Here is a 72,089-nt window from a genome sequence, read left to right as displayed (position 1 = left end):
TCCATGAATTGTTTAAGTTCTTTGATTCCCTGGTTGACCCAAACATTCTTGAGCAGAGTGGTCTTTAGCTTCCAAGTGTTTGAATTTCTGCCGAATTTTTTCTTGTGATTGAGTTCCAGTTTTAGAGCATTGTGGTCTGAGAATATGCAGGGAATAATCTCAGTCTTTTGGTATCAGTTGTGACCTGATTTGTGACCCCGTATGTGGTCTATTCTGCAGAAAGTTCCATGTGTGCTCAAGAAAAATGAGTATTCTGTTGTTTTAGGGTGGAATGTTCTATATATATCTATGAGGTCCATCTAGTCCAGTGTATCATTCAAAGCTCTTGTTTCCTTGTTGATTTTCTGCTTAGATGATCTGTCCATTGCTGAGAGTGGACTATTGAGGTCTCCTACAATTAACGTACTGTTATCAATATGACTCTTTATTTTGGTTAACAGTTGGCTTATGTAGATGGCGGCTCCCATGTTGGGGGCATAGATATTTACAGTTGTTAGATCTTTTTGTTAGATAGACCCTTTAAGAACGATATAGTGTCCTTCTGTGTCTCTTATTACAGACTTTAGTTTAAAATCTAATTTGTCTGATATACGAATTGCTACCCCAGCTTTCTTTTGAGGTCCCCTGGCATGGAAGATGAATATCTATCCCTTGACTTTCAGTCTGGATGTATTTTTAGGTTCAAAATGTGTCTCTTGTAGACAGCATATGGATGGGTCTTGTTTTTTTATCCAATCTGCAACCCTGTGCTGTTTTATGGGAGCATTTAGGCCATTCACGTTGAGAGTGATCATTGAAAGATATGAATTAATTGTCCTCATGTTGCCTGTGAAGACGTTGTTTTTATAGATTGTCCCTGTAAATTTCTGTTGTATATGACTCTTGGGGGTCTTTCTCTTTTTTAGAACCCCCCTTAGTGTTTCTTGCAGGGCCGTCTTAGTGGTCACATATTCTTTCAGTTTCTGCCGGTTGTGGAAGCTCTTCATCTCTCCATCCATTCTAAATAACAGCCTTGCCAGATAAAGGATTCTTGGCTGCAGGTTCTTTTCATTTAGTACCCTGAATATGTCTTGCCAGGCCTTTCTGGCTTGCCAGGTCTCTGTGGATAGGTCTGACGTTATGCTGATGTTCCTCCCTCTGTACATAAGGAATCTCTTTCCCCTAACTGCCCTTAAGGTGGTTTCCTTGGTTCTAAGATTTGCAAGTTTTACATGCCGGGGTGTTGGCCTATTTTCCTTGATCTTAGGAGGGGTCCTCTCTGCCTCTAGGATGCGAATGTTTGTTTCATTCCCCAGATTAGGGAAGTTCTCAGGTACGATTTGCTCAAATACGTCTTCTAGTCCTCTTTCTCTCTCTCCACTCCCTCCGGGATTCCAATTATTCTGACATTGGGACAGTTCATGGTGTCACTTATTTCTCTGATTCTATTTTTATGGATCCTGAGTTGTTTTTCCCTGGCCTTCTCTTTTCCCTTTTTATATATTATATTGTCTTCCAGGTTGCTTATTCATTCTTCTGCCTCAGTTACCCTAGCTGTTAGATTATTTAGATTGGATTGGATCTCACTGATAGCATTTTTAAGTTCTGCCAATTCAGCTTTCATTTCTGCCCTTAGAGACTCTATGTTGCCATTAATTGATTTCTCCATTCTAGCCATTGTCTTCACAATTGCTAGCCTGAATTCCATCTCCGACATCTTGGTTATATCTGCGTCCATTTGTAAATCTGCAGCATAAGTCATGATCACTGATTCTTTTCTATTTTGGGGGTTCCTTCTCCTAGTCATTCTGTATGTATAGAGTCCAAATTATTGACCAGAACCCAAGCAAGATGCACCTGTTTTCTTGGGACCTTAGGGTAGCTGGCCTCTTGTTTTCACAGCCTGTTCTGGGGGAGGTGTCTGCCATGCTGTTACTCAGGCAACCCTGTTTGGGCGGAGTTGCCCTGCCACCCCGTGGTGGGGGATGGGCTCAGCGGTAATCAGTTTTGGGGGTTCTTGTTCTCTGGCGGCTTTCCCTGGTTGCTTTCTATGTCTCTTCCTGAGTCAGAGCAGAAGAGACCGTTCCAACCCTCTGCCTCAGAGCAGAGACCACAGTCTGTTCTTCACTGAGCTCTCCAGGCCACACCATCTCCATTTCTGTCCCTGCTGCTATAAACTGCAGCGTCCTGGGATGTGTGCCCCTCCACAGTGTTCCCAGACTTGCCTCCAGGATGGAATACGTCTCTGCCCTTTGTGCTTCTAAAACGATCAGCCCTCTGCACTTCTAAAACTGCCAGCTGCTCCCAGTTTGCACGCGCGACCCTGCCGGCTCCAGGTTTCTGCCCCAGGGGCTGCCCTAAAGTCCTTTCCCCACCGCTACTGGTCTGTGAGTCTGTGCCCCGTCCCCAGCATGCAAGGCTGTCGCTCACCGGCGGTGTAGGATCCCCATGTCCAGGCACCCTCCCGCTGCCATTTATCCTCTGATATCAGCCCACGGAAATAGGATTCCCTGCTTCCTACCTCAAAACTAACCACCTGCGATATTCTGTTTGTAGAGATCCAGATCTTCTTACATCTCAGGCTGGTTTCCTAGGTGCTTCGAGTGGTCTGGTAGATATCCAGCTCAGTTCTGGGGACTAGTTGAAATAGGGTCCCCTACTCCTCCGCCATCTTTCCTTCTCCCCTCATAAAAGCCATCTATGAAAAACCCACAGAGAATATCATTCTCAATGGGGAAAAACTGAGAGCTTTCCCCCTAAGGTCAGGAAATGGCAGGGATGTCCACTATCACCACTGCTATTCAACATAGTATTAGAAGTCCTAGCCACAGCAATCAGACAACAAAAAGAAATAAAAAATAAAATAAAATAAAGTCTTTGCAGATGATATGATACTTATGTGGAAAACCCAAAAGACTCCACCCCAAAACTGCTAGAACTCATACAGGAATTCAGTCAAGTGGCAGGATATAAAATCAATGCACAGAAATCAGTGGCATTCCTATACACCAACAACAAGACAGAAGAAAGAGAAATTAAGGAGTCAATCCCATTTACAATTGCACCCCAAACCATAAGATACCTAGGAATAAATCTAACCAAAGAGGCAAAGGCTCTGTACTCAGAAAACTATAAAATACTCACGAAAGAAATTGAGGACAACACAAAGAAATGGAAAAATGTTCCATGCTCATGGATTGGAAGAACAAATATTGTGAAGATGTCAATGCTACCTAGAGCAATCTACACATTCAATGCAACCCTATCAAAATACCATCCACTTTTTTCAAAGAAATGGAACACATAATCCTAAAATTTGTATGGAACTAGAAAAGACCCAAATAGCTAAAGGAATGTTGAAAAAGAAAAGCAAAGCTGGTGGCATCACAATTCCAGACTTCAAGCTCTATTACAAAGCTGTCATCATCAAGACAGTATGGTACTGACACAAAAACAGACACATAGATCAGTGGAACAGAACAGAGAGCCCAGAAATGGACCCTCAACTCTACGGTCAACTAATCTTTGACAAGGCAGGAAAGAATGTCCAATGGAAAAAAGACAGTCTCTTCAACAAATGGTGTTGGGAAAATTGGACAGCCACATGCAGAAGAATGAAACTGGACCATTTCCTTACACCACACACAAAAATAGACTCCAAATGGTTGAAAGACCTCAATGTGAGACAAGAGCCCATCAAAATCCTAAAGGAGAACACAGGCAGCAACCTCTTCGACCTCAGCTGCAGCAACTTCTTCCTAGAAACATCACCAAAGACAAGGGAAGAAGGGCAAAAATGAACTATTGCGACTTCATGAAGATAAAAAGCTTTTGCATAGCAAAAGAAACAGTCAACAAAACCAAAAGACAATGGACAGAATGGGAGAAGATATTTGCAAATGACATATCAGATAAAGGGCTTTACAGATCCAAAATCTATAAAGACCTTATCAAACTCAACACCCAAAGAACAAATGATCCAATCAACAAATGGGCGGAAGTCATGAACAGACATTTTTCCAAAGAAGACATCCAAATGACCAAGAGACACATGAAAAATTGCTCAACATCACTCGGCATCAGGGAAATCCAAATCAAAACCTCAATGAGATATCACCTCACACCAGTCAGAATGGCTAAAATTAGCAAGTCAGGAAACAACAGATGTTGGCGGGGATGCAGAGAAAGGGAAACCCTCCTCATTGTTGGTGAGAATGCAAGCTGGTGTAGCCATTCTGGAAAACAGTATGGAGGTTCCTCAAAAAGTTGAAAATAAAGCTACCATACAATCCAGCAATTGCACTACTGGGTATTTATCCCAAAGATACGAATGTAGGGATCTGAAGGGGTACTCGCACCCCGATGTTTATAGCAGCAATGTCCACAATAGCCAAACTGTGGAAAGAGCCAAGATGTCCATCGACAGATGAATGGATAAAGAAGATGTGGTATATCTATACAATGGAATATTATGCAGCCATCAAAGGAATGAGATCTTGCCATTTGCAACGATGTGGATGGAACTGGAGGGTGTTATGCTGAGCGCAGTAAGTCAATCAGAGAAAGACATGTATCATATGACCTCACTGATATGAGGAATTCTTAATCTCAGGAAACAAACTGAGGGTTGCTGGAGTGGTTGGGGGTAAGAGGGATGGAGTGCCTGGGCAATAGACATTGGGGAGAGTATGTGGTATGGTGAGCACTGTGAATTGTGTGGGACTGTTGAATCACAGACCTGTACTTCTGAAACAAATAATACGTTATATGTTAACAAAAAAAAAAGGAATAAGATAGCAGGAAGGGAAAAATGAAGGGGAAATTGGAGGGGGAGATGAACCATGAGAGACTATGGACTCTGAGAAATAAATAGAGGGTTCTAGAGGGGAGGGGGGTGAGGGAATTATGGTTAGCCTGGTGATGGGTATTAAAGATGGCATGTACTGAATGGAGCACTGGGTGTTAAACACAAACAATGAATCATGGAATACTACATCAAAAACTAATGATGTAATGTTTGGTGATTAACATAACATAATAAAAAAAAAAACCCAATGGGGTACTTTATGTATGTTATTGTTTTATATATTTGAATGCTCCCAAGTTAGGGACATAAATATTTACAATTGTTAGATCCTCTTGCTGAAGAGTTCCTTTTATTATGACATGGTGTCCTTCTTCATCTCTTGTACACTCTTCAGTTTAAAATCTAGTTCGTCTGATATAAGTATTGCTTCTCCAACTTTCTTTTAACTTCCATTTTCATGATTAATTGTTCTCAACCCCCTCACTTTCAACGTGTAGATGTCTTTAGGTCTAAAATGAGTCTCTTCTGGCATCATATAATCATATAGATGGGTCTTTTATTTTTTTTTTAAGATTTATTTATTTATTTGAGAGAGCGAGAATGAGAGAGAGAGAGAGTACATGAGAGGGGGGAGGGTTAGAGGGAGAAGCAGGCTCCTCACTGAGCAGGGAGCCCGATGCGGGACTTGATCCAGGGACTCCAGGATCATGACCTGAGCCGAAGGCAGTTGCTTAACCAACTGAGCCACCCAGGCGCCCCTAGATGGGTCTTTTTTTTATGTTAGTCAACATACAGTACATCATTAGTTTTTGATGTAGTGATCCATGATTCATTGTTTTCGTATAACACCCACTGCTCCATGCATTACATGCCCTCTTTAATACCCATCACCGGGCTAACCTATCCCCTCACACTCCTCCTCTCTAAAACCCTCAGTTTGTTTCCCAGAGTCCATAGTCTCTCATGGTTCATCTCCCCCTCCAATTTACCCCCCTTCATTTTTCCCTTCCTTCTCCTAATGTCCTCCATGCTATTCCTTATGTTCCACAAATAAGTGAAACCATATGATAATTGACTTTCTCTACTTGATTTATTTCACTTAGCATAATCTCCTCCAGTTTCGTCCATGTTGATGCAAACGTTGGGTATTTATCCTTTCTGATGGCTGAGTAATATTCCATTGCATATATGGACCACATCTTCTTTATGTACTCATCTGTTGAAGGGCAGCTCAGCTCTTTTCACAGTTTGGCTACTGTGGACATTGCTGCTATGAATATTAAGGTGCATGTGGCCCTTATTTACACTACTCTGTATCTTTGGGGTAAATACCCAGAAGTGCAATTGCTGGGTCATAAGGTAGCTCTATTTTTAATTTTCTGAGGAACCTCCACACTGTTTTCCAAAGTGGCTGTACCAACTTGCATTCCCACTAACAGTGTAAGAGAGTGCCCCTTTCTCCACAACCTCTCCAACATTTGTTGTTTCTTGTCTTGTCAATTCTTGCCATTCTAACTAGAGTAAGGTGGTATCTCAATGTGGTTTTGATTTGAATTTCCCTGATGGCTAATGATGATGAACATTTTTTCATGTGTCTGTTAGCCATTTGTATGTCTTCTTTGGAGAACTGTCTGTTCATGTCTTCTGCCCATTTTTTGGCTGGGTTATTTGTTTTTTGAATGTTGAGTTTGAGAAGTTCTTTATAGATCTTGGATATCAGCCCTTTATCTGTAGTGTCATTTGCAAATATCTTCTCCCATTCTGTGGGTTGCCTCTTTGTTTTGTTGACTGTTTCCTTTGCTGTGCAGAAGCTTTTTATCTTGATGAAGTCCCAAAAGTTCATTTTTGCTTTTGTTTCCCTTGCCTTTGGAGACGTGTCTTGAAAGAAGTTGCTGTGGGGGCGCCTGGGTGGCTCAGTTGGTTAAGCAACTGCCTTCGGCTCAGGTCATGATCCTGGAGTCCCAGGATCGAGTCCCGCATCGGGCCCCTGCTCAACAGGGAGTCTGCTTCTCCCACTCCTGCTCCCCCCTCTTGTGCTCTGTCTCTAAAATAAATAAATAAAATCTTAAAAAAAAAAAAAAGAAAGAAGTTGCTGTGACCAATGTCAAAGAGGTTACTGCCTATGTTCTCCTCTAGGATTTTGATGGATTCCTGTCTCACATTGAGGTCTTTCATCCATTGTGTTATCTTTGTGTATAGTGTAAGAGAATCGTCGAATTTCATTCTTGATAAGATTGTGATGTGTATCAAGGTTGAGCAGCTGCCCTCCAGCAGGTTAATCACATCAAATGTGCCTGCACATGTTACATGGAGATACATTTATACATCCATCATAGAAATATCTTTCAATATGTTTGCTGAAAACAATTTATATAGGTATGGATATTAATATTTTTGTAGATTTTATCTAAAAATAGGCACCATCTGTTTATTGATTATGATGGCTATGTATTAAAGAGTTCCATTTTTAGGTGGAATATATTCAGTAAAAAAGGAAATATATTCTTTATTTTAATGTTTAAACTACAGTGCAAATGACTAAATTATCATGTCCTATGTGGTAGCTGCTAATATACTTATGCCATAATTAAGAAGAAACAATTAGCCTAGTGCATATTGATTTGAAGTTGCAAATGCAGTAATTGACTACAAACATTATATCCTAAAGGAATAAATAGTACAAGCTATCAGATACTTGAGAAGGTATAATGGGAATATAATGAGCAGCTTTGTTTCAAAACTCCACAAACATTTTATAAAAGGCTGTTTATTCATACAGCCCAGCAGTGAGATTTTCTGCCTTCTTCAGCTCTCCTGGGATTCAGAGTTTTCCAGTGAGTTAATTCCCAAATTGTGCTATGTTATTTCCTCTCAAAAAGAAGCCAATAAAATCAGAAGAAAAGTGTTTGAGAAGTGGTAAACATGGTTAACAGTGTACTTTGGAGTTATCAAACATTGAATATGTTAACTTTCCTTCTCAAACTCCAAAACTCCAAGCATAATATATGGCTTTCCCCAAATTTGTTTAAATGTGGATTACTTTTTTAAACTGCTGTTAAGATCTACTGGAACAGTGCCAGAAGATAGTTTGAGAAACATTGCCTCAAGCATCAGCCACTAACCACATTTGTTAAACTCATTGTTTAGTACATGACACATTTTTACATGAACCCATGATATATGTTTTAACCATGAGTAATGAAGATGTAAGTAAGACTTTTCATTCACTCACTCATTTAAAATCTATTTATTCAGGGCTTATTCCTTGGCTCCTATTATGCCGATTCCTCAGGTACCAAGTGAGATAAAAAGACCTCATAGTTTTTGTTTGTTTGTTTCTTTGTTTTGGAGAAAGAAGTGGTCATCCACAAGAATGTAGTTTCAAGTGGTCAGTACTATGAAAGAAGCACACAAGTGAAATCAGAAGATCTTGTTTTGAACAGATACATGACAATGACAGAGAATCAGCCTAACTCCAAAAGAGTGTATTTCCTTGTCTCCAACAACAGCAGAATGGTAGTGTCCTTCCATTCGAGTCTACAAAGAAAATTTTATTGGAAAGATTGAACTAATTTATTACGATTAACTATTGATAGCAATCAATATATATCTGTGTTAGGGGCTTGTACAATATGAGTCAGTGGGTTTTGTTCTTGCTATTTGGAAGTGAAGAGTAGAAACACACCATGGCACCAGGATGGGCAGAGATATGAACACCTTACATAAATGTACTTAGTTGTTAGAAAAATAATTGCATATTTACCTCAAATATAAGTTAAAGATGAGATTTTTATAAGTGTGGGGAGAAGATAAGTATGAGAAAATGACAGATTTATAAGGAATTAATATTCCTGATGAAATCAAAAGAATACCCCCTCCCACATCATCATAAACCTTCCATACAAATGGCTAACAGACACATGAAATGTTCATCATCATTAGCCAACAGGGAAATTCAAATCAAAACCACACTGAGATACCACCTTACACCAGTTAGAATGGCAAAAATGGACAGGGAAAGAAACAACAAATGTTGGAGAGGTTATGGAGAAAGGGGAACCCTCTTACACTGTTAGTGGGAATACAAGTTGATACAGCCACTTTGGAAAACAGTGTGGAGGTTCCTCAAAAATTTAAATTGCAATTGCACTCCTGGGTATTTACCACAAAGACACAGATGTAGTGAAAAGAAGGGCCATATGCACTCCAATGTCCGCAATAGCCAAACTGTGGAAAGAGCCAAGATGCCCTTCAACAGATGAATGGATAAAGAAGATGTGGTCCATATATACAATGGAATATTACCAGCTATCAAAAAGGATGAATACCCAACTTTTACATCAACATGGATGGGACTGGAGGCGATTATTCTAAGTGAAATAAGTCAAGCAGAGAAAGTCCATTATCATATGGTCTCACTTACTTGTGGAACATAAGGAATAGCATGGAGGACATTAGGAGAAGGAAGGGAAAAAGAAGGAGGGCAATCGGAGGGGGAGACAAACCATGAGAGACTATGGACTCTGAAAAACAATGAGGGTTTTAGAAGGGACGGGGGTGGGCGGATGGGTTATCCCGGTGATGGGTATTTAGGAGGGCATGTACTGCATGGAGCACTGGGTGTTACACAAAAACAATGGATCGTGGATCACCACATCAAAAACTAATGATGTATCGAACGGTGACTAACATAACATAATAAAATTAAAAAAATAATAATAAAATAAAGAAATATTAAAAAAATAAACAAAAATAAACCTTCCTACCTAATCACTTCTATCTCAGAATTGACAATGTGATAGCCAAATTATTTTCCATCCCTCCCATGTTATCCTCCACTTTCTCCCATTTTCTTTCTTCTTACCGTCTAATGCTCTGATTGCTAAATGATTGAACTAGTTCATCCTTAGAGTACCTACCAAATACACCTAATATTCTCAGGCTAGGTAAATTGTCTCCCCTAGTGAAGGCTACATGACTGACAATGCTAGGAGGATACACAGAAGCCTCTCAGGTTTTGAATCCTCAACATTTCCCTTTGGAAACGAGAAATAGTTACTTCAGTCAAATACCTCAAAAGGAAGGAATCCCACAGAGACATGTAGGAAAATCAGAGTCAGATATTATATTTGAATTATATTATTTATAAAGGATCATACAGTGAATGTGTGGTTAAGAGAGTCAGTTATAGGATATGAGATATTGTTCCATCTTGTCTTGCTGGTAATTCATGAAAACAGTTGATTAGCACTGTTGGCAATGTAATTGGTGCAGGCACTATGGACAACAGTATGGAGATTCCTTTACAAGTTAAAAATAGAAAACATAGAAATACCACACAACCCAGTAATGCCACTTAGGAGTATTGACCCAAAGAAACAAAAACACTAATTCAAAAAGACATAGTACCTCTATGTTTATTCCAGCATTATTTACAATAGCCAAGATTTGGAAGCAACCCAAGTGTCTATCAAAAGATCAGTGGATAAAGAAGAAGTGGTATGCATATACAATGGGACATTACTCAGCCATAAAAAGGAATGAGATCTCTCCATTTACAACAACATGGATGGACTTAGATGGTTTATGCTATGTGAAGTAAAGGAGGCAGTAAAAGACAAATACCATATGATTTCCTTTATATGTGGAATCTTAAAGACAATACTAGTGAACATACAAACAACAACAACAACAAAAACAGAAATAGACTCATAAATACAGAGAACAAACTGTTAGTTGCCAGCGGGGTGGGTGTAGGGAGGTGGACAAATTAGGTGAAGGAGATTAAGAGGTCCAAAGTTCTAGTTATAAAATAATAAGTCACAATAATGAAAAGTACAGGGTAGAGAATATTTTCAATAATACTGTCCTAATGTTGTATGCTGATAGATGGTGACTACGCTTACAATGGTGAGCATTTCATAAGGTGTATGATTGTTGAATCACTATGTTGTACACCTGAAACTAATACAACATTGCATATCAACTATACTTCGATAAACAAGTTGATTAGCAAATCATACTCATAATATCATATCTATAATAGCAAGAAGGTAAACTGTAGTCCATATTACTTGCATTATTTTTATAAAATTACACATAAAATGATAGGGTTTCATTTGTTTGATTGAGGATGAATGAGTCAGTGAGTATTCATTTATTGTCTGCTTTTCAGATTCCTACAGCAGAATTTCTCAATGGACTTAGAGGACTTAATGACAGGGATTCACTTTCATGCAAATTGAAGGCAAGTGGGGATTAGGATTCACATTGCAAAATGAGGGCCAATAAATCATAGCGCTGTGGTGAATAAATGTATGTATAGATCAGATAATGACTGAAGGATACTAACAATTTTGGAAGAGGGTTAAATCCAGAGGTAATTTAGAGGAGGGGCTCTTCGGAGTCTTACATGGAGAGTGTGGAGTAATAATAGCTGTGTTTATTCTCTTCCCTGATGGTTCAGTTGGAGGAGAAGCCTCCTTATTGCCCCTTTCATGTCCTTGTTCCTCAAAGTATAGATAAAAGGGTTAAGCATAGGAGTCAGCAGACTGTATAGCAGGGCCATGAGTTTGTCCTTGTCCTGGGAATTAGTACCAGAAGGTTGCACATACATGCATATTACCGGCCCATAGAAGAGAGAGACCACAATTACATGAGAGCCACAGGTGTTGAAGGCCTTCTTGTTTCCTGTTGATGACTGAATTCTTACCACTGTAGCTACAATGAACCCATAGGAGAGAAGGATAAGAGACAAGGGAACCAGGGTAAAGAACGTCCCTGCAAGAGAGAGCATAGTTACATTGAAAGTGGTGTCAACACAGGACATCTTGATCATCACTGGAATCTCACACAAGAAGTCATCCACCTTGTTGTTACCACAAAGTGGCAGCTGGACAGTGAGGGATGACTGAAGTAAGGAGTTAGACAAACCACTTATCCATGCCACAGCCACTAGGGAGACACAGAGTTGCCGATCCATGATAGCCTGGTACCTCAAGGGCTTGCAGATGGCCACGTACCGATCCAAGGACATGACTGCCAAGAGGATGCATTCTGTGGCCCCCAGGAAGTGAAACATATAGAACTGGGCCACACAGCCTGCATAACTGATGGACTTATCTGGTCCCCAGAGATTCAGCAGCAGTTGAGGGATGGTGGTTGTGGTAAAACACAGGTCCAGGAAAGAGAGGTTGGAAAGGAAGAAGTACATAGGACTGTCAAGATGAGGGTCTCCCCTGGACACCACAATAATCGAGATGTTTCCCACTAGTGTGCAGATGTAAGCCACAAACACCATTATGAAGAGTGGCATTTCTAACCAGGGATGGTCGGAGAAACCCAAGAGGATGAAGACCTTTGGAGTACTTGCATTGCCCAGATTCATGATAGTCATTCCTCTTGTTGGTGGATTCAAGTCAAAGTGAGGACTTGTATTTCAGTATTGGATTTTCCTGATGGTCAATTTATTCGGTTAAGTACCATAAATTATGCAGGGAGTTTCTCTGTGGTGTCACTCCAGTGAAGTGATCTAATACTTATATTCATGAGAAAGTCAGAGTCTAAATTCCAAATTTTATTATTTTGTAGCACATCTAAAAGAAAGGCCAACAAATCTCTATATTGTGTCTAAGAAATGCAATAGAAAAAATGTTTATAGAAAAATTATTAGGGAAGGGGAAAGTCAGCATTGCTCTTATACCAGAGAATAGCTTAAAACAGGAGTGGTTCCCAGGAACCAGCCATGCTGACTTACCACATGGCTTCATTTCTTTCATCCACCAGCTGCTGGCCCCAGGCCACTCTGCTTGAATTCATGACTTGGTTTAGGTAAATTCAGGACTTTCTGAGCTCCAGCTGGATCAGTCTGAATGCATAGAAAAAAGACATAGTGCTGTTCCTTGAGCCTATGCCTCAAATCCTAAAATGACTTTTGCAGCATAAACCTTTTGTCATAACAGGAAACATGCAGTTGAAAGGAAATGATTCCTTGCCACATGTTCAGTACTTGAGGAACAGTGCAAACAGTAACTGATAGCACAGCCTGGTGATATGAGACATTCAAGACATCAGTGCTTAAAAATGATATGGTATGTTCTAGTGCTCGTCACATCAGGAGTTGTAATCTATCACAAACTTGACAGCTGTATGGTTGTTTATGGATTTGCCGTTTGTTTCCATTGCACCTGTGAGTGTATGTGTACGTGTGTGACCTGGGTTATGATGTAAAATGTATATCTTGCTATCAGAAGTGGTAAGAAGTTTCCAACTCTGTTGTAGTAGAAAAGAGGATATGACATCAGAGAACCTGGATCCAGTTGACTGCTGATAGTTAACACATAAACCTTTTCTGCATTGCTTACTAGCCAGCTGTGTTTTGTGAAGATTAATTAATTAATTATGTATGTTTATGTTTCATTAAGTGAAATACTTAACATGTGGGTAGTTATTTTTATGAAGTGTAGTGCCCAGTGGTGATTAAGAGTCCATATCAACGTATTAATCCTTGTTCCAGTTGCATCCAAATATTCAGTGTGCTTACCCCTGCCAGAAGCCTCACAAGGAGTACATTTTCTTCTCTTTCATTTCCCAAATCACTCTTATCAAGTGGCTTGAATCCAGTGTTCATGATGTTAAGCTTTTTTATGCCAGTACACATATATTTTATTATTATTTTTTAAGATTTTATTTATTTATTTGAGAGAGAGAATGAGAGAGAGAGAGAGCATGAGAGGGGGGAGGGTCAGAGGGAGAAGCAGACTCCCCGCCGAGCACGGAGCCCGATGCGGGACTCGATCCCGGGACTCCAGGATCATGACCTGAGCCGAAGGCAGTCGCTTAACCAACTGAGCCACCCAGGCGCCCCAGTACACATATATTTTAATTCATAGAAAAATCCACTAATGCAAACAGTGTCCCTACATTATTTTTCATTAAAGGAGACATGTTTTAATGTTTTAAGTTATAATGATGCTGCATTATTAAAGGTGTCAATTTATTTCTAAATTTCTTTTAGTATACAACTTTACATAGAGAGGCGACAACACACATTGAGTTGCAAAAAGATAAAATCAATGAAGCTAAATAGATCACTCCCACACAAATACAACATCTACCTTAAATCATTGCAGGTATTCAATGGTCATGTTCCCTGTTCTTGCAAAATTGACATGGATCTCTTCTTTCCAACAGTATTAAGCATTAATTAGAGATAAGAATTGAATATTTTCTCTGTATTCAGTGGCTTCACTTCATCATATCTTAGTTCCTTAATATTATTCATTTATTTGATTTGAAGGATCACAAATATGTTTATACATGGAAACCAATTTTCCTCTAAAATCATATTTGTTAAGGAAGGGTTCTCTCTCTTTATATAAAGCTGCAGGACATTTTCTTCATACAGATAATGAACCTCAGGGGACATTTCTTAGCTAGAAACACTGTAGAAATCCCCTCATGGGAATACTACTTTCTAACTTCTTAGCTACAATAAAATGGAAAGATAAATTTTGGCATTTTCTTTGTTGTGAGAAATGGACTCCAGACTAAAAGAATCCTAGAAAACTCATCCACCTCAACAATTTAATAGAAAACTTCCTTGGACATCAGGGAAAATTTAAGACAATTGTTTATGGTGTCAAGATAGAATTTTCTTTATATTTTCCGCAGGCTATTGTTTCTTGAAACCTGCTATAGAAAAGCAGAATATTCCTAGTTCTACACAGAGAAAGATGTGGTGATCACCTTCCACAATGCTTCTAAGGAACTTAAGGGCTCTTGTCTTCAAATATTTCTCCCACAATAGCCTAGAACAGTGTGTACTTTTTACCTGACCTAACATTGACTATATTAAGCATTTCCTCATTTGGCTTAAGCATTATATCCTTATGTCAAGAAAATTTAATATACGTTATTTATTTATTTATTTATTTATTTATTTATTTATTTATTTATTCATCCATTCATTCAATCAGTAAATAACTGTTGAGTGCTGACATATGTCAGTCACTTGTCTAGATGCTTTAAAATATAACAATGAACCATCACAGATAAAATTTAGTTTTAATGAAACTTATATTGCAATAGAGAAATGATAGATTTGTTCTTTTTTATTAGCCTCAGAGGTACAATTTAGTGATTCATCAGTTGTGTATAACACCCAGTGTTCATTATATCATGTGCCCTCCTTAAAGCCCATCACCCAGTTACCCCATCCCCCACCACCTCCCCTCCAGCGACCCTCAGTTTGTTTCCTAGAATTCAGCATCTCTTATAGTTTGCTTCCCTCTCAATTTTCATCTTATTTTATTTTTCCTTCCCTTCCCCTATGTTCATCTGTTTTGTTTCTTAAATTTCACATATGAGTGAAATCATATGGTATTTGTCTTTCACTGACTTATTTTGCTTAACATCATACCCTCTAGTTCTATCCATGTTGTTGCAAATGGTAATATTTCATTTTTAAAAAGATTTTATTTACTTATTAGAGAGAGCATGAGCATGGGGGAGGGACAGAGGGAGAGAGAGAAGCAGACTCCCCACTGAGCAGGGAGCCTGATGCAGGGCTTGATCCCAGGACCTTGAGACCATGACCTGAGCCGAAAGCAGATGCCTAACCAACTGAGCCACCCTGGTGGCCTAAGATTTCACTTTTTTAATGGCTGAGTAATATTCCATTGTATATATAACCTCTTCTTTATCCATTTATCTGTGGATGAATGTTTGGGCTTTTTCCATATTTTGGCTATTGTGGACAATGCTGCTATCAACATGGGGGAGATTTGTTATTATTGTCACTGTCTCGGTGGATTTGGCTTCGCAATGACTGAAATACTACAACATTAATTTACAATGTTGCAAACTGATAAGTGGAAAAAATAGGTTTTGCAAGATTTTTTTTAAACTAAACACAATGTTATATTACTTTCAGTTGTACAACATAGTGAGTCAATATCTCTATACATTATGCTGTACTTACCACAATTTTAGCCACCATCTGTCACCGTACAACACTATTACAATTTCATTGACTATATTCCCTATGCTGTACCATTCATTCCTGTGACTTACTCATTCTACAACTGGAAATCTGTATGTCCCACTCCCCTTCACCCATTTTTCCCATCTCCCCACCCACTCCCCTCTGGAAACCATCAGTTTGTTCTCTGTATTTATGGATTTGAATCTGCTTCTTGTTTATTTTATTTTTTTAGATTTCATATATAAGTGAAATCATATGGTATTTGTCTTTCTCAGTCTGACTTAATTCATTTGGCATAATACTCTCTAGGCCACCCATGTTGTTGCAAAGGTCAAGTTATCATCTTTTTTAATGTCTAAGTAATAAACTATTATATATATATATACCATATCTTCCTTATCCATTTGTCTGTCAATGGACACGTGGGTTGCTTCTGTATCTTGGCTATTGTAAATAATGCTGGAATAAACATAGGGGTGCACATATATCTTTTGGAATTAGTGTTTTCATTTCCATAGCTAATATCCAGTACTGGAATTATTGGATTATATGTTATTTCTACTTTTAATATTTTGATGAAATATTAGGTCCTAAATCAGGCTTCAACAAATACAAAAAGATTGAAGTCATACCATGCACATTTTCCAACCACAACACTGTGAAACTTGAAGTCATCACAAAAAAATGTGGAAAGACCACAAATACATAGATGTTAAATAACATGGGACTAAAGACAATTATCATATGGTTTCACTCATATGTGGAACATAAGGAATAGCATGGAGGACCCAGGGGAAGGGAGGGAAAACTGAATGGGAAGAAATCAGAGATGGAGACAAACCATGAGAGCCTCTGGACTCCAGGAAATAAACTGAGAGTTACAGAAGGGAGGGGGTGGGGGAATGGGGTAGTTGGGTGATAGGTATTAAGGAGGGCACATGAGTTGAGCACGTGATGAGCACTGGTGTTATACGCAACTAATGAATCATTGAACACTACATCAAAAATTAATGATGTATTATATGTTGACTAATTGAACATAATAAAAATTAATTAACTTAAAAAAGAATGAATGGGGGGTGCCTGGGTGGCTCAGTTGTTAAGCATCTGCCTTCGGCTCAGGTCATGATCCCAGGGTCCTGGGATCGAGCCCCACATCGGGCTCCCTGCTCAGCGAGAAGCCTGCTTCTCCCTCCTCTTCTCCCTCTGCTTGTGTTCCCTCTCTCACTGCCTCTCTCTCTGTCAAATAAATAAATAAAATCTTTAAAAAAAAAAAGAATGAATGGGTCAACCAGAAAATTGAAGAAGAAATTAAAAAATACATGGAAACAAATGAAAATGAAAACACTTGCTCCAAAATTTTTGATTATAGCAAAAGTGTTCCCAAAGGGAAATAGCAATAAAGTCTTAAGAAGCAAGAAAAATCTCAAATAATCAACCTAAGCTGTCACTTAAAGAAGCTAGGAAAAAAACAATAAATGAAGCCTAAAGCCAGCAGAAGGAAGGAAATAATAAACATTAGAGCAGAAATAAATGATATAGAGCCTAAAAATACAATACAAAAGATCAGTGAGACCAGGAACTGGTTCTTTGAAAAATTTAATAAGATTGATAAACCCTGTTAGTTCCAAAATGGAGTAGGAGACCTTAATTTTTTCTGGTCCCAGGAATTCAGCTAGATAGCTATCAAATCATTCTGAACACCTGTTAACTCAACCAGAGACCTAAGAAAAGAATAGCTGCAACTGTACAAATAGAAAAGCGACCACTTTCTTCAAGGTAGGAGGTGCAGAGAAATGAATCTGAGGCAATATTTAGGAAGATAGACTGCGGGGGGAGGAAGCCTCCATTAGCTGGCTACCAGCAAGTGATATATCAGTGGAGCACAAAACCAGAATTTTTAGAAGTCTGCTCCAGTGAGTGACATCACTCAGGTGGCTAAGTGGGGACAGAACCCTAGCTGGGACAGTGTGGTCTCAGGATCCTCAGGTTACAGGAAGACCAGGGATGCCTGAGTGCAGAAAGGCTCCCAGGCATCAGAGCAGAGAAGCTGGCTGCAAAGTGTGAGCCCAGGAGTGGGTTGCTATAAACTGTGAACCACAGCGTAGTCAGGCCACTGCTCTCTGAGCAGGGGCTCAACAAGCAGCAGAACTGGAGAGACCCTCTTACTTCTCCCCCAGGAGGGGAGCACAGGAATGTCCTGCAGGAATCTGCAGGGTTTGGAGACTCAAAATGGGGTAGTGTGCTTGAGATAGAAATGTTCATTCACAGGCCAGGTGAGCACGGAGTATGGACAAGAACAGGGAGACAGGAGTGATTGACCTCTTTTCTCTGAGGGCTCATTGAGGAGTGGGGCCCTGAGTTTTTGGCTCCAGGGTCAGAGATTGGGAAGCCGCCATTTTGTTTTTTTAATTTTCATTCTCAACCTCTAAAGCTGTGTGTAAAATCTTCAGGGAACAAAAGCCACATAGAGCAACCCAGAGCAGACTACTTAGCCTGGCACCCTGGCAAGGGTGATACAATTCTGCCTGGAGAAAAGACACTTGAGAATCAACACAACAGGCCCCCCCAGAATATCAGCAAGAACATCCAGCAAAGACCAAGTTTACAGATCAATGAGAACTGAAAAACTCCAGTGCTGGGAATATACAGTACATAGAATTCATGGCTTAATTTCCTGTGATTCTTTAGTCTTTCAACTTAAAAAATTTTTTTTCAGTCCTTTTTCAACCAATTTCTTATTTTCTACTCCTTTTAAAAATCTTTTTAATTTTCATTTTTACAGTTACATTCTATCCCTTTATTGTATTTAATCTTATTTTGTATATATATGTTTTTCTTTCTTTACAATTTTGGGATGCAGTTTCTTCTAACAGACCAAAATACACTCAAAATCTAGTGTATGGCTCTGTTCTATTCACCTGTCTGATCGTATTTGCTTTTTTTGTTTGTTTCTTCTTCTTACTTTTTTTTTGTTTTGTTAAAGTATTTTTTAATTTTCATCTTTACAGTTATTCTATCCTTTCGATGTATTTAATTTTATTTTTGTATATTAAATTCTTTACAATTTTGAGATATACTTTCTTCTAACAAACTGACTAAAGTACACTCAGAAGATAGTGTATTGCTCTGTTCTGTTCACCTATTTATATACCCTCCTTTTTGTTGTTGTTGTTGTTGTTCTCTCTTGTCTTTTAATTTCCATTTTTACAGTTACATTCTATCTTTTCATCGTATTTAATTTTATTTTGGTATATATAGAAGTTTTTTGTTCCTTACAATTTTGGGATCTAGTTTTCTAAAAAACAGATTAAAATACACACACAACCTAGTGTATTGCTCTATTCTGCTCACTTGTCTGATTATATTCTCTCTCTCTTTTTTTTCTTCCTCAGTTTCGGGTCTCATCTAATTTGTTTAGTGTATATTTCTCTGGGATTGTTGTTGCCATTTTAGCATTTTGTTCTCCTGTTCATCTATTGTTCTCTGGACAGAATGACAAGACAGAAAAACTCACCTCAAAAAAGAGAACAAGAGGCAGTACTGACTGCCAGGGACCAAATCAGCATGGACAAAGTAAGATGTCAGAACTAGAGTTCAGAATAACCATTATAAACATACTAACTGGGCTTGAAAAAAGCATAGAAAACACTAGAAAATCCCTTTCTAGAGAAATACAAGAACTAAAATCTAACCAAGTTGAAATCAAAAAGGCTATTAATCAGATACAACAAAAAACGGAGACTAACTGCTAGGATAAATGATGCAGAAGAGAAAATTAGTGATAGAGAAGACCAAGTGATGGAGAATAAAGAAGCTGAGAAAAAGAGAGATAAACAACTACTGGATCATGAGGGAAGAATTCGAGAGACAAGTAATACCATAAAGCAAAACAATATTAGAATAATTGGGATCCCAGAAGAGGGGGGTGGCCAGAATGTATATTGGAGCAAAGTATAGCAAAGAACTTCCCTAATCTGAGGGAGGAAACAGGCAAAAAAAAAAAAAATCCAGAAAGCACAGAGAATCCCCCTCAAAATCAATAATGGGATGTATTGTCTTCTAACACACAGACCAAAATTCAATCAGGAACAAGTGGATCACCCTGCTTTGTCCACCATGCCAGATTATAGCCTCTCTTCCCCTGTCCTTTTTTTTATTGTTTTGTTTCATTTTGGTTTTATTTGCTTTTCTGTGGTGGTTTCTGACCACTTCGGATTTTTTCTAGGGTGCATTTTGCTGGGGTCATGGCTGATATTTTGGACTCTGTTCATTCCCTCAACCATCCTTCCAGGGCAGAATGACTAGAAGGAGGAATTCACAACAAAGGAAAGAACCAGAGGCAGTGTTCTCTGCCACAGAATTAATTGATATGGATATAAGTAAGATATCAGAGAAGGAATTCAGGATAGCAATTCTAAAGTTAATAGCTAGGCTTGAAAAAAGCATATATGACAATACAGAAGTTCTAAGGTGGAAATGATATCTAATCAAACCGAACTTAAAAATGCTATGAATGAGGGCGCCTGGGTGGCTCAGTTGATTGGGCAACTGCCTTTAGCTCAGGTCATGATCCTGGAGTCCCAGGATCTAGTCCCACATCGGACTCCCTGCTCGACGGGGAGTCTGCTTCTCCCTCTGACCCTCCCCCCTCTCGCACTCTCTCATTCTCTCTCTCTCTCTCAAATAAATAAATAAATAAAATCTTTAAAAAAATGCTATGAATGAGATGTAGTCTAAATTGGATGCTCTAGGGGCGCCTGGGTGGCTCAGTTGGTTAAGCTACTGCCTTCGGCTCAGGTCATGATCCTGGAGTCCTGGGATCGAGTCCTGCATCGGGCTCTCTGCTCAGTGGGGAGTCTGCTTCTCCCTCTGACCCTCCTCCCTCTCATGCTCTCTGTCTCTCATTCTCTCTCTCTCAAATAAATAAATAAAATCTTTAAAATAAATAAATAAATAAATAAATTGGATGTTCTAACCGCTAGGGTCAATGAGGCAGAAGAGAGAATAAGTGATCTAGAGGATAGGCAGATAGAAAAGAAGGAAGTTGAGGAAAAGAGAGAAAGACAGCTAATAGCCCAAGAAGAAAGGCTTCGAGAATTTAATGATGCCTTGAAACAAACCAATGTCAGAATTATTGGGATCCCCAAGGGGATGGAGAGAGAGGGCTAGAAGGTATATTTGAGCAAATCATGGCTGAGAACTTCCCTAATCTGAGGAATGAAACAAGCATTCATGTCCAAGAGGCAGAAAGGGCCCCTCCCAAAATCAATAAAAATAGATCAACACCCAACATATAATAGTGAAGCTTGCAAATCTTAGAGCCAAACAAACTATCCTGAGAGCAGCTAGGGAGAGGAAGTTCTTTATGTATAGAGGGAGGAACATCAGAATAACATCAGACCTATCCGCAGAAACGTGGCAAGCCAGAACGGACTGGCAAGACATATTCAGTGTACTAAGTGAGAAGAACATGTAGCCAAGAATACTTTACCCAGCAAGGCTGTCATTCACAATGGAAGGAGAGATAAAGAACTTTCAAGACAGAGAGAAACTAAAAGAATATGTGACCACAAACCCAGCCCTGCAAGAAATATTAAGGGGGATTCTGCAAATGAAGAGAGACCCCAAGAGTCATATAGACCAGAAAGTAACAGAGACAATCTACAAAAACAGGGACTTTACAGGTAATACAATGACACTAAATTCATATCTTTCAATAGTTACTCTGAATGGAAATGGGCTAAATGCACCAACCAAAAGACACCTGGTATTAGATTGAATAAAAAAGCAAGAACCATCCATATGCTGTCTGCAAGAGACTCAATTTAGACCTAAAGACACCTCTAGACAGAAAGTGAGTGGATGGAGAACCATCTACCATGCTAATGGACCTCAAAAGAAAGCTGGGATAGCAATCTTCATATCAGACAAATTAGATTTTAAACCAAAAAATGTAGTAAGAGATGTAGAGGGACACTATATCATATTTAAAGGGTCTATCCAACAAGAAGATCTAACAATTGTAAATATCTATGCCCCCAATGTGAGAGCAGCTGATTATATAAACCAATTAATAACCAAAGTAAAGAAACATATTGATAATAATACATTAATAGTAGGGGACTTCAACACCCCACTCACAGCAATGGACCGATCATCGAAGCAGAAGATCAACAAAGAAACAAGGGCTTTGAATGACACACTGGACCAGATAGACTTCATAGATATATACAGAACATTCCATCCTAAAACAACAGAATACTCATTTTTCTAGAGCACACATGGAACTTTCTCCAGAATAGATCACATACTGGGTCACAAATCAGGCCTCAACTGGTAACAAAAGATTGAGATTATCCCCTGCATATTTTCAGACCACAATGTTCAATCACAAGAAGAAATTTAGAAGGAACTCAAACACTTGGAGGTTAAAGAGAATCCTGCTAAAAAACAAATGGTTCAACCAGGAAATTAAAGAAGAACTTAAACTATTTATTGAAACTAATGAGAATTAAAACACATCAGTTCAAAACCTATGAGATGTAGGAAAGGTGGTCCTCAGAGGGAAGTACATAGCAATCCAAGCATCTCTCAAAAAATTAGAAAAATCCGGGTGCCTGGGTGGCTCAGTTGGTTAAGCGACTGCCTTTGGCTCAGGTCATGATCCTGGAGTCCTGGGATCGAGTCCCACGTCAGGCTCCCTGCTCAGCGGGGAGTCTGCTTCTCTCTCTGACCCTCCCCGCTCTCATGCTCTCTCTCTCTATCTCATTCTCTCTCTCAAATAAATAAATAAAATCTTTAAAAAAAATTATAAAAAAATTAGAAAAATCCTAAATGCACAAGCTAACCTTACACCTAAAGGACCTGGAGAAATAACAAATAAAGCCTAAGCCAAGCAGAAGAAGAGAAATAATAAAGATTAGAGAAGAAATCAATGAAATAGAAACCAGAAGACCTATAGAACAGATCAATGAAACTAGAAGCTGTTTCCTTGAAGGAATTAATAAGATCGATAAACCTCTGCCACACTTATCCAAAAGAAGAGAATGGACCCCAATTTTTAAAATTAAATTAAATTTTATTACGTTATGTTAATCACCATGCAGTACATCATTAGTTTTTGGTGTAGTGTTCCATGATTCATTGTTTTTGTATAACATACTGTGCTCCATGTGGTATGTGCCCTCCTTAATACCCAACACCATGCTAACTAATAAAATCATGAATGAAAGGGAAGACATTATGATCAATACCAAGGAAATACAGACAATTGTAAGAACATATTATGAGCAACTATATGCCAACAGATTAGGCAATGTAGAAGAAATGGATGCATCCCTGGAAACTTATAAACTACCAAGACTGAAAGAGGAAGAAATGGAAAATCTGAACAGACCAATAATCAGCAAGGAAATTGAAGCAATTATCAAAAAGCCTCCCAAAAAACAAGAGTCCAGGGCCAGAAGGCTTCCCAGGGAAATTTTATCAAACAAAGAAGAAATAGTACCTATTCTACTGGAGCTTTTTCAAAAAAACGGAAATAGGAAATCACTGTTTACTGCCAACTATCTCCAACTGAAACTGATTTTATCCTTCCATTTAAGGGGGGATTTCAATACAGAATGCCTTTACCCAAGGGAAGTTCACTAAATGAGTTGAAAAGCTCAAACTCACATCCTGCAAACAATATTTTTCTGAACAAATGTTTGTATTCAATTCCTGACTCTAACAGATGACCAAACTAGTGGCTTAAAACAAAGAGTTACCCACTGCATATATTTAAATGTGGTTTTGGACACTGAGGCCCTTTAATATTTGAGATAAAAAGCAATTCCTTATTAAAATTAAGGTCACCCATTCTATATTGAATGTTTTCTACATGCTTTCTATTTTTCTTGATTCAAATGTTTATTCTTTTCATTTGTATCCCCTCCAACTTTCAGGTTTTCTTTCAACACAATAGGATGTGATTTAAAGAAGAAAAAAAATATAAATGGAAGGAAAACTTCCAAACTCGTTCTATGAGTCCAGCAATACCTTGATCCCAAAACCAGACAAAGACCCCATCAAAAAGGAGAATTACAGACCAATATGCCTGATGAACACTGATGCCAAAATACTCACCAAGGGAATGCAAGCTGATGCAGCCACTCTGGAAAACAGTTTTGAGGTTCCTGAAAAGGTTGAAAATAGAGCTACCCTATGACCCAGCAATTGCACCACTGGGTATTTACCCCAGAGATACAAATGTAATGATTAGAAGGGGCACCTGCACCCCAAAGTTTATAGCAGCAATGTCCACAATAGCCAAACTATGGAAAGAGCTTAGCTGTCCATCAACAGATGAATGGGTAGAGATGTGGTCCATATATACAATGGACTATTATGAAGCCATCAAAAAAATGAAATCTTGCCATTTGCAATGACATGGATGGAACTAGAGGGTATTATGCTAAGTGAAATAAGTCAATCAGAGAAAGACAATATCATATGATCTCACTGATATGAGGAATTTGAGAAACAAGACAGAGGATCATAGGGGAAGGGAGGGAAAAATGAAACAAGATGAAACTGGAGGGGGAGACAAACCATAAGAGACTCTTAATCATAGGAAACAAATTGAGGGTTGCTGGAGTGGAGGGAGTGGGAGGGATGGGGTGGCTGGGTGATGGACATTGGGGAGGGTATGTGCTATGGTGAGTGCTGAGAATTGTGTAAAACTGATGAATCACAGATCTGTACCCCTGAAAGAAATAATACATTATATTAATAAAAAAAAAATACTCACCAAGATCCTAGCCAATAGGATCCAATAGTACATTAAAACATTATTTACCATGATCAGGTGAGATCTATTCCTGGGCTGCAAGGATGGTTCAATATTCACAAATCAATAAATGTGATAGATCACATTAATAAAAGAAAGGACAAGAACCATATGATCCTCTCAATTGATGCAGAAAAAGCATTTGACAAAATACAGCATCCTTTCTTTATTAAAACTCTTCAAAGTATAGGGATAGAGGGAACATACCTCAATATCATAAAAGCCACCTATGAAAAAGCCATAGCAAATATCATTCTCAATGGGGAAAAACTGAGAGCTTTTCCCCTAAAGTCAGGCATATGGCAGGGATGTCCACTCTCACCACTGCTGTCCAACATAGTACTAGAAGTCCTAGCCTCAGCAATCAGACAACAAAAAGAAATAAAAGGCATCTGAATCAGCAAAGAAGTAAAACAGTCACTCTTTGCAGATGACATGATACTTGCTGTGGAAAACCCAAAAAACTCCACCCCAAAATTGCTAAAACTCATACAGGAATTCAGCAATGTGGAAGCATCCAAATTCAATGCACAGAAATTAGTTGCATTTCTACCTACACTAACAATGAGAAAGAAGAAAGAGAAATTAAAGAATTTATCCAATTTACAATTGCACCAAAAACCATAAGATACTTAGGAATAATCCTAGCCAAAGAGGCAAAGGATCTGTACTCAGAAAACTATAGAACACTCATGAAAGAAATTGAGGAAGGCAAAAAGAAATGGAAAAAAATTCCATGCTCATGGACTGGAAGAACAAATATTGTTAAAATGCCTGTGCTACCCAGAGCAGTCTAAATATTCATTGCAAACCCTATCAAAGTACCATCAACTTTTTTTTTCACAGAACTGGAACAAATAATCCTATAATTTGTATGGAACCAGAAAAGACCACAAATAGCCAAAGGAATGTTGAAAAACAAAACCAAAGCTGGTGACATTACAATTCCAGACTTCAGGCTATATTACACAGCTGTAATCATCAAGATAGTATTGTAATGCCACAAAAACAGAAACAGAGATCACTGGAACAGAATAGAGAGCCCAGAAATGGACCCTCAACTCTTTGGTCAACTAATCATCGACAAAGAAGGAAAGATTATCCAATGGAAAAAAGTCTCTTCAATAAATGGTGCTTGGCAAATTGAACAGCCACATGCAAAGGAATGAAACTGGACCATTTTCTTACACAATAAACAGAAATAGACTCAAAATAGATGAAAGACCTAAATGTGAGACAGGAATCCATCCAAATCCTAGAGGAGAACACAGGCAGCAACCTCTTCGACCTCTGCTGCAGCAACTTCTTGCAAGATATGTCTCTAAAGGCAAGGGAAACAAGGGCAAAAATGAATTACTTGGACTTCATCAAGATAAAAACTTCTGCACAGCAAAGGAAACAGTTGACAAAACCAAAAGAGACCAGACAGAATGGGAGAATATATTTGCAAATGACATATCAGATAAAGGACTAGTATCCAGAATCTATAAAGAACTTACAAACTCAACACCCAAGGAAGAAATAATCTAATCAAGAAATGGGCAAAAGACATGAACAGACATCTTTTCAAAGAAGACATCCAAATGGCCAATTGACACATGAAAAAAAAATGCTCAACATCAGAGAAATACTAATCAAATCCACATCAGAGAAATACTAATCAAATCCACAATGAGATACCACCTCATACCAGTTAGAATGGCAAAAATTAACAAGTCAGGAAATGACACATGTTGGCAAGAATGTGGAGAAAGGGGAACCCTCCTACACTGTTGGTGGGAATGCAAACTGGTGCAGCCACTCTGGAAAACAGTATGGAGGCTCCTCAGAAAGTGGAAAATAAAGCTACCTATGACCCAGCAATTGCACTACTGGGTATTTACCACAAAGATACAAATGCAGTGATATGAAGGGGCACCTGCACCCCAATGTTTATAGCAGCAGTGTCCACAATAGCCAAACTATGGAAAGAGCCCAGATGTCCATTGACAAATCAATGGATAAAAAAGATGTGGTATATATATTCAATGGAATATTACACAGCCATCAAAAAATGAAATCTTGCCATTTGCAGCAACATGGATGGAACTAGAGTGTGTTATGCTACAGGAAATAAGTCAATCAGAGAAAGACAATTATCATATGAGCTCACTGATATGTGGAATTTAAGATGCAAAACAGAGGATCATAGGGGAAGAGAGGAAAAAATAAAACAAGATGAAACTGGAGAGGGAGACAAACCATAAGAGACTCTTAATCATAGGAAACAAACTAAGGGTTTCTGGAGGGGAGGGAGGTGGAAGGATGGGGTAACTGGGTGATGGACATTAAGGAGGGCATGTGATGTAATAAGAACTGGATATTATATAAGACTGATGAATCACAGACCTGTACCTCTGAAACCAAAAATACATTATGTTAATTAATTGAATTTAAATTTTTTAAAAATTAATAAACCCCTACCCTTTTTTATCAAAAAGAAAAGATAAAGGAACCAAATAAATAAAGTCATAAATAAGGAGAAATAACAACCAACACCACAGAAATACAGTTATGAACTATATGCCAATAAATTGGACAACCTGATAGAAATGGATAAATTCCTAGAAACATATAAACTACCAAAACTAAAATAGGAAGAAGTAAAAAACTTCAGCACACTGATAACCAGCAGAGAAACAGAATCAAAAATAAAAAATCTCCCAGCAGGGGTGCCTGGGTGGCTCAGTGGTTTAAGCGTCTGCCTTCAGCTCAGGACATGATCCCAGGGTCCTGGGATTGAGCCCCACATTGGGCTCCCTGCTCAGTGGGAGAACCTGCTTCTCCCACTCCCTCTGCCTGCTGCTCTGCCCACTTGTGCTATCTCTCTGTCAAATAAAAAAATAAAATCTTAAAAAAAAAATCTCCCAACAATCAAAAGTCCAGGACCAGATGACTTCACAGGGGAATTCTACCAGATTATTTATCATTCATTCATTCATTCATTCATTCATTTTCTTCCAAGTTTTTATTTAAATTCAAGCTAGTTAACATACAGTACAATATTAGTTTCTGGTATACAATTTAGTTTTCAATACTTGCGTACCATACCCAGTGCTCACCAAGACAAAAGCATTCCATCAGTTTGTTCTCCAGAGTCGAGTCTGTTTCTTAGTTTTCCTCTCTTTTTCCCCACACTATGTTTATGTGTTTTGTTTGTTAAATTCAACATATGAGTGAAAGGATACAGTGTTTGTCTTTCTATGACTGACCTTTTTTTCCTTAGCATAATAGTCTGTAGCTCCAACCAGGTTGTTGTAAATGGTAAGGTTTCATCCTTTTTGATGGCTGAGTAATATTCCTCTGCATATATATACCATCTTTATCCATTCCTTAGTTGATGGACATTTGGGCTTTTTTTCATAACTTAGCTATTATTGATAATGCTGCTATAAACATCAGGGTGCATTTATTCCTTTGATTCTATATTTTTGTGTCTCTTGGGTAAATACCTACAGGTACAATTGCTTGATCATAGGATAGTTCTATTTTAACTTTTTGAGGAACCTCCATTCTGTTTTCCATAGTGGATACTACCAATCTGCATTCCCTCCAGCAGTGTAAGAGGGTTCCCCTTTCTCCGCATCCACATCAACATCTGTGGTTTCGTGTTGTTGATTTTAATCTTTCTGACTGGCATGCAGTAATATCTCATGGTTGTTTTGATTTGTATTTCCCTAATGATGAGTGATGTTGAGTATCTTTTCATAAGTCTGTTAGCAATCTGGATGTCTTCTTTGGAAAAATGTCTATTCGTGTCTTCTGCCCATTTTTTAACTGGGTCATTTGTTTTTTGGATGTTGAGATTTATATGTTTTGGTGTTTTTTTTTTTTTTTACAGATTTTGGATACTAATCCTTTGTCAGATATGGTACTTGCAAATATTTTCTCCCATTCCATAGGTTGCATTTGAGTTTTGTTGATTGTTTCCTTTGCTGTACTGAAGTTTTTATTTTGATGAAGTCTAAATAGTTTATATTTGCTTTTGTTTCCTTTGCCTCAGGAGACATATCTAGTAAGAAGTTGCTAATGGCCAATGTCAAAGAGGTTTCTGTCTGTGTTCTCCTCTAGGATTTTGAAGGTTTCCTGTATCACATTGAGGGCTTTCATCCATTTTGAATTTATTTTTTGTATGGTGTAAGAAAGTGGTCCAATTTCATTCTTCTGCATGTCACTGTCCAGTTTTCCCCACACCATTTGTTGAAGAGACTGTCTTTTTTCCCTTGGATATTCTTTCCTGCTTTGTTAAAGATTAGTTGATTGGATAGTTGTGGGTCCATTCCTGGGATTTCTATCCTGTTCTATTGATCTATGTGTCTGTTTTTATGCCAATACCATATTGTTTTGATGACTACAGCTTTGTAATATAACTTGAAGTCCAGAATTGTGATGCCTCCAGCTTTGCTTTGTTTTTTTTTTTTTTAAGACTGCTTGGTCTATTCAGGTCTTTTCTGGTTCCATACAAATTTTAGGATTGTTCTACTTCTGTGAAAAATGCTATTGGTATTTTAATAGGGATTGCATTAAATGTGTAGGCTGCTTTTGGTAGTATAGATTTTTTTTAATTTTATTTTTTATGTTGTTAGTCATCATACAATACATCATTAGTTTTTGATGTAGTATCCACGATTCATTGTTCTCATATAACACCCAGTGCTATAGACATTTTAACAATATTTGTTCTTCCAATCCATTAGCAGGGAATGTTTTTCCATTTCTTTGTGTCATCTTCAATTTCTTTCATCAGTGTTTTATAGTTTTTCAGAGTGCAGGTCTTTTACCTCTTTGGTTAGGCTTATTCCTTGATATTTTTTGTGGGGTTTTTTTGGGAGGGGGCAATTGTAAATGGGATCCATTTCTTGAGTCTCTTTCTGCTGCTTCCTTATTGGTGTATAGAAATGAACAGATTTGTGCATGTCAATTTTGTATCCTGAGACTTTACTGAGTTTATGTATCAGTTCTAGCAATTTTTTGGTGAGTCTTTCAGATTTTCTACATAGAGTATCATGTCATCTGCAAATAGTGAAAGTTTGACTTCTTCCTTGCTGATTAGAATACCTTTTCTTTCTTTTTGTTGTCTGATTGCTGAGGCTGGGACTTCCAGTATTATGTTAAGTAACAGTGGTGAGAGTGGACATCCCTGTCGTGTTCCTGACCTTAGAGGAAAAGTTCTCAATTTTTGCCCTTTGAGGATGATATTATCTGTGGGTTTTTCATATATGGCCTTTAGTATGTTGAGGTATGTTCACTCTATCCCTACTTTGTTGAGGGTTTTTGTTATAGATGGTGTTGTATTTTGTCAAATGTTTTTCGTACATCTTTTGAGAGTATCATATGGTTCGTATCATTTCTTTTATTAATGTGGTGTATCACGTTGATTGATTTGTGAATATTGGACTATCCTTGCAGCCCAGGAATAAATCCCACTTGATCTTGGTGAATTATTCTCCTAGTGTACTGTTGGATTCAATTTGTTGGTATTTCATTTAGATTTGTTGCATCTGTGTTCATCAGTGACACTTGTCTGTGATTCTCTTTTTTAGTGGGGTCTTTGTCTGGTTTTGAAATCAGGGTAATGCTGGCCTTGTAGAATGAATTTGGAAGTTTTCTGTCCATTACTATTTCAAAAAATAGAAATAGTTTTATTTTTATTTTTTTAAAATTTTATTATGTTATGTTAGTCACCATACAATACATCATTAGTTTTTGATGTGGTGATCCACGATCCACTGTTTTTGTATAACACCCAGTGCTCCATGCAGTACGTGCCCTCCTTAATACCATTCACCGGGCTAACCAAACCCCCCTCCCCCGCCCCATAAAACCCTGTTTGTTTCTCAGGTCCATAGTCTCTCATGGTTCAGCTCTCCCTCCAATCCCCCCCCCCCCATTTTTCCCTTCCTTGTCCTAATGTCCTCCATGCTATTCCTTATGTTCCACAAGTAAGTGAAACCATATGATAATTGACTTTCTCTGCTTGACTTATTTCACTTAGAATAATCTCCTCCAGTCCCATCCATGTTGATGTAAAAGTTGGGTATTCATCCTTTCTGATGGCTGAGTAATATTCCATTGTATATATGGACCACATCTTCTTTATCCATTCATCTGTTGAAGGGCATCTTGGCTCTTTCCACAGTTTGGCTATTGCAAACATTGCTGCTATGAACACTGGGGTGCATGTGCCTCTTCTTTACACTAAATCTGTATTGTTGGGATAAATGCCTAGTAGTGCAATTGCTAGGTCATAGGGTAGCTCTATTTTTAACTTCTTGAGGAACCTCCATACTGTTTCCCAGAGTGGCTGTACCAACTTGCATTCCCACCAACAGTGTAAGAAAGTTCCCCTTTCTCCACATCCCCGCTGGGACTTGTTGTTGCCTCCTTGTTAATTTTAACCATCCTAACTGGTGCAAGGTGGTATCTCATTGTGGTTTTGATTTGTATTTCCCTAATGCCGAGTGATGTTGAACATTTTCTCATGTTTCTGTTAGCCATTTGGATGTCTTCTTTGGAGAATTGTCTGTTCATGTCTTCTGCCCATTTCTTGACTGGATTATTTGTTTTTTTGGGTGTTGAATTTGAGAAATTCTTTATAGATCTTGGATACCAGCCCTTTACCTGTAATGTCATTTGCACATATCTTCTCCCGTACTGTGGGTTGCCTCTTAGTATTGTTGATGGTTTCCTTTGCTGTGTAAAAGCTTTTTATCTTGATGAAGCTCCAGTAGCTCATTTTTGCTTTTGTTTCCCTTGCCTTTAGAGACATGTCTTGAAAGAAGTTCCTGTGGACAATACTGAAGAGGTTACTGCCTATGTTCTCCTCTAGGATTTGGATGGATTCCTGTCTTCACATTGAGAGGTCTTTCAATCATTTTAAGTTTATCTTTGTGTATGTGTGAGAGAATGATCCAGTTTCATTCTTCTGCTTGTGGTTGTCCAGTTTTCCCAGCACCATTTATTGAAGAGACTTTTTTCCATTGGATATTTTTTCCTGATTTGTCAGAGATTAGTTGGCCATAGAGTTGAGGGTCCATTTCTGGGTTCTGTATTCTGTTCCATTGATCTACATGTCTGTTTTTGTGCCAATACCATGCTCTCTTGGTGAACACAGCTTTGTAATATAGCATGAAATCAGGCAACGTGATGCCCCCAGCTTTGTTTTTCTTCTTCAACATTTCCTTGGTGATTTGGGGTCTTTTCTGGTTCCATACAAATTTTAGGATTGTTTGTTCCAGCTCTGTGAAAAATGCCAATGCTATTTTAATAGGGATGGTATTGAAAGTGTAGATTGCTCTGGGCAGCATAGACATTTTACCAATGTTTATTATTCCAGTCCATGAGCATGGAATGTTTTTCCATCTTTTTGTGTCTTCTTCATTTTCTTTCATAAGTGTTCTATAATTTCTGGAGTATAGATCCTATCTTATGTTTTTTGGTGCTATTGTAACTGGAATCGATTCCTTAATTTCTCTTTCTTCAGTTACATTGTTAGTGTATAGAAATGCAACTGATTTCTGTGCATTGATTTTGTATCCTGCCACATTGCTGAATTGCTGTATGAGTTCTAGCAATTTAGGGGTGGAGTCTTTTGGGTTTTTCCTCATAAAATATCATGTCATCTGTGAAGAAAGAGACTTTGACTTCTTCTTTGCCAATTTGAGTGCCTTTTATTTCTTTTTGTTGTCTGATTCCTGAGGCTAGGACTTCTAGTACTATGTTGAATGGTAATGGTGAGAGTGGGCATTCTTGTTGTGTTCTTGATCTTAAGGGAGAAACTCTCAGCTTTTCCTCATTGAGAATGATATTCACCATGGGCTTTTCATAGATGGTTTTTATGAAATTGAGTAATGTTCTCTCTATTCCTACACTCTGAAGACTTTTAATCAGGAAACGATGCTGTATTTTGTCAAATGCTTTTTCTGCATCAATTGAGAGTATCTTATGGTTCTTATCTTTTCTTTTTTTTTTTAAACTGTTATGGAATTTATTTATAAAACATTGTGGCTTCAAAGACAATATATACAATATTCAGAGTAAATGGTTAACATATTAAAGCATACATATTACAGCATTTTATGTTGTACATATTCCAATTACAACCTCATTTTTACAACCTCATTTTTAGAAATGCTTCTGAAAAGACACTGTTAGATAATATCAAAAAATGATAATAGTGGTTCTAGGATGATGAACCGCTTCATTTTTTCCCCTAAATTTCCTGAAATTTCTACAGCGTGCACCTATTATTACTTTAGAAATTACAAATAATTACATATCCAATAAAGGAAAGGAATTTAGGGATGCTGTTTAATTCTACTTTTTCTTATGTTGCTCAGTATTAACATTTTGTCTACCTTGAATTTATGCCAAGTAAATCCAGAGTTTATCGTGATCAAAGAAGAATGTTAATTTTAGCTAAGAAGGTAGTTTTTAGTTTTGGTCAATTTCTGTCCAGCAGGATCCGAATATTCTAGCACAAATAAGGAGTACATAGCTAAAATATTTTTAACTAGCAATTAATGAATATCAGTGACTAAGGAATAAAACAGAATAAATGGACATCAACATCTAGGGAATTGAGGGAGATTTATACATCTTGTAATTTCTTGCAAATGTTAACAGGATACTTAATAGTTTATTGTATTCAACTGTATTAAACTGTTATCTGTAAGATACTGCATAATTTACTTCTTTTAAACATTTAACTGCAAATGAAGCTTTGAAAATCCCATAAGAATATAGGATTAAGCTGAGTATATCTTAAATCTCTCATTTTCCTTCCTTTTAAAATCCTAATTAATCACCTTACCTTCATTTCTCTAATTTCAAGGTGGGGTGGAGGGTGGGAATGACAACAGGGGACAATGACTTTTGTCTTTTCTTTCATTAATGTGTTCTATCACACTGATTTATTATCCCAGGAATAAATCTGAGCTCATCGGGGGGGTGGGGGAATAATCCTCTTAATGTACTGTTAGATCCTATTGGCTGGGATTTTGTTGAGTATTTTGGCATCCATGTTCATCGGGATATTGGTCGGTAATTCTCTTTTTTGATGGGGTCTTTGCCAGGTTTTGGGATCTAGGAAATGCTGGCCTCATAGAACGAGTTTGGAAGTTTCCCTTCTGTTTCTATTTTTTGAAACAACTTCAGGAGAATAAGTATTATTTATTATTTAAATGTTTGGTAGAATTCCCTTGGGAAGCCATATGGGCCTGGACTCGTTTTTTGGGAGGTTTTAATTACTGCTTCAATTTCATTACTAGTTATTGGTCTATTCAGATGATCTATTTCTTCCTGTTTCAGTCTTCGTAGTTTGTAAGTTTCCAGCAAGGCATCCATTTCTTCCAGGTTGCTTAATTTGTTGGCATATAGTGGCTGATAATAATTTCTAATAATTTTTCTATTTCTATTTCTCTCCCCTTTCATTCATAATTTTATTAACTTGGGTCCTTTCTCTTTTTTTTTTTTTTGGATAAGTCTGGCCAGAGGTTTATTGATCTTATTAATTCTTTCAAAGAACCAACTTGTAGTTTCATTGAACTGCTCTACTGTTTTTCTGGTTTCTATTTCATTGATCTCTGCTCTAATCTTTATTATTTCTCTTTTCCTGCTTGGCTTCAGTTTTATTTGCTCTTCTTTCTCCAGCTCATTTAGATGAAAGGTTAGCTTGTGTTTTGGGGATTTTTCTACTTTTTTGAGAGAGACTTGGATGGCTATGTATTTCCATCTTGGGACCGCCTTTGTAGTATACCATAGATTTTGGACTGATGTGTTTTCATTCTCATTAGTTGCCATGAATTGTTTAAGTTTAATTTCCTGGTTGACCCTAACAATCTTTAGCAGGATGCTGTTTAACTTCCAAGTGTTTGAATTCTTTCCAAGTTTTTTCTTGTGATTGAGTTCCAGTTTCAAAGGATTGTGCTCTGAATATGTGCGGGGAATAATCTCAGTTTTTTCATATAGGTTGAGACGTGATTTGTGACCCAGTATGTGGTCTATTCTGGAGAAAGTTCCATGTGTATTCGAGAAGAATGAGTATTGTGTTGTTTTAGGGTGGAATGTTCTGTATATATCTGTGAGGTCCATCTGGTCCAGTGTGTCATTCAAAGCTCTTGTTTCTTTGTTGACCTTCTGCTTAGATGACCTGTCTATTGCTAAGAGTGGAGTGTTGAGATCTCCTACTATTAAAGTATTAATATCAATATGTTTCTTTATTTTCATTAACAGTTGGCTTATGTAGTTGGCTGTTCCCATGTTGGGGGCATAGATATTTACAATTGTTATATCTTCTTGTTGTATAGACCTTTTAAGTTTGATATAGTGTCTCTCTGCATCTCTTACTACAGTCTTTAGCTTAAAGTCTTATTTGTCTGCTATGAGAATTGCTACCCCAGCTTTCTTTTGAGGTCCGTTGGCATGATAAATGGTTTTCCATCCCCTCACTTTCAGTCTGGGGGTATCTTTAGTTTCAAAATGAGTCTCTTGTATGTTTCTCAGAGTCCACACAAACAGGGTCTTAGGGGGAGGAGGGAGTGGGGTTTGGTTAGCCCGGTGAATGGTATTAAGGAGGGCATGTACTGCATGGAGCACTGGGTGTTATACAAAAACAATGGATCGTGGATCACCACATCAAAAACTAATGATGTATTGTATGGTGATTAACATCACATATAAAATTAAAAAAAAAAAACTAAAAAAAAAAACAACGAATCTCTTGTGGACAGCGCTGGATGGGTCATGTCTTTTCATCCAATCTGCAACCATGTGTCATTTCATGGGAGCATTTAGGCCATTCATGTTGAAAGTGACTATTGAAAGATATGATTTTAGTGCCATCATATTGCCTGTGACGTCCCAGTTTCTATAGATTGTCTCTGTAAATTTCTCGTCTATATTACTCTTGGGTTCTTTCTTCTTTTATAGAATTCCCCTTAATATTTCTTACAGGGTCAGCTTGGTGGTCATATATTCCTTCAGCTTCTGCTGGTCCTGGAAGTTCCTTGCCTCTCCATCCATTCTGAATGGCAGCCTTGCTGGGTAAAGTATCCTTGGCTGCATGTTCTTCTCATTTAGTACCCTGCATATGTCTTGCCATCCCTTTCTGGCTTGCGAGGTCTCTGTGGACAGGTCTGAAGTTATTCTGATGGCCCTTTCTCCATACCTAAGAAATCTCTTCCCCATAGCTGTTTTCAGGATTGCTTCCTTGGTTCCTAGATTTGCAAGTTTTACTATTATATGCCGGGGTGTCGGGCTGTTCTCATTTATCTTGGGAGAGGTCCTCTCTGCCTCTTGGACATGAATGCTTGTTTCCTTCCCTAGATTGTGGGTATTCTCAGCTAAAATTTGCTCAAATATACTTTCTAGTCCTCTCGGTCTCTCCACCCCCTCAGGGATCCCAATAATTCTAACATTGGAACATTTCATGGCATCATTAATCTCAGCCTGATCTCATAGGCTTTTAGATGTTTATCCCAGGCCTCCTTGGCTTCCTTCCTTTCTATCATCTTATATTCTAGCTCACTAATTCATTCTTCTCTCTCATTTACCCTGGCTGTCAAGGTATCCAGTTTAGACTGCATCTCATTCAGAGCATTTTTAAGTTCAGCCTCTTTAGATCTCATTTATGCCCTTAGAGATTCTATATTGTCACTAATATTTTTCTCAAGCCTAAATATTGACTTCATAATTGCTACTTGGAATTCTATCTCTGACATCTTGCTTATATCCATATCCATTAGGTCTGTGGCAGAGGCCATAGTCTCTGATTCTTTTCTTTGTTGGGGGGTCCTCCTCTTAGTGATTCTGTTGAGGGATGGTTGAGGGAATGTACAGAGTCCAAAGTGTTAACCAAGACCCAAGCATGATGCACCCATTTTATGGGGACCCTAAGGTTGTCGTCCTCTTGTTCTTCCAGGCTGTCTTCTGGGGGAGGGGACTGTCATGCTGTTATTAATGCCACCCTGCTTGGGCAGAGTTGCCCTACCCCCTGTTGGGGGGGTGGGCTCAGTGGAAACCTTTTTTTTTTTTTTAGCTTTTGTTCTCTGGTGGCTTTCCTCATCTCTTCCATCTCTTCTGAGAGTCAGAACAGAAATGACTGCACCCAAACCTCTGACTCAGAGCAGAGAAATCATAGTCTGCTCTTCACTGAGCCCTCCAGGACACAGGGTCTCTGTTTCTGTCTGGGCTACTAAAAACCACAGCCTCCTGGGGGAGGAGCAAGATGGCAGAGGAGTAGGAGACCTGGATTTTGTCTGGTCCCAGGAATTCAGCTGGATAGGGATCAAACCATACTGAACACCTACTAACTTAACAGGAGATCAAAGAAAAGAATAGCAACAAATCTCTGAACAGAAAAGCGACCACTTTCTGGAAGGTAGGATGTGCGGAGAAGTGAATCTGAGGTGATAGTCGGGAAGATAGACAGTGGGGGAGAGAGCCTCCATCAGCTGCTTCTGGCAAGTGATAGAGTTGTGGAGCACAAAATTGGAACTTTTAGAAGTCGGCTCTGCTGAGGGACATCACTCCAGTGGCTAAGTGGGGGTGGAACCCTCACTGGCACAGTGTGGTCTCAGGACGCTGGGGGTCAGAGAAAGACCTGGGATGCCTGAGCGTGGCAGAGCTCCCAGGTATCAGAGCAGGGAAGCTGGCTGCAGAGATGGAGCTGAAGAGTGGGCTCTCAGTTTGGGGTTGCCATAAACCATGATCTGTGGCACAGTCGGGCCATTGCTCTTCCAGCAGGGACCCAAAAAGCAGCAGATCTGGGGAGCGTCCCCTTCCCCCCTGCCCCGGGAGGAACAAGGACCATATGATCCTCTCAATAGATGCAGAAAGAGCATTTGACAAAGTACAGCATCCTTTCTTGATCAAAACTCTTCAGAGTATAGGGATAGAGGGTACATACCTCAACATCATTAAAAACCATCTATGAAAAAACCACAGCAAATATCATTCTCAATGGGGAAAAACTGAGAGCTTTCCCCTTAAGGTCAGGAAATGGCAGGGATGTCCACTATCACCATAGTATTAGAAGTCCTAGCCACAGCAATCAGACACCAAAAAGAAATCAAAGGCATCGAAATCGGCAAAGAAGAAGTCAAACTCTCACTCTTTGCAGATGATATGATACTTTATGTGGAAAACCCAAAACTGCTAGAACTCATACAGGAATTCAGTAAAGTGGCAGGATATAAAATCAATGCACAGAAATCAGTGGCATTCCTATACACCAACAACAAGACAGAAGAAAGAGAAATTAAGGAGTCAATCCCATTTACAATTGCACCCAAAACCATAAGCTACCTAGGAATAAATCTAACCAAAGAGGCAAAGGATCTGTACTCAGAAAACTATAAAATACTCATGAAAGAAATTGAGGATGACACAAAGAAATGGAAAAATGATCCATGCTCATGGATTGGAAGAACAAATATTGTGAAGATGTCAATGCTACCTAGAGCAATCTACACATTCAATGCAACCCTATCAAAATACCATCCACTTTTTTCAAAGAAATGGAACACATAATCCTAAAATTTGTATGGAACTAGAAAAGACCCAAATAGCTAAAGGAATGTTGAAAAAGAAAAGCAAAGCTGGTGGCATCACAATTCCAGACTTCAAGCTCTATTACAAAGCTGTCATCATCAAGACAGTATGGTACTGACACAAAAACAGACACATAGATCAGTGGAACAGAACAGAGAGCCCAGAAATGGACCCTCAACTCTACGGTCAACTAATCTTTGACAAGGCAGGAAAGAATGTCCAATGGAAAAAAGACAGTCTCTTCAACAAATGGTGTTGGGAAAATTGGACAGCCACATGCAGAAGAATGAAACTGGACCATTTCCTTACACCACACACAAAAATAGACTCCAAATGGTTGAAAGACCTCAATGTGAGACAAGAGCCCATCAAAATCCTAAAGGAGAACACAGGCAGCAACCTCTTCGACCTCAGCTGCAGCAACTTCTTCCTAGAAACATCACCAAAGGCAAGGGAAGAAGGGCAAAAATGAACTATTGCGACTTCATGAAGATAAAAAGCTTTTGCATAGCAAAAGAAACAGTCAACAAAACCAAAAGACAACGGACAGAATGGGAGAAGATATTTGCAAATGACATATCAGATAAAGGGCTTTACAGATCCAAAATCTATAAAGACCTTATCAAACTCAACACCCAAAGAACAAATGATCCAATCAAGAAATGGGCAGAAGACATAAACAGACATTTTTCCAAAAACCTCAATGAGATACCACCTCACACCAGTCAGAATGGCTAAAATTAACAAGTCAGGAAACAACAGATGTTGGCGAGGATGCGGAGAAAGGGGAACCCTCCTACACTGTTGGTGGGAATGCAAGCTGGTGTAGCCATTCTGGAAAACAGTATAGAGGTTCTTCAAAAAGTTGAAAATAGAGCTACCATACAATCCAGCAATTGCACTACTGGGTATTTATCCTAAAGATACAAATGTAGGGACCCGAAGGGGTACATGCACCCCGATGTTTATAGCAGCAATGTCCACAATAGCCAAACTGTGGAAAGAGCCAAGATGTCCATCAATAGATGAATGGATAAAGAGGTGGTATATATATACACAATGGAATATTATGCAGCTGTCAAAAGGAATGAAATCTTGCCATTTGCAATGACGTGGATGAAACTGGAGGGTATTATGCTGAGTGAAATAAGTCAATCAGAGACATGTATCATATGACCTCACCGATATGAGGAATTCTTAATCTCAGGAAACAAACTGAGGGTTGCTGGAGTGGTTGGGGGTGGGAGGGATGGGGTGGCTGGGTGATAGACATTGGGGAGATTATGTGCTATGGTGAGCGCTGTGAATTGTGTAAGACTGTTGAATCACAGACCTGTACCTCTGAAACAAATAATACGTTATATGTTAAAAAAAAAAAAAAAAGAATAAGATAGCAGGAGGGGAAGAATGAAGGGGGAGGAATTGGAGGAGGAGACAAACCATGAGAGACGATGGACTCTGAAAAACAAACTAAGAGTTCTAGAGGGGAGGGGCGTGGGGGATGGGTTAGCCTGGTGATGGGTATTAAAGAGGGCATGTTCTGCATGGAGCACTCACTGGGTGTTATACGCAAACAATGAATCATGGAACGCTACATCAAAAACTAATGATGTAATGTATGGTGATTAACATAACATAATAAAAAAAAAGAAAAAAGAAACCCCCCAAACAAACAAACAAACAAACAAACAAACAAACAAAACCCACAGCCTCCCATGATGATGCACGTCCACAGCAACTCTCTCAGAGCTTGATCCCAGGGCTGAAATGTTTCTCTTCCCTTTGTACTTCTAAAACTTTGAGCAGCCCCGTGTTCATGGGCATGCATCTACAGCTCCTAGATTCTGTCTGGGCTGCTCTAAAGCCCTTTCACTGGCTGCTACTGCTCTGGGAGTCTGTGCCTGGTGCCCAACATGGGACGCTTTTGCTCTCTGGTGTTATATCACCTTTCTGGTGCCAGCTTATGTGAGCTCCCTCCCCCTTCTGTTTCTCTTCCAATATCTGTCCACAGAATTATGACTCTGCCTTTCATACCTCGCGACCACCAGAGATTTTCTGGTCTAGAGATCCAGATATATATTCTTACATCTCAAGCTGATTTCATGCGTGTTCAGAATGGTTTGACAGATATCCAGCTAAATTCAGGGGACCGGTTGAAATGGGGTCTCCTACTCCTTCACCGTCTTGCCCTTGAAGAAGCTCCAGAGGAAGTGCATGACGCTAAGCATGGTGGCCCATGGGGCGCTGCACCAAGGTGTGCAAATCTGGGGCACTGGAGCCTGCTGGCAGGACAAGAGCCACGTTGCTGAGCCGGCACTCCCCTGTCATACACTTAATGACACTTAAAATGTTTTAATGACACTTAAAATTTCTCTGTCCTCCTAGGATTAGTGCACATCAAAAATCAGGGATGTTATAATCCATTATTTGCCCACTATTTATTGATCACCTACTCTAAACAGGGATTTTGCTAATTGCTGAGTATTCATTACTGAATAAGATAGGCACAATTTTTGTTTTCACAGAATTTATTGTCTAGTATGGGAAGAAGAACAATCATACTAAATAACTAATATAAGAAATTCATAAAAGTAGATGGGGTGCATATGGCCCTTTTTTTTCACTACATCTGTGTCTTTGGGGTAAATACCCAGTAGTGCAATTGCTGGGTCATAGGATAGTTCTATTTTTAAATTTTTGAGGAACCTCCACACTGCTTTCCAAAGTGGCTGTACCAACTTGCATTCCCACCAACAGTGTAAGAGGGTTTCCCTTTCTCCACAACCTTTCCAACATTTGTTGTTTCTTACCTTGTCCATTTTTGCCATTCTAACTGGTGTAAGGTGACATCTCAATGTGGTTTTGATTTGAATTTCCCTGATGGCTAATGATGATGAACATTTTTTCGTGTGTCTGTTGGCCATTTGTATGTCTTCTTTGAGAAGTGTCTGTTCATGTCTTCTGCCCACTTTTTGACTTGATTATTTGTTTTTTGAGTGTTGAGTTTGAGAAGTTCTTTATAGATCTTGGATACCAGCCCTTTATCTGTAGTGTCATTTGCAAATATCTTCTCCCATCCTGTGGGTTGTGTCTTTGTTTTGTTGACTGTTTCCTTTGCTGTGCAGAAGCTTTTTATCTTGATGAAGTCCCAAAAGTTCATTTTTGCTTTTGTTTCACTAGCTTTCAGAGATGTATCTTGAAAGAAGTTGCTGTGGGCGATGTCAAAGAGGTTACTGCCTATGTTCTCCTCTAGGATTTTGATGGATTCCTGCCTCACATTGAGGTCTTTCATCCACTTAGAGTTTATCTTTGTGAATGGTGTTAGAGAATGGTCGAGCTTCATTTTTCTGCATTTGGCTGTCCAATTTTCCCAGGACCATTTATTGAAGAGACTGTCTTTTTTCCATTGCATGTTTTTTCCTGCTTTGTCAAAGATGATTTGACCATAGAGTTGAGGGTCCATATCTGGGTTCTCTATTCTGTTCCATTGGTCTGTATGTCTGTTTTTGTGCCAGTACCATGCTGTCTTGGTGATCACAGCTTTGTAATATAGTTTGAAATCGGGCAACATGATGCCCCCAGCTTTGTTTTTCTTTTTCAACATTTCCTTGGCAATTCAGGGTCTTTTCTGATTCCATACAAATTTTAGGATTGTTTGTTCCAGCACTGTGAAAAATGTCATTGGAATTTTGATCAGGATGCACCCATATGCACCCCAATGTTCATAGCAGCAATGTCTGCAATAGCCAAACTGTGGAAAGAGCCAAGATGTCCTTCAACAGATGAATGGATAAAGAAGATGTGGTCCATATATACAGTGGAATATTACTCAGCCATCAGAAAGGATGAATACCCACCATTTGCATTGACATGGATGGAACTGGAGGGGATTATGCTGAGTTAAATAAATCCATCAGAGAATGACAATTATCATATGGTCTCACTCATATGTGGTACATAAGGAATAGCACAGACGACCACAGGGGAAGGGAGGGAAAAATGAGTGGGAAGAAATCAGAAAGGGAGACAAACCAAGAGAGACTCTGGACTCTGAGAAACAAACTGAGGGTTACTGAAGGGAGGGGGGTGGAAGGATGGGGTAATAAGGTGATGGGTATTAAGAAGGGCATGTGTTGTGATAAGCACTGGGTGTTATACACAACTAATGATCCACTGAGCACCACATCAAAAACTAGTACTGTATGCTGGCTAAGTGAACATAATAAAAAAATAAAATTATGTTCTAATAAACTTTAAAAAATAAATTCAAGTTTGTTAATGTAGAGTGTAATATTAGTTTAGGTGTACAATATAGTGAATCAACACTTCCATACAACACCTAATGCTCTTCACAACAAGAGCATCCCTACTCCCCATCACATATTTAACTCACCCCCACTCTAAGGTTAAGTGTCTGTTTCTTGGTTTGCCCCCTCTCTCTCTTTTTGTGTCCCTTTGTTCATTTGTTTTATTTCTTAAAGTGCATGTATGAGTGAAATTATATGGTATTTGTCTTTCTGTGAGTGACTTTTTCACTTAGAATAATACTTTGTAGCTCCATTCATGTTGTTGCAAATGGTGAGATTCCATTCCCTTTTCTTTTGTTATGATCCTGTTCTTTTTAATGGCTGAATAATATTCCATTGTATATGTATATACCATATCTTATGCATTCCTGAGGGAAATGTAAATCAAAACTAAAATGAGATGGCTTTGGCACAAAAAGAGACACATGGGTCATAGAATACAGAACCCAGAAATGGACCTGCAACTCTATGGTCAACTAATCATTGACAAAGTAGGAAAGAAGATCCAACGGAAAAAAGACAGTCTCTTCAACAAATGGTGTTGGTAAAACTGGACAGCCATGTGCAAAAGAATGAAACTGGACCATTTTCTTACACCATACACAAAAACAAATTCAAAGTGGGTGAAAGACCTAAATGTGAGACAGGAATCCATCAAAATCCCAGAGAAGAACACAGTCAGCAACCTCTATGACCTTGGCTATAGTATCTTCTTACTACACACATCACACAGGCAAGGGAAACAAAAGCAAAAATGAACTACTGGGACTTCATCAAAATAAAAAGCTTCTGCACAGCCAAGGAAACAATCAACAAAACTAAAAGGCAACCTATGGAATGGGAGAAGATATTTGCAAATGACATATCAGATAAAGGGCTAGTATCCAAAATCTATAAAGAACTTCTCAAACTCAACACCCAAAAAATAAAAAATGCAATCAAGAAATTGATTGGCAGAAGACATGAACAGACACTTCTCCAAGAAGACATACAAATGGCCAATAGACATGTGAAAAAATGCTCCACATCACTCGGCATCAGGGAAATACAAATCAAAACCACAATGAGATATGATCTCACACCTATCAGAATGGCTAAAATTAATAACTCAGGAAACAACAGATGTTGGTGAGGGTGCAGAGAAATGGGAACCCTCCTACACTGTTGGTGTGAATGCAAGCTGACACAGCCACTGTGGAAAACAGTATGGAGGTTCCTCAGAAACTTAAAAATGGAGATACCCTATGACCCAGCAATTGCACTACTTAGTATTTATCCAAAAGATACAAACATAATGATTGGAAGGGGCCCAAACACCCCAATGTTTATAGCAGCAATGTACACAACAGCTAAAATATGGAAAGAGCCCAGATGCTGACTGACAGATGAATAGATAAAGAAGAGGTGGCATATATATACAATGGAATATTACTTAGCCATCAAAAAATTGAAATCTTGTCATTTGCAATGATGTGGATGGAACCAGAGGGTATTAAGCTAAGTGAAATAAGTTAGAGAAAGACAAATATCATATGATTTCACTCACATGTGGAATTTAAGAAACAAAACAGATGAACATAGGGGAAGGAAAGGAAAAATAAGATAAAACCAGAGAAGGAGGCAAACCATAAGAGACTTTTAACTATAGGAAACAAACTGAGGGTTGCTGTAGGGGAAGTGGGTGGGGGGATGGAGTAACTTGGTGATGGGCATTAAGGAGGGCACTTGATGTTATGACCACTGGGTGTTGTATACAACTGATGATTCACTAAATTCTACCCCCGACACTAATAATACACTGTTAACTAACTTGAATTTAAATAAAATCTTGAAAACAAACAAAAAACCCAAAAAATAAAAACAAACAAAAAACCTACAATGAGATATCACCTCACACGTGTGAGAATGGCTGAAACCAACAACACAAGAAACAAAAAGTGTTCGTGAGACTATGGAGAAAAGGGAACCCTCCTGCCCTGTTGATGACTATATTTTCTAAAGTGTATTGTAGATCATTGAGAGGAGTGCATATGGGTAGATTGGGTAATCAGCAGATCTAGTTAAAGGATGATGGTACTAGGAGTGTGAAGAAGGAAACAATGGAGAGATGGGAGGTACCAAAGAGAAATCATTGTTATGTCTTGGTAATTGTTTTGATATGGAAAGCTATGGACGTCATGGTGTAAGATATGGCTCATTGTTTCTGATCTGCAACCATAAGTAACAGGTGAGTGCCTTCATTAAAATAGGGAGTTTAGAGGAGGGTTTTGTATCATGAAGGAAGAGCAGGTGGTTGGCTTGAATGTGTTGGGTTTCAAATGCTTACCATATACTCAAGAAGAAGACAATTTTTAAAAGACATCTGATGAGGCATATAATTGTTTTCATTTGTTTTTGCATCTTAAATTTCTTACTAATTTTTCTGAGAAAAGCAACTTTTTAAGCACCATATTTTTAAAGTTGTTCCTTTTCCCATTTATTTGAAATGCTGTATTTAGTAAATGCATGAAAATTATTTAAGAGCCATATTCTGTACTTAAGTTTTTAGTTACTTTCTACTGATGCTGTCACCTTCTATGCTGCAATTATCCTGCTTTGCTAACTGGATACAACCACATTTCTCAGTTGACATCTCCAGCCTCATTTTGTGTGTGTTTTGTACTTTATATTGTAATCATATTAAACTCCTTGTAATTTAATATGAAAATATTAAATATAATATGAAATACTGAGAAGCTTTGTTTTGTAATCCTTTCTCTGTTGCCTGAATGTTGCCTCATCTATGTCCATACATTGCTAACTGCAAATAATCATTTAAGTGTCTGAGTTTAAGGGTCATTTCCTCCAGATACTAGAGTATTTCTTCAGTAGGGGAATTGTTGACTACTTTTCTTCTGGTCTACAGCTATCTAATTTAGAGGAGGTGCTGCATGTTTGGGGCAGAACTTGAGACAATAAGGATTTTCCAAAAGGAGAAAGAGGAGAAATTCTATCCCTGGGGAATAAAAGGATGAATTAAACATAGGGCAAGAAATGAAACTTAGCTGACATTTCAAGTCTCTAACATGAGATGTGCACACCTAACTAGTTTAAGTCTGCTAGATTAGAGGCAGATACTACACGTTTTAAGCAGTTCAGGAAGGAGCACAGGATGCAGGTATCAAGGGGTGTGAAGGTGAAGTGACTGAAGGCTTGGGTGCTGATGGGAATTTTTTGCCTTGAGATCATGGGCTATTTAATGATAAAGATGTGGGGGGCACCTGGGTGGCTCAATCGGTTAAGCATCTGCCTTCAGCTCAGGTCATGATCCTGGAGTCCCAGGATCGAACCCCACATCTGGCTCCCTGCTCAGCAGGGAGTCTGCTTCTCCCTCTGCTCCTCCTCTGGGCTGGTGTTCTCTCTCTCTCTCTCTCCCCCCCACCCCCACACAACACTTCATAAATAATAAATAAATAAATAAATAACTTTGAAAAATGATAAAGATGTGGAAATCCCAAACTAAGATGGTAGACAAGATGGTTGGTACTAGAACAAATAATATATAAATAGGAAGGTAAATCATCCAAGTGTCCTCAAGGAACAAAGTCCATTGAGCAAAGCAAAGAAAGAAAGTAAAGAAGTTTTTAATTTAGGTAAGATATCTTATGGTCTCAGCATTGCTTCCTGAAAAGAGGAAGACGTTTCTAACTGTTGGTAGAATTCAGTGAAGTCATAAGAGCTTGGAAAATAGGAAAATCAGTTCAAACTTTATTACCATCTTTAAGGATAGAGGCTCAGAAGATTCTCATCGCAATGGAGTACTTATTTCTTGTAGAAAAAGATTCTTGGCATCACCCTCTTGAAGGCCTCCTTCATATCTTTATTTCTAAGGCTATAGATGAGGGGATTCAACATGGGTGTGATGATCCCATGGAAGAGGGAAACCATCTTTCCCCAGTCCTTAGAGGTGGATGAAGGTGGTTGCAGGTACATGTATATTCCTGTTCCAAAAAAGAGAGACACCACAACCATATGGGACCCACATGTACCAAAAGCTTTTTTTTGTCCTTCTTTTGACCTGATTCTCAATACTGCATGAGCTATGAAGCAATGGGAAATGAGGATCAATGTCACTGGAATTAGCAGACTTAATACACTAAAGAAAAAGAGCTCAGCCTCGATAGGCTTTGTGTCAGCACATGATAACTTGAGAAGGGCAGGCTCCTCACAGAAAAAGTGATCCACTTCTTGGTGAACACAGCGTGGCATGTTAAGGGTCAAGGAAGACTGCAACACTGAATTACTGAAGCCAGTGAGCCACGAGAAGGCTACCACCCTTAAGCAGAACCAATGATTCATTATGACTATGTAGTGCAGGGGTCTGCAAACCGCCACGTATCTGTCAAATGACATGACAGCCAGGAGAAGACACTCAGTAGCACCCAGGGCCAGGAAGATAATGAGCTGGGCCACACAGCCACCATAGCTGATGGTCTTTTTGTTGCGACAAATATTTATCAACATATGAGGGACCGTGCTTGTGGTATAGCACAGGTCTAAGATGGAGAGATTAGTGAGAAAGAAATACATGGGTGTGTGAAGTTTGGGTTCCAGAATGCACACCATCATGATGGACACATTGCCAAAGACAGTGATTGTGTATGATATTAATAGGAGCACAAACAGAGGCATTTGTAGCCAGGGCTTGTCTGAGAAGCCAAGTAGTATAAACTCTCTTGGGGAGCTCTCGTTAGCACAACTATGATGACTCACTTATGTTTCATTCCTAAAAAATATAAAATAGAAAAGTAATCAATAGATAATTATTGAATACTCTATTGGAACTGAACTAATTTTGATTATTATAATGAATAATTAAACAAATATAATTTATAGCCAATTAAAGGGAACCCTGGTGAAATACAATATGATTCTTTTAGATTAGAAAGTAGTTCTGTTTTTTAGTAGTTATGTTTGATTTACTTTATGAGGTAGATCATTACTTTTAAATGACAAAGTATATAAACATATGCAGAGAGCACAGACAATTGTAAGTGCTCAAGATATTTCAGTTCTCCCTTTTCTTATGTGTGTACAAAAAATCTTCTGGTGATTTTTTAGAGTATTTTTCCTCTCTTAAATGACATGTATGCATGTCTATTCTCACAAAGAGCTACCATGGGTCCTAGACGCTTTGATCCAAGGTAGTAAAATTATGGCTGATGTGATTTGTAGTGTTAACCACAGGTGAGAACTTCCCCCATCTTTACACATTTTTTTAAAGTTTTTATTTAATTCCCGTTAGTTAACATACAGTGTAATATTAGTTTCAGGTGTACAATCTAGTGATTGGACACTTCCATACACTACCCAGTGCCCATCAGGACAAGTGCATTCCTTCATCCCCATCACCTGTTTAACCTCATAATCTAATCACTGCTTGACTGACATGTGACAGATACTGACAAACAGATGTGATCTACATTTTATTGCTACTGTGACTCAGTGACCATAAATAACCTGCATACCCAGTAGTGGTGAGGCCAGGACTTAAGGGCAATTCCTTTTTCTATACCATATCTCCCCCCAAGTATACAGAGAATGTAGCAAGATTGACTACAGACCACACAGCAGTGCTTATACGTGAAAACAGAACACCAAGAATCAAGTTATCAAGTTAATTTTCCTCAGTCTGTGGAAGTTATCAGGTAAATGATACAACCCAAGTATATCTAAGTTTCTTCAATCCACTTTGTGTTTTTAAATGCAGGTCATTAATAGGGCTTACACCATTTGAATTTACAAGCACAAAAATAGTGAGTGCTGCTAGACAGAGGGTGGAGCACTGAAGAAAGAGGGTAGCGTGACAAAGACAGACCTACCTTCCATGGGGGTAGAATGGCTTTTCCAGAGGGACAAGAATAGGCCACTGTACACCCGCACCAGTGTGAGGAGAGATGGCTCTAAGAACTTTAACCCCTTCCAGGGCACCTGGGTGGCTCAGTCAGCTAAACACCGGACTCTTGATTTCAGCTCAGGTCATGATCTCAGAGTTGTGAGATCGAGCTCCATGAAGTGCCTGCTTAGGATTCTCTCCCTCTGCTCCTCCCCCCTGTTTGTGCACACACTCTGTCTCTCGTAAAAAATTTAGAAGATGTTTTTAACCCCTTCCACTACATGTGTGTTCAATTTCAGCATTCTAGCAACACATATACATTATTCCTTGATAAATAACAGCAATACACCTTCAGTTGAAAAATGCAAGAGGATATGAGATTTGACTGTTGTTGGTATACATGTAAATTTAAATTTTTCACAAGAAAAATGATGATACATAAAGACAAAAGATAAGTGTCAGATGACAAATGTGCAGTGTTTATGTCAAAAATGGTTACTATCTTAAAACATAAAGAATTATTACATAGGGGTACCTCAATGGCTCAGTCAGTTAAGTGCTTGTCTTCAGCTCAGGTCATGATCCCAGGGTCCTGGGATTGAGCCTTGTGTGGGGCTCCTTGCTCAATGGCAAACCTGCTTTTCCCTCTCCCTTTGCCCCTCCTTGTGCTGGTATTTTCTCTCTGTCCCTCTCTCAAATAAATAAATAAAATCTTTAAAAAAAGAATTATTACATAATAATTATGAGACAAAAAATTCCAATTAAAAGTGAGCAATTGACATAAATAAACAACTTGGGGAAGAAAAAATATGAAGCCAAATTGGAAATAGAAAAGATATACAACTTTTCTGTCATTAAAAAAACACAAATTAAAATGACAAGGAAATATCACATTATCAATTCATTTGGTAATGGTAGAAAAAATAACCTTTAAAAGTTAGCTGTTAAGAATACAGCCTCTGGATCTACCACATGCCCACATTTCATTTCTGAGCTGTGGGATCCAGAGCACACTGGTGAACATCCTTTTGCCACATTTAGAACAAATCTCTGCACTGATAATAAGAGTTACTATGAAGCTCAAATGAGGCTGTGCACACATCTGAAGTCATGAGTTCCTGAGACAGCAAGCATTCAGTTAGTGTGAGCTACTCATCACTTAGATATCAATCATTAGTACTAATCATTAACATAATAATGGAACATTATCTCTGCTTGGCATGTACATCAGAAGACAGATGACCAAATTTACTGTTGGTGGTGCCAACACTAATTGTAAGTTTATATTATAATGTGAAATGATTAAATATATATGTCACTTTTTCTTTGCTTCTAGCATTATACTGAGAACATAGTTTCTAGTAAATGGAAGTCAAATCAATAGTAGGAGTTACTGGGTTATCTGAAGGGTGTGGGCCATAAGAGGACTCTACTCAGCATCTGTATTTTCTTTCTTTTTTTAATTTTATTTTATTATGTTATGTTAATCACATACAATACATCATTAGTTTTTGATGTGGGGAATTTTCTTCTATTTTTTCACATCTTCTGCTCTCCCCACGTTTTGTATGGCAGTGGGGTCCACTCATTCTGAATCCTCTTTTCTGTTGTCAGAAAACTGGACTCATCTCTTGACAAGCACACATTCATTTCACTATCATCTTACCTCTCTCCTATTTATATATCCTGCACTAATAAAAAGAAACCTTAAATACCACTATTTAATGTTTTGCTTAAAAACATCCCACTGACAGTTTTAATGTACGGAGATATGATGGTCAAATGTGCATTCTAAAAGGTGAAATGATAACCAGGGTGGTTTGAATCACTGAAAATACTTGACATCTATTTTAAGATTCCTGGGAAACAAACTGAACACTGATTATTTAACCAGAGGCAAGAACGTGGGTGAGGTGACCAAGGGACAGAATTCCCTGCTTCAGCCATTACTCACCTTTCTTCCAAATGTCAGAGAGATACCTGTGCCTTTCTGTGTGCCATGTTTCTGAGGCATGGTCGACAAATGCAATGCCTTTCTGAGCTCTCAACCTTTGTAACATTCTTATTCAGTGACCTTTTGCCCACAGATAAAATTGACATTAGCATGTAACCTGGGCTGCATTACGAACATGCAATATGAGAAAAGTCCTTACAATGAAATAAAAGTGAGTTATAGATATGTCTTCAGTCAGTGGGGCATGTTTGATTGACTTTGACTCTGCTCACCAGGTTCCTAAGTTTACAGAGAGAAGCTGATTTTTATAGATACTAGCTACATTGGTGGAGGCATGGAGATAGAGTGTCCCTTTAAGAAAGGGCTAACTATTCCTACATGGGTGTCCTCTCTCTTAGCCCTAGGGATTCCAGAGTCCCTCAAGTTTAATTGGTCATTGTGTCCAGAGAGGAAATAATGAGCTCTATTCCCAACTGCGCTGGCAGGGTAACACAGACACATAGGTGGTTCACAAACATTAAAGCCAGTGGGAAGACAATAGTCATGAAACATAAACCATGAAAGATGAGTTTGGAGGTGTTTACTCAGGAGAGCACAAGGGTAAATGGACTTATAGCCCAAATTCCTTTTAAATGGTCTCATGGTCAAAGAGTAAGTCCACTCAAAGTGTATATAGAAAAAAGTATTCCTGTTGTTCAGTGATGAATATGAATACATTTAGTCTATACCTGTTAGTGATATACAGCTTAAATAACTATATCAAATAAACCCACAATATGTAAATTATCACTTAGACTTTTAAGGTCAGTGTGAATCCATCAAGGCAGAACTAGCAGAAATGATGTGGGATTACAATAAGACTAAGATAAGTTAAATTTGAAGATAAGTTGATTTGTGCAATTTATAACTTAATATGTGCTCACCTAAGATTTGAGTATAATAAAGAAAACTGTCTTTAAAAAAAAAGGGCGCCTGGGTGGCTCAGTTGGTTAAGCGACTGCCTTCAGCTCAGGTCATGATCCTGGAGTCCCTGGATCGAGTCCCGCATCGGGCTCCCAGCTCGGCGGGGAGTCTGCTTCTCCCTCTGACCCTCCCCCCCTCTCATGTGCTCTCTCTCATTCTCTCTCTCTCAAATAAATAAATAAAATCTTTAAAAAAAAAAAAGAAAACTGAAATTTGAATTGAGCTCCAGTTCAGATATACTCTCAGGAAAATCATTGGATGGGATTTTAATATATTTATTTTCACTTATTTTTCTTTTGTGTATAATGCATTTTTATAAATTATAAAATCATACATATAGAATATAATCATTATTTAAATTATAAGATTTTTTCTTTTTTTAAATTTTAATTTTAGTATAGTTAACAGAGTTATATTCACTTCAGGTTTACAATATAGTGATGCAACGATTTCATATGTTACTCAGTGCTCACCAAGATAGGTGTACTCTTAATCCCCTTCGTCTATTTCCACCCATCCCCCCACCCATTTTCCCACTGGTAACCATCAGTTTGTTCTCTATAATTAAGAGTCTGGTTTTTTGGTTTGTTTCCTTTTTTTCCCTTTGTTCATTTACTTTGTTTCTTAAATTTCACATATGAGTGAAATCACATGGTATTTGTCTTTCTCTGGCTTACTTCTCTTAGTATTATACCCTCTAAATGTACCCATATTGTTGAAATGGCAAGATTTCATTTTTTATGGCTGAATAATATTCCATTATATTTATATACCACCTCTTCTCTATCCATTCACTTATTGATGGGCATTTAGGTTGCTTTCATAATTTGGGTATTGTAAATAATGCTGTGATAACTATAGAGATGCATCCCTTCAAATTAGTGATTTTGTATCCTTTGGATAAATATCCAGTAGTGAAATTCCTGGATCATAGGGCACTTCTATTTTCAATATTTTGAGGAACCTCCATATTGTTTTCCACAGTGGCTATACCAGTTTGCATTCTCACCAACAGTGTACGAGGATTCCTTTTTCTCCACATCCTTGCCAATACTTGTTGCTTTTAGTGTTTTTGATTTTAGTCATTCTGATAGGTATGAGGTTTTGATTTGCATTTCCTTGATAATGCGTGATATTGGTTATCATTTCATGTGTCTGTTGGACATGTGTATATCTTCTTTGGAGAAATGTCTGTTCATGTCCTCTGCCCAATTTTATTATTCTATTATTATTTTTAAAGATTTTATTTATTTGACAGAAAGAGAGACAGCGAGAGCAGGAACACAAGCAGGGGGAGTGGGAGAGGAAGAAGCAGGCTTCCCAGTGAGCAGGGAGCCCGATACAGGGCTTGATCCCAGGATCCCAGGATCATGACCTGAGCTGAAGACAGACGCTTAACGAATGAGCCACCCAGGTGCCCCTCTCTGCCCATTTTTAATTGAATTATTTGCTTTCTTGAAATTGAGTTGTACAAGTTCTTTTTTAAAAATATTTTGTTTATTTGAGAGACAGAGTGAGCGAGCAAGCGAGTGAAAGAGAGAGAGCACAAGCTGGGGGGAAGGCAGAGGGAGAGAGAGAAGCAGGCTCCCCGCTGAGCAGGGAATTCCTATGTGGGGCTCCATCCCAGGACCCTGGGATCATGACCTGAGCCAAAGGCAGACACTTAACCAACTGAGCCACCCAGGCACCTCAAGGTGTATAAGTTATTTATATATTTTGGATGTTAACCCTTTATTAGATATGTCATTTGCAAATAACTTCTCCCACTCAGTAGACTGTCTTTAGTTTTGTTGGTTGTTTCCTTCACTGTGCAGAAGCTTTTCATTTTGATGATGTCCCAATAGTTTATTTTTGCTTTTATTTCCTTGCTTCAGTAGACATATCTAAAAAAAAAAAAAGTTATGGCCAATGTCCAAGAAATTACTGCCAGTTCTCTCTTCTAAGATTTTTATGGTTTCAGGCCAAAATGTAGGTCTTTAATCTATTTTGAGTTTATTTTTTGTGTAGGGCATAAGAAAGTGGTCCAGTTTCATTCTTCTCCTGTTTTGCAAACAGGGTTTGTTGGAGAGGCTGTCATTTTTCCATTGCATATTCTTGCCTCCCATGACAAAGAAAATTGACCATATAATTGTGGGTTTATTTCTGGGCTTTCTATTATATTCCATTGATCTGTCTATTTTTGTGCCAGTACTATACTGTTTTGATTACTACAGTTCAGTAATATAACTTGAAGTCTGGAATCATGATGCCTCCAGTTTTGTTTTTCTTTTTCAAGATTCCTTTGGCTATTCAGAGTCTTGTGTGGTTCCATACAAATTTTAGGATAGTTTGTTCTAGTTCTGTGAAAATTAATGTTATCTTTAATTTTTTCTTCAGGTTATAAATCTGGCAATTTCTATTACTATTATTGTTAATTATAATTTTCAGTTAGCCAACATATATACTACATTATTAGTTTTTGATGTAGTGTTCAGTTATTCATTAGTTGTGTATAACGCCCAGTGCTCATCACATAACATGCCCTCCTTAACCCCTATCATCTGTTTACCCCATCCCCCCAACCCCCTCTTTCTGTAACCCTCAGTTTGTTTCCCAGAGTCCAGAGTCTCTCATGGTTTGTCTCCCTCTCTGATTTCTCCCATTCAGTTTTCCCTCCCTTCCACTGTGGTCCTCTGAACTATTACTTCTGTTCCATATATGCATGAAACCATAAGATAATTGTCTTTCTCTGCTTGACTTATTTCACTTAGCATAATCCCCTCCAGTTTCCTCCATACTGATGCAAATGGTAGGTTTTAATCCTTTCTGATGGATGAGTAATATTTCATTGTGTAAATTAACTACATCTTCTTTATCCATTCATCTGTTGAAGGACATAACATTGCTGTTATGAACACTGGGGTGCATGTGCCCCTTCTTTACACTACATCCGTATCTTTGGGGCAAATATCTAGTAGTGCAATTGCTGGGTCATAGGGTAGCCCCATTTATAACCTCTTGAGGAACCTCCATACTGTTTTCCAGAGTGGCTGTACCAGCTTGCATTCCCACCAACAGTGTAAGAGGGTTCCCCTTTCTCCACATACTCACCAACATGTATTGTTCCCTGTCTTGTTAATTATAGCCATTCTAACTGGTGTAAGGTGGTATCTCATTGTGGTTTTGATTTGGATTTCCCTGATGCCGAGTGATGTTGAACATTTTTTCTTGTGTCCATTAGCCATTTGTATGTCTTCTTTGGAGAAGTGTCTGTTCATGCCTTCTGCCCATTTTTTGACTTAATTATTTGGTTTTTTGGGTGTTGAGTTTGAGAAGTTCTTTATAGATCTTGGATACCAGCCCTTTATCTGTAATTTCATTTGCAAATATCTTCTCTTATTCTGTAGATGCCTCTTTGTTTTACTGACTGTTTCCTTTGCTGTACAAAAACTTTTTATCTTTTTTTTTAAAGACTTTATTTGAGAAAGAGAGAATGAGAGACAGAGAGCATGAGAGGGAAGAGGGTCAGAGGGAGAAGCAGGCTCCCCGTTGAGCAGGGAGCCAGATATGGGACTCAATCCCAGGACTCCACGATCATGACCTGAGCCAAAGGCAGTCGCTTAACCAACTGAGCCACCCAGGCACCCTAAAAGCTTTTTATCTTGATAAAGTCCCAAAAGTTCATTTTCGATTTTGTTTCCCTTGCCTTTGGAGACTTGTCTTGAAAGAAGTTGTTGTGGCCAGCACAGCAGTCAAAGAGGTTACTGCCTATGTTCTCCTCTAGGATTTTGATGGCTTCCTGTCTCACACTGAGGTCTTTCATCCATTTTGAGTGTATCTTTGTGTATAGTGTAAGGGAATGGTTGAGTTCCATTCTTCTGCATGTGGCTGTCCAATTTTCCCAACACCATTTGTTGAAGAGACTTTTTTTCCATTGGACATTCTTTCCTGCTTTGTCAAAGATTAGTTGACCATAGAGTTGAGGGTCCATTTTTGCACTCTCTATTCTGTTCCATTGATCTATGTGTCTGTTTTTGTGTCAGTACCAACTGTCTTGATGATGACAGCTTTGTAATAGAGCTTGAAGTCCAGAATTGTGATGCCACCAGCTTTGCTTTTCTTTTTCAACATTCCCCTGGCTATTCGAGGTCTTTTCTGGTTCCATACAAATTTTAGGATTATTCCATCTCTGTGAAAAATGTCAATGATATTTTGATAGAGATAGCATTGAATGTGTAGATTGCTCTAGGTAGCATAGACATTTTAACAATGTTTATTCTTCCAATCCACAAGTATGGAATGTTTTCCATCTCTTTGTGACTTCTTCAATTTCTTTCATAAGTGTTCTGAATTCCTAGAGTATAGATCTTTTACTTCTTTGGTTAGGTTTATTCCGAGGTATCTTAAGGTTTTTGGTGCTATTGTAAATGGAATTGATTCCTTAATTTCTCTTTCTTCTGTCTCATTGTTAGTGTATAGAAATGTAACTGATTTCTGTCCATTGATTTTGTATCCTGCCACGTTCCTGAGTTGCTGTCTAAGTTCTAGTAATTTGGAGGTGGAGTCTTTGGGGTTTTCCACATAAAGGAACATGTCATCTGTGAAGAGAGAGCGTTTGACTTCTTCTTTGCTGATTTGAATGCCTTTTATTTCTTTTTGTTGTCTGATTGCTGAGGCTAGGACTTCTAGTACTATGTTGAACAATAATGGTGAGAGTGGGCATTTATGTCATGTTCCTGTGAGAATGATATTCGCTGTGTGCTTTTCATAGATGGTTTTTATGAAATTGAGGTATATTCCCTCTATTCCTACACTCTGAGGAGTTTTAATCAGGAAAGGATGCTGTATTTTGTCAAATGATTTTTCTGCATCAATTGAGAGGACCATATGGTTCTTCTGTCTCCTCTTTTTAATGTATTCTATCACATTGATTGATTCGTGAATGTTGAACCACTCTTGCATCCCAGGGATCAATCCCACTTGGTCATGATCGATAATCCTTTTAATGTACTATTGGATCATATTATCTAGGATTTTGTTGAGAATCTTGGCACCCATATTCATCTGATATTGGTCTGAAATTCTCCTTTTTGATGAGGTCTTTGCCTGGTTTGGGCATCAAGGTAATGCTGGCCTCATAGAATGAGTCTGGAAGTTTTCCTCCTGTTTCTATTTTTTGAAACAGCTTCAGGAGAATATATCCTGCCACTTTACTGAATTCCTGTATGAGTTCTGGCAGTTTTGGGGTGGAGTCTTTTGGGTTTTCCACATAAAGAATCATATCACCTGCAAAGAGTGAGAGTTTGACTTCTTCTTTGCCGATTTGGATGTCTTATTTCTTTTTGTTGTCTGATTGCTGTGGCTAGGACTTCTAATACTATGGTGAATAACAGTGGTGATAGTGGACACCCCTGCCGTTTCCTGACCTTAGGGGAAAAGCTCTCAGTTTTTCCCCATTGAGAATGATATTCGCTGTAGGTTTTTCATAGATGACTTTTATGATATTGAGGTATGTACCCTCTATCCCTATACTCTGAAGAGTTTTGATCAAGAAAGGATGCTGTACTTTGTCAAATGCTTTTTCTGCATCTATTGAGAGGATCATATGGTTCTTGTTCTTTCTTTTATTAATGTATTATATCCCATTGATTGATTTCAAAGCCCACATTCTATAGCTGACCCTTAAATAATACAGGGGTTAAGGGTGCCCCCCTGCAGCTGAAAATCCATTGTAATTTTTTGTTTAAATTATTGATTTTTTATTGAAGTATAGTTGATATACAGTATTATATTTTTTTCAGATGTACAATATAGTGAGTGATTTAACATTTCGATACATTACTCAAGGCTCACCTTGGTAAGTATAGTCACTACCTGTCCCTGTACATTACTACAATATTTTGGTTATATTCCTTACGTTGTACTTTTCATTCCTCACAACATTTATTTTATAACTGGGACCTTGTACCTCTTAATCCCCGTCACCTATTTCACCCACCCTTCTCCCTCAGACAACTACCAGTTTGTTTTCTGTATTTAAATCTGTTTTTCTTTATTTGTTTATTTGTTTTGATTTTTAGATTCCACATATAATTAACACATGATATTTATAGCCAAATAACATTTTTATAAATTATATGTATTTATGTAATCCGTATATACATACTTTTGGCATCATTTTCCTACTATTAAATGTTTGCATTTTCTGAATTTGTCAGTTTATACTATAGATCATTCAGAACAAAATTCTTTCAATATCTTACCTTCTTCAGATTGTTTATCAGAATGGAATTAGTGGATTAAAAAGTATTAGTATATGCAGCACTCATTCCTAATTAGCTTCGAAAAGAATGCAACTGGTTGGACATTAATTATCATAGAAATGTAATTTTAGAGGAAGGTTATGGAAGAGAAATGTAGAAGCAGAAGCCCTATAAGGCACCAAAGAAACATATATATCTGTTTTTCCTATATTGGTTTCTTTTATGTTCTGTCCATTTTAATACTGAATATTGAAATATCCTCATAGTTATAAAGTCACTTTTATTTTCTTATGTTCTTATTTTACAGTGCCAAGGACTCATGAGTGGTAGCCCTCATCACATCTCCATCTGTGTCACTGGTCTGTCTCCTAAAAACCTAGATAGATTTTGAATGATGACAACAGATCACCACAACTCATGCAAGTAGTAGCCCAGTTGAATAAGCTGGCCTAGATGTGTGTCCTTGATAGAACATATTAACATGGTGAAGGGTGTTTGATGTGCAGGGCTTGATTTGGTGACTAATCCTTTTCATCTTTATCAAGAAAGATGGTCAGGGGCACCTGGGTGGCTCAGTCAGTTAGGCATCTGCCAACAGCTCAGGTCATGATCCTGGGGTCCTGGGATCGAGCCCACCATTGGGCTCCCTGCTCAACGGGGAGTCTTCTACTTCCTCTCCCTTTGCCCCTCCCCCCGCTTGTGCACTCTCTCTCTCTATCAAATAAATAAAGTCTTTTTTTTTTTTTTTAAAGATGGTCAATACCTAGTAGTGCAATTGCTGGGTCATAGGGTAGCTCTGTTTTTAACTTTTTGAGGAAACTCCACACTGTTTTCCAAAGTGGCTGTACCAACTTGCATTCCCACCAACAGTGTAAGAGGGTTCCCCTTTCTCCACAACCTCTCCAACATTTGTTGTTTCTTGTCTTGTCAATTCTTGCCATTCTAACTGGAGTAAGGTGGTATCTCAATGTGGTTTTGATTTGAATTTCCCTGATGGCTAGTGATGATGAACATTTTTTCATGTGTCTGTTAGCCATTTGTTTTTTAATTTAATTTAATTTATTTTATTTTATTTTATTATGTTATGTTAGTCACCATACAATACATCATTAGTTTTTGTTGTAGTGATCCATGATTCATTGTTTTTGTATAACACCTAGTGCTCCATGCAGTACATGCCCTCCTAATACCCATCACCAGGCTAAACAATCTCCCCACCCACCCACCCCCAAAACCCTCAGTTTGTTTCTCGGAGTCCATAGTCTCTCATGGTTCATCTCCCCCTCTGATTTCCCCCCCTTCATTTTTCCCATCCTTCTCCTAATGTCCTCCATGCTATTCCTTATGTTCCACAAATAAGTGAAACCATATGATAATTGACTTTCTCTGCTTGACTTATTTCACTTAGCATAATCTCCTCCAGTCTGTTAGCCATTTGTATGTCTTCTTTTGAGAAGTGTCTATTCATGTCTTCTGCCCAGTTTTTGACTTATTTGTTTTTTGGGTGCTGAGTTTGAGAAGTTCTTTACAGATCTTGGATACCAGCCCTTTATCTGTAGTGTCATTTGCAAATATCTTCTACTATTCTGTGGGTTGCCTCTTTGTTTTGTTGACTGTTTCCTTTGCTGTGCAGAGCTTTTTATCTTGATGAAGTCCCAAAGTTCATTTCCACTTTTGTTTCCCTTGCCTTTGGAGATGTGTTTTGAAAGAAGTTGCTGTGGCCAAGGTTGAAAAGGTTACTGCCTATGTTCTCCTCTAGGATTTTGATGGATTCCTGTCTCACATTGTTTTTCATCCGCTTTGAGTTTATCTTTGTGTATGGTGTAAGAGAATGGTCGAGTTTCATTCTTCTGTATATAGCTGTCCAATTTTTCCAGCATGATTTATTGAAGAGACTGTCTTTTTTCCATTGCATGTTTTTTCCTGCTTTGTCAAAGATTATTTGATCATAGAGTTGAGGGTCCATATCTGGATTCTCTATTCTGTTCCATTGGTCTATATGTCTGTTTTTCTGCCAGTACCATGCTATCTTGGAGCTTTGTAATATAGCTTGAAATCAGGCAACATTATGTCCCCAGCCTTGTTTCTTTCTTTCTTTTTTAAATTTTATTATGTTATGTTAGTCACCATACAATACATCATTAGTTTTTGATGTGGTGATCCACGATCCATTGTTTTAGTATAACACCTAGTGCTCCATGCAGTACGTGCCCTCCTTAATACCCATTTCTTTGGCAATTTGGGATCTTCTCTGGTTCCATACAAATTTTAGAATTGTTTGTTCCAGCACTTTGAAAAGATACAGATGTAGTGAAAAGAAGGGCCATATGCACCCCAATGTTCATAGCAGCAATGTCCACAATAGCCAAACTGTGGAAAGAGCCGAGATGCCCTTCAACAGATGAAAGGATAAAGAAGATATGGTCCATATATACAATGGAATATTACTCAGCCATCAGAAAGGATGAATACCCCACTTTTACATCAACGTGGATGGGACTGGAGGAGATTATGCTAAGTGAAATAAGTCAAGCAGAGAAAGTCAATTATCATATGGTTTCACTTATTTGTGGAACACAGAGAATAGCATGGAGGACATTAGGAGAAGGAAGGAAAAAATGAAGGGGGGGAAATCGGAGGGGGAGACAACCATAAGAGACTATGGACTCTGAGAAACAAACTGAGGGTTTTAGAGGGGTGGGGGGGATGGGTTAGCCTGGTGATGGGTATTAAGGAGGGCACATATTGCATGGAGCCCTGGGTGTTATACACAAACAGTGAATCATGGAACACTACATCAAAAACTAATGATGTACTGTATGGTGACTAACATAACAATAAAAAAAAAAAGAACACACACACAAAATAAAAAATTTAAGAAGATAGTCACAAAGAGTTTACCATCACTTGGAGCTGACAGTAGTATACATTATCCCAGGACTATTTTAACATTCTCACCTTCTGTCACAAAATACACTGAAAAGGAACTAAGCTAGCTGTACATTTTGAAGGCTACACACTGGTTGTCTGTATCAAGCACACTGCACTAGTCAGACCATATGAGCAGGAAGTGATTAATATGTGGATGGTCTTGACAAGACACATGTGTTCTTGACCACAAATGAGAAACTATGAAGATTCAGGAGCCTGACATATCAATATGGGTTTTAGATGTTCACTGGTCTGGGGCAGTATTGGGCATCTCATTTAAAGTATAAGACACTGTTGCTTTATGAATATCCTATCATTAGAAAGGAAGCGAAGTGCCTGGCATGTCTCTCTGTGTTTTGTAGTAAGCATATTTGACACTATGGAATATTGCTCCAGTCCAGGTACTGGTAACACAGAAGGCTCCAGCTTTGAATGGGCTCCAAGGCAGGTCTACACTACAGTGTAAGTCACCCTGAAGCCTGAGGCATACATTTTGTAAAGTCTTATGGTAGTAGAGGTATAACTTCTGGTTAAAAAAAAAAAAGCATCAGGATATGGCAAGTTTATGGGAAAACCAAAACAAAACACTTAGGGTTTTAGGAAAACCCTGATATTTGTATCAGAGGATTATACACCTTTTGAAAAACAGCCCCTGGTGTGTAGCTGGGTCCTGGTAAAGATAAAACACCTGACCATCAAACATCAAATCACCTTGCAGCCAAAATTACTCATTGAGAGCTGGGCACTTTCTGACCCACCAACTCATCAGGTCAGTGGATACGGCAGCAATCATGATAACAGGACATTGGCATATCCATGGTTGAGCACAGCCATGACCAGAGAGCAGGAGCAAATAACATGAGCCTGTATCTCACACCATGCTGCCCATCAGTTTTGCATAAATGTCTCTTGCTCAGATCACAACCATGCCTGCATAGGAGAACACTTCTAACAAACTCACAGAGGAGGAAGAAGTCTGAGTGGGTTTCATGAATAGATAATCGTGGTATGTGTGTGACATGGATGTGACAGAATATTCAGACTTCCTGCAATTTCTTGCTCTTTAGATCTGATTAGGATGCTGTCATCAGTATAGATGAACAGTTACATTCTGTGAAATATCAGGGTGGTCAAGATTCCTACAGACAATATTTTGTCAGAAGGAGAGTTAACATAGGTCCAAGGAGAGACAGTGAATGAGTCCTATTGTTTTTCCCACATAAATATAAATTGACTTAGGTTCTCTTTGCTAATGGGGATTGAAAATGTTACATTTGACATTTCAACCACATGCCAGAGCCTATATTAATATTTTCTGGTTAAGATTCTACAAATGATACACCAGCACATTTGGAGCAACCACTTGTTAGGATCAAGGTAATCCCCTTTCATTTGCCTTGGTAAGTCTGGTTTCTGTAGACGGGAGCCATCATCCCTTTACTCTTTATCAATTATGCTTCAAAGGCATTTTCTTTATGATACAGTATTGTTTCTGATCTTGGCTGATGAAGGGCAGTTTTTTTAATTCAATTTTTTATTTAAATTCTTGTTGATTAATATATATGGTAAAATTGGTTTCAGGTATAGAATTTAGTGATTAATCACTTACATACAACACCCAGTGCTCTTTCATATAACACAAGTGCCCTCATTAATACCCATCACCCATTTAGCCCATCCCCTGCCCACCTCCCTCCATCAACACTCAGTTTGTTCTCTATAGTTAAGAGTCTCTTATGGTTTGATTCCCTCTCTTTTTTCCCCCTTCCCCTATGTTCATCTGTTTTGTTTCTTAAATTCCACATACGAGAGAAATCATGTGGTATTTGTCTTTCTCTGACTGATTTATTTTGCCTAGCATAATACACTCTAGCTCCATCCATGTTGTGGCAAATGACAAGATTTCATTATTTTCGATGGCTGAGCAATATTCCATTATATAGATATAAAAAAAAGTGTGATATATATATATATATATCACACTTTCTTTATTCATCAGTCAATGGGCGTCTGGGCTCTTTCCATAATTTAGCTATTGTTGGCAATGCTGCTATAAACGTCAGCGTGCATGTGCCCCTTCAAATCAGTATTTTTGTGTTCTTTGGGTAAATACATAGTAGTGCAATTGCTGGGTCATAGGGTAGTTCTATTTTAAACATTTTGAGGAACCCCTGTACTATTTTCCAAAGTGGCTGCACCAGTTTGCATTCCCACCAACAGTAAGAGGGTCCCCCTATCTCTCACTAGCATCTGTTGTTTCCTGTAGTTTTATGGAATTTTCCTTGGCTCTTACTCCATTAAAGCATCAATAAGGGCATTCTTCCTGCTGCTAAGTATATCTATCCCCACTATGCATTCAGGGACCAGAGAATACCTAGGGTAGATCCACAAACCCACTGGACTAAGTATAAGTCGGACTTAGAACAGGACTCCATTTGTAACCTTCGCTCTGACAAGGCAATATGATGACATTTTTGTGTGCTCTGCCTGGTATGTGTCAACAATAACTTCATATTTAATGGCACTCAAAATTTTTGTCTCAATATTTGTCTTTACTCTTGTACAATTACTCTGGTAACTGGCCACAGATTCTCTTGAGGAAATATCATGTGAAATATTTATTATATATTCTTGCACTGGCATTCCAAAGTTCTTCCTTAAGGGACCTCCCTTTCCCTTTAATTGTTGGTATCTAGGTCAGAGAATTGGCTTAGATATGGAAACTAGGGGAAATATGACTTTTTTTCCATTGTAGCTCCAGTTATAAACTTGCACCTATATAGTCAATTAATCTGTGACAAAGGAGGGAAGAATATACAAGAGGGAAAAGACAGTCTCTTCAATAAATGATGCTGGGAAAACTGGTCAGCTACATGAGGAATAATGGAACTGGACCATTTTCTTAGCCATACAAAAAAATAAACCCAAAATGGGTTAAAGACCTAAATGTGAGACCTGAAACCACAAAAGGTCTAGAAGAGAACACAGGCAGTAGTTTCCTTGACATCAGTTGTAACAACATTTTTCTAGATATGTCTCCTAATACAAGGGGAAAAAAAGCAAAAATAAACTATTGGAACTACATCAAAATAAAAATCTTTTGCACAGTAAAGGACCACCAACAAAACAAAAAAGCAACCTACTGAATGGGAGAAGATACTTGCAAATGATATATCTGATAAGGGCCTAACATCTAAAATATATAAAGAATTTATACAAGTTAACAGAAAAAAAAAGTAATCTGATTAAAAAGTGGGCAGAGAAGCTGAATAGACATTTTTTCCAAAGAAGACATACAGATGGCCAACAGACACATGAAAAGATGCTCAACATCACTAATCATCAGGGAAATTAAAATCAAAACCACAATGAGATATCACCTTACATTGCCAGAATGGCAAAATCAAAAAGACAAGAAATTACAAGTGTTGGTGAAGATTGTAGAAAGAGGAACACTCATGCATTGTTGGTGGGAATGTATATTGGTTCAGCCACTATGGAAAACAGTATGGAGGTTCCTCAAAAAGTTAAAAATAGAATTATGATATGATCCAGTAATTCCTCTATTGGGTATTTACCCAAAGAAAACAAAAACACTTATTTGAAAATATATATGCACCTCTATGGTCATTGCAGCATTATTTACAATAGCCTAATTATACAAATTATAGAAACAACCCAAGTGTGCATCCATAGATGACTGGATAAAGAAGATGCAGTATAGATAGATAGATGATAGATAGATAGATGATAGATGATAGATAGATAGATAGATACAGATAGATAGATGATAGATGATAGATAGATGATAGATAGATATAGATAGATAGAAAGATAGATGATAGATGATAGATAGATAGCATGTCCCTGTGCTATTAGAACTGGATACTACATCAAAAACTAATAATGTATTGTATGGTGACTAACATAACATAATAAAATAAAATAAAATAAAAAAAGAACTGGATCCAGAGTTCCTTTCCAGCAGTTTAATTACTAAATCTTGGAATATGTCCTCATGTCTATAAGCTTCCTACATCCACCTTTATATTGGTTCTCCCCTAAAAGTCCCTGATGGTACATGTTAGCCAATTCCTACAGATTTTAGAATAAGCTATTTCCTCTGATAGCAGGGACCATAGTTATGGCTCTCAAGGTGCTGAGTAAGGGCAATAAGATATTTTGAGAAGGACTGTATCATTTTTACAATATCTCCAGGCAAGTGGAGCCTTCTTTCCTCTAGCAAGATGTGGGAGACTCCTTTCACCAGTTTGGAAGTTTCAGAGAAATCTGGAAGTTCATGTTTTTAAGATGCAACTGAACAGATACTCACCACCACAGGTCTCATTGTCTGACTCCTTCCCGTTGTGTCTTGGCTTTAGCATAAAATGTCTGTTGAGACTATTTTGTTGCAGGCTTGTAGCCCTAACAATTAAGTCCTGGGTTTGATTTTCAATAGTCTTCCCTATGTAGCATATAAGAATTTCCTTTGAAGCTTCCATGAAACCTATCTTGCTTTTGCAGCATTCCCTAAATTAGCATTCTCAAAGTGTGTCCCTGGACCTGCAACATCATCATCACCTGGGACCCTGTTAGAAATGCCGAATCTTGGGCCTCACCCCAGACCTATGGAACCAAGAACTCTGGGTAACAAGCAGTTTGAGAACCATAGCCCTAAGTTGATAATTGGTTGACTGAAGTATACTATTCTTTTTCTTCAAGGCTCCTAAGACAGTCAATGAAAACCAGCAAAGTTAATAATCTAATTATCACTACCCCATATCCTTCAAGGGTTAGATGTACCATATACCCCAATGCTTCTCTTCCTACATGTACCTCCTCCCAAGCTACACGAGGGAAGATCATTCATTAGTGATGCTGATGTTAGAGCATGCTAAGAGTTACCACTATGCCATTTCCCCAAATTAATGAAAGGTTTGTTGCAGTCTGACTGGTGAGTGATGCCTCTCCTGAAAGTTCTTCTTCTTCTTCTTTTTTTTTAAGATTTTATTTATTTATTTGACATAGAGATAGAGAGTACAAGTAGGCAGAGAGGCAGGCAGAGGGAGAGGGAGAAGCAGGCTTTCCACTGAGCAGGGAGCCCGATGCAGGACTCGATCCCAGGACTCTGGGATCGTGACCTGAGCTGAAGGCAGCCACTTAACTGACTAAGCCACCCAGGCGCCCCCTCCTGAAAGGTCTTCTAAGAGTCAGCTTTCTCCTCTTGCAACTCTGCTCAGGTGTCCTAAAAACAGAGCTTGAGAGAAGAAACTAGGTTCAAACACTTTATTTAGGAGGTAATTTCAAGAAGAATGAGTGAGGGAAGCCGAGTGAGAGAGATAAGAAAACAAACCAACATAAGGGTGTAGTAGCCAAATTGTGCACAATGTGAGCTCAGTTCTCCCAGGACCTCCTGAAAAGCATACAGGAGGTCTGCTTCCACTTGAAAGAAGGGCTGCTGGAACATTTTCTCACTAATTACCATCCCGCCTTGTTTGAAGATTTCCCCTAGGGTCATTAAATCTCTTATGTTTCTGGGTGACACTTGTTTATGTGCCAGGTTGGCTCCCCCTGTATCAGATAAAGCCTTGAAGCAGACAGGGAAGACATGCAACACACTCGAGGTGGGTCACTGTCAGGGTGTGTAAGATGAATCTGGGTTCACACAGAACTATTCATTGCAGCTCTGCTGAAGTCAGAGGTGGGCTGTGGAAATGAGCTATACTGGCACCAGAGGGACCTGCCTTAGAAGGTGAGATGTAAATATTGTATTCCACACTGGCAACCACTGGAATCACAATGCACTGGGTCTCAGGAAAAACTCCTCCAGATTCTGTTCTGAGAGGCAGAGGAGGTGAGCTAAGAGAAAAATCACAGGGAAAATTGATATTTGAGGGAACAAGACAAATGTCAACAGAAGTAGTGATGAAGAGAATTCTTGTATTTTGTGTAGTAAACAGTTAAACTAAGACTCTCTCTTCCCACCCATGAACATTTGGAGAATAGTTGATCCAGGGAGAAAACATTCATCTCCAATGGTGAGAAAGTAGAAAGGAACTGAGAGAGAAAATATGGATGGATGGAGATACAGATACCTAGATAAGGATATAAATAGGTATAGACATTACTATCAAAAAAAAAAAAAAAGAAGAAGAAGAAGAAAGAAAACCAGAAAAGAAAGAACAATCTTAATAGACAGAGAACACAAACCAGCAGTTCCTGGAAGTTGATGAAAGTCACAGGATAGAAGAGGAAGTAGCTTGGTTTTGAAGATGGGAAATCTGTAAGACTGAAATTCTTTAAAACATCACACTTTATTTTTTTTTATTTTTTTTTACACTTTATTCTTCCCCTGAATTATCAAACTCAGATTTACAAACACAATTCTAATATTTCAACTCTACTTTGCAAAAATTCTACAGAGAATAAAAGAACAATGGCACAGAAAAGAGGACAGAGACTGGGAGATGATGTATGGATTTTCTAAAATGCACAGCAGTGAAACAAAGATATGAGACATGAGCGATACTGTGGGAGCTACCTGTGAGCATAGGGACTGCTGACTGACGGGTCCACTTCTAGTGTGTGGATAAAGTCGACACAACCCACTACAGAGGATCAGATAGGAAACAGTAAGGCCGGAATATCTGGGAAGGAACTTCCAGCAAGTTGTGTGAAAGCAAAACACACACTACTGTGAAATCTTTATTTATTTATTTATTTTGTAAATTTCAGGTCATGCCATGATTTTTCTGAGAATCCTTGCTTGAGTGGGCCATTTGACCAACGTTATTTTTTTAATAGGATTTTAAACATTTTCAACTGTGTTTCCAAGCGTTTCATTTTCTCCAGTTCACTTTATCATTATTAGGACTATTTAAAAGTGATGAAAAATATATGATAAGGTATAGGAAGATGAATCAGGCATGTTTTACCACCTGAAAAAAATTTTGTGAGGGTTAAATAAGCTAATCCATTTGGCAAATTTTCAGTTCAATGATAAGAACTCAGACAAGTGTGGCTGTGCTGCTGCTGATCATAAATATCTGTTTCATTTGTGAATCTCTAATTAAAATTCTTCTCTATCCATTGATTATAGGTGCATTTTCTCAACTGTATGTGGAATAATTTGGAAAAAGGGGATAAACTATAAAACAAAGAGATGGAATATTATCTGCAATTCCACCATTAGGATTTTGATGATTTGGTTTAACTCCTTAATATTTGGTAAACTGGAAAATGTTTTGGAAAATGAATATTTTTATTTAAATATGGGGATAAGTAAGGCTTAATCAAACATATTGATTTGGGAGAAGGAAGGGAGTTTAGGAGTTTAAATTTTTTGGGTGAACATGCACTCAAATAAATCACTGTGGGGCATAGATTTGTAAAACCTGTTGTTTTAACATTGATTATTTTCCTTTGGTGTCTTGTTGGGGGACTTCCTTGGCAAAAGCTTATTGTGAATGGAAACACTGGAAATTTACAAAGTACCATATAAACATCCTTAACAAGAGGATAGACTGTCACGCCACATGGATAGGACAGTTGGTGGGAGCAGAGAAGCAAGAATGTGAGCTAGGAAAGCACAGAAGGTGAAGAAGGAAAAGGAGCCATCGGCCCTCTAGAATGTTAAGAAAACAGGTCAGTGATGGAGTGAAATAAGTATTTCCTAAATCTCTTTTGATCTATTGCATAAATGACTAAAAGATAGTGCATTTCCCAAACTTGTTTTGTAATCAGGTTTTATGCCAAGTAAAGGACAATAAATACAGATATGTCTGCTCTGTAATATAAAGATGGATAAGTTATAATGGTGGGAAAGTGGGTATGATTATTTTTCAATTCTTTTAGAAAGGAGATAATATAGACATAGAATATTTCTTTTTTTTAATGATATCACTCATATTCTCTGCAAAATGTTGCCTTTTATTTTGATGTTTTTCATCTGGAACAAACATTTGAGTAGTATCATCATCATCATGATAATTGTAGCTAACATAGGCCAGGATCTCTCTCTCTCTCTCTCTCTCTCTCTCTCTCTTTCTCTCTCAAAGTGTTTTCCTTGTGTTTTCACAGTTAATTCCTTCAACACCCATAGGTAGTTTCTATGATTGTCCTCTATTTTCCAAATAGAAAATCTAAGGAAATAACAAAGGTAAGAACAAAAAGTTTAAATAATTTTCTTAAGATTACGTAGCATAAAGTAGCTGAGGAAAAATTCAAGCTCAGAAATCAAGAGAAGGTGGGAAGGAGAGAGGAAGAAGAAGGAGATTGAAGGACAGGAGGGGGAAGAAAATGGGAGGAGGATATTCAGATAAATTGAGATATAAAGATACAAAGAAACAAGAGAACAAAATGAAGAGAAAGAGGCCAAAAGAAGATATGGTTGAGCAGTAATTTTTATTAAAAACTGTGTGATAAATGTTGTAAATGTACAACATTTGAGAGCAAAGTTGAGATGGTCTCTTAATACTTAACAAAATGATTTTCACTAATAGGTGTTTAATATATTCTTTACATAATGTTTATAATGAGGAATTCTAATCAGGTAAAATATGAAGAAAATGTAAAAGAGGAAGAGAAATAGAGAGCTAATGAATGACATGTATCAAAGATTAGAACAGGTCACTGAATCTTTTATTTTTCCCTAAACTATAGGTAGCAGAATCTCATCCTGGAGTAGGAAGGAGTCAAGTCACACTACTTCTCTTCCTGCCTCTGTATTGGAACCATCACAGGCTTTTGAGCAACTACTTTTGAACAATATTCCAAAGAGGTGACTGCTCCAGAAGCTATGATCACAGTTTGCAATGACAGCCACAGTGATTTCATCCTCCTAGGCTTCTCTGAGAAGCCATATTTGGAGAAGATACTTTTCTGGGTGGTTCTGATCTTTTATTGTTTGACTATTGCAGGAAATATAGTCATAATTCTTGTTTCCTCAAAGGATCCTAAACTCCACATCCCCATGTATTTCTTTCTTTGCAACCTTTCCCTGCTAGATCTGTTTCACCAGCAGCTGCATTCCACAGATGTTAGTTAATTTCTGGGGTCCAAAGAAGACCATCAGCTACATTGGCTGTGCCATTCAACTCTATGTCTTCTTGTGGCTTGGGGCCACTGAATGTGTCCTTCTTGTGGTTATGGCTGTGGACCGCTATGTGGCAGTGTGTCATCCACTGCAATATACTACTATCATGCACCCCAAATTCTGTCTGCAGTTGGCCATCCTTGCATGGGGAGTTGGCCTGGTCCAGTCTCTGGTCCAGTCTCTTGCCACCCTCCAGTTACCCTTCTGCTCCCACCGCAGGGTAGATGACATTGTGTGTGAAGTCCCAGCCCTGATTCAGGCCTCTAGTGCAGACACCACCTACAATGAAATCCAGATGTCCATAGCCAGTATCATTCTCCTGGTGGTACCCCTGGTCATCATTCTTTCCTCATACGGGGCTGTTGCTAAGGCTTTGCTAAGAATAAAGTCAGCTGCAGGGCAGAAGAAGGCATTCAGTACCTGCATTTCTCACCTTCTTGTGGTCTCCCTCTTCTATGGCACGGTCACAGCTGTTTATCTTCAACCCAAGAACCGCTATTCTCAGGAACAGGGCAAGTTCTTCACCCTTTTCTACACTGTTGCAACCCCATCTCTTAATCCGCTCATCTACACCTTAAGGAACAAGGAGGTCAAGGGGGCACTAATAAGACTGGGGAGGAGGATGGGATTCCCAGAATAACTTAAGTGGCTGACATATGTTGGTCTCTGGCTTAAGTTGGGAAGAGAGAAGAACCTCATTGCAAAAAGCTGAAGATTTACCCTCTAAGCCAAAAGTAGGGGAGAGTTAGTTGCATTTTGTTCAAGTGCAGACTTCAGCCCCATTCATCAGTCACTGATTAGGCCCTCACTTTCTTCAGGGTGCTGACTGAGGACAGTATGGTATAAAAATGAGTATACTTAACATCACTGTCTTAAAGAATGCTAAACACAGTGCTGAATACAGTTGAAACACAGACCAAAATAAAAGACCAAGTAGTATGTGTTGTGCCTTGCCATTTCTTTCTTTTTTCTTTGTTCTATTTTCCTTCAAGCTCAACCACAACTTTCATCCAAATGTCTAGTACAAAAAGGGTCCAGAAGTTTTGAGACAGAGAAGTTTAAAGAATTCCTGTGTTCTCTGGCACTCTGATCTGTGGGTCTCAGTTCCCAGTCACTGGTGCCTTGTTGTCACAGCAGGACCACTGCTAATGTGTCATGTGCCCAGAACTGCCCAGTGCAAGGTGTCAGCCAAGCAGAAGCCCACACTTACTGCTCTCTGGGTCCAGGTTCTTAGTTGGAGCCCTGACATGCCAAATCCCTAATTACAGGAATAGACTTGTACTTTTTATTGACTTTGAGGTGTTATTATAATCAAATGGCTTTCTTCCTATCAGATCCAATTCTTATTAATTCATCTTGTAGCTATTTATTAATTTCCCATTTTACATCTATTATGTACTAGGGATGGGAATATAATGGTAGGTAAGACAAAATCATCAACACCATGGAGCTTATGGTCAGATGGTGGATGCAGATACTAAATAAAATCTTTTGTATTATTTAATAGGGAGAGACTTGTTCTCCAGCTCCTGCCTCAAGCTGATTACCATGCTGCATGCATTTTGAATTTTGAATGTTATGCACCAAAGATTTATTTGTTGTTGCTTTTTAGCTATTGCTTATAAGTGTTTACTATTCTCATTAGTTTCACTAAAATCATAAACATAAATTATTGACTTTGCAGTGTAAATTGTCTAAATTAACTGTGTTCAGTCCTTAGCTGCCTTTCATTTACTGGTGCCAATTTCCTATATAGGTGAAACTAGGATCAGGTCCTGTTAACTCTTACTTTCTGCTCAGAAATAACAGCACAATTTCTATGAGGATGTAACATAGTTTCTCACTGTCTATAAAAGAACAATACTTATAAAATCATTTTGATATCCTTCTGTTCAGTTGCAAAGAATACATGAATGACTAAGAAGAAGACTACAAGGACAGAGGTTGTTTTATGGTTTTACTCTGAGCTCGCAGTGCAGGGGCAGCCCGGGGGGGGGGGTGTTAATTGGCTCATGGTGTGACACAGTCGATAGGTAGTGACTATTCTGAAGGTGAAAGTAGGGATGCTGGGGGAGGGAGGCCAGATGGTGGAGGAGTAGGAGACCCCATTCCAACTGGTCCCCTGAATTTAGCTGGATATCTATCAAAACATTTTGAACACCCACAAAATCAGCCTGAGATATAAGAATATATATCTCAATCCCTACAAGCAGAAAAGCAACTCCCTTTTGCAATGTAGGATGTGTGCAGTCATGAATCTGTGGGGAGATATCAGAAGATAAACAGAAAGGGGAGGGAGCCTCCATAAGCTGGCTCCTGGAAAGTTATATAACACTGGAGCACAAAATCAGAACCTTTAGAAATCTCCTCTAGAGGGAGAGACATCCCCCTCTGAAAGGGGTTCTGGAAATGAAAAGGCAGAATTCTAGGTAGGGCACTATGGTCTCAGGATATGAGGAGCCACAGAGTGAAAGGGGGTGCCTGACCTGGTAAAGTACCCAAGCAGTGGAGCCAGGAAGTAGGTTATGGTCAA

The 72,089-nt window shown here is 38.5% G+C and overlaps 3 protein-coding genes across 3 annotated transcripts; 1 reads left to right on the top strand and 2 right to left on the bottom strand.

Annotated features, from left to right (window-relative positions):
• Positions 1-11,228: 11,228 nt before the first annotated feature.
• On the bottom strand, positions 11,229-13,231 carry LOC117999730 (olfactory receptor 2B11-like). Its single transcript, XM_034989074.1, has one exon. It carries the CDS (start codon positions 12,180-12,182, stop codon positions 11,229-11,231), a length of 954 nt encoding a protein of 317 aa, XP_034844965.1. The 5' UTR covers positions 12,183-13,231.
• Positions 13,232-46,298: 33,067 nt separating this feature from the next.
• On the bottom strand, positions 46,299-50,386 carry LOC117999728 (putative olfactory receptor 2B3). Its single transcript, XM_034989073.1, has 2 exons — positions 50,353-50,386; positions 46,299-47,248 (listed from the first exon to the last, which is right to left on the bottom strand). The coding sequence occupies exons 1-2, from the start codon at positions 50,384-50,386 to the stop codon at positions 46,299-46,301; spliced, it is 984 nt and encodes a 327-aa protein (XP_034844964.1).
• An 18,873-nt stretch (positions 50,387-69,259) lies between these two features.
• Positions 69,260-70,809, top strand: LOC117999710 (olfactory receptor 2H2-like). Its single transcript, XM_034989051.1, is given in 2 exon segments — positions 69,260-69,468; positions 69,470-70,809. Coding segments are annotated over 2 exon segments (936 nt in total). The 3' UTR covers positions 70,197-70,809.
• The last annotated feature ends 1,280 nt before the right edge of the window (positions 70,810-72,089 follow it).

This window comes from Mirounga leonina, unplaced genomic scaffold (genome assembly GCF_011800145.1).
Source record: "Mirounga leonina isolate KUSES-001 unplaced genomic scaffold, KU_Mleo_1.0 Mir_460, whole genome shotgun sequence".
Taxonomy (NCBI): Eukaryota; Metazoa; Chordata; class Mammalia; order Carnivora; family Phocidae; genus Mirounga; species Mirounga leonina.
Note: the sequence above shows the minus strand (reverse complement) of the source record. Positions and strands in the feature narration are given on the sequence as shown.

What these genes read in the sequence shown, in the direction of transcription:
- LOC117999730 (XM_034989074.1), bottom strand. Translation starts at nt 12,182, where the DNA reads ATGACTATCATGAATCTGGGCAATGCAAGTACTCCAAAGGTCTTCATC.
- LOC117999728 (XM_034989073.1), bottom strand. Translation starts at nt 50,386, where the DNA reads ATGCCTCAGAAACATGGCACACAGAAAGGCACAG. An exon ending in TGGCACACAGAAAGGCACAG is followed by an intron (nt 47,249 to 50,352) that starts GTATCTCTCTGA and finishes ATGAAACATAAG; the next exon opens with TGAGTCATCATAGTTGTGCT.